The sequence below is a fragment of the Adiantum capillus-veneris genome, chromosome 22, assembly GCF_014529385.1.
Source record: "Adiantum capillus-veneris isolate H3 chromosome 22, ASM1452938v2, whole genome shotgun sequence".
Lineage (NCBI taxonomy): Eukaryota > Viridiplantae > Streptophyta > Polypodiopsida > Polypodiales > Pteridaceae > Adiantum > Adiantum capillus-veneris.
In genome coordinates this window covers 120,263,552-120,335,640 of record NC_140952.1, presented here as the reverse complement: position 1 = coordinate 120,335,640, position 72,089 = coordinate 120,263,552, and the positions used below count along the sequence as shown (strand labels likewise).

General features: G+C 42.0%; 2 protein-coding genes and 2 pseudogenes across 2 annotated transcripts; 2 read left to right on the top strand and 2 right to left on the bottom strand.

Annotated features, from left to right (window-relative positions):
• Positions 1-22,457: 22,457 nt before the first annotated feature.
• LOC147430119 (uncharacterized) lies at positions 22,458-23,871 on the top strand. The gene is made up of 2 exons (XM_086495450.1): positions 22,458-23,335; positions 23,522-23,871. The coding sequence occupies exons 1-2, from the start codon at positions 22,625-22,627 to the stop codon at positions 23,717-23,719; spliced, it is 909 nt and encodes a 302-aa protein (XP_086351576.1). The 5' UTR covers positions 22,458-22,624; the 3' UTR covers positions 23,720-23,871.
• Positions 23,872-28,844: 4,973 nt separating this feature from the next.
• On the bottom strand, positions 28,845-33,135 carry LOC147430118 (4-coumarate--CoA ligase-like 1). Its single transcript, XM_086496275.1, has 7 exons — positions 32,866-33,135; positions 31,337-32,161; positions 30,693-30,891; positions 29,938-30,083; positions 29,786-29,853; positions 29,168-29,270; positions 28,845-29,086 (listed from the first exon to the last, which is right to left on the bottom strand). The coding sequence occupies exons 1-7, from the start codon at positions 33,079-33,081 to the stop codon at positions 28,949-28,951; spliced, it is 1,695 nt and encodes a 564-aa protein (XP_086352401.1). The 5' UTR covers positions 33,082-33,135; the 3' UTR covers positions 28,845-28,948.
• A 14,880-nt stretch (positions 33,136-48,015) lies between these two features.
• Positions 48,016-48,615, top strand: LOC147430117 (uncharacterized; annotated as a pseudogene).
• Positions 48,616-58,436: 9,821 nt separating this feature from the next.
• On the bottom strand, positions 58,437-58,975 carry LOC147430116 (uncharacterized; annotated as a pseudogene).
• Positions 58,976-72,089: the final 13,114 nt, after the last annotated feature.

Genomic DNA, 72,089 nt, shown 5'->3' with positions numbered 1-72,089 from the left:
CCATACAACTAGGTATGTCCACCGCATAGAAAGCACGACATGGACATTCCCACCGCTTAACCAGCAGACATGGGTATCCACCGCTTAACCAGCAGAGGTGGATTCAAGAGCCCTTAACCAGGAACTCTGCCCCCTGTGATCAGGAGGGGGATCAGGACTAGTTCAACATTGGAAATAGAATGAACATGCCGAGCTAAATTTTCCCTAGCAGACATTCTTTCCTATTGCAAACAGTATATCCATCAACCATTCTTTCCTACTTAACTTTAATATACAATTGAATTCAAATGCCGAGGTTTCCGTCTGATTTCTCCAACATGTTTGCGGATATGTTCTTTCCTAGTTAAACGTGTGCAATTTTTAATTTAAAAACTTGAATAAAATTGTGACCTACCTCTTCCATTTCTTTGTCAATGGCCAGTGAGATGGCTGGTGCTTGCTCGTCCATGGGAGCTTTTCCTTTCCCATTCACATTGCTCGTTCCCGCCTCGCGGTCATGGGCACCACCGAAGCGAGTTCTCTTAACCGGGGCCATTTTATACTCACTACTTTAAAGGATAAACTTGGAGAAAAGAGCTAAAGTACGATAGCATCATAACAATCCAAATGGCAGATTAGAATCATTAAATAATCCCTCTTATACGAGAGGGTTATATTTTCCTTTGATACATAGCAATTTTATAGATAATACTTTACTTATCCTATGGGAACCGGCTCTAAAGTTAATCACTTGGCTTAGATGATTAAGAATTTCAGAATTTTACTAATTAACTTACAAGACAGATGAATTAAGCAAGCTCAATCACTTTCCTAGTGCAATTAGAAAGATGCAGAATTTCCGCATGCATAGGTGAGAGAAAAATCCCTTCTTAGTGGCCTAATGATGGATTAATTTTTTCCTTAATCACATCTTAATGTGTGAGAAAAATGAATCTAACTTAATTACAACGCTATTGAGTGGTAAAAGAATGAATTTCATCAAATCTACATTATTACCGGCTTGTCAATTAATTACTATGCTTCCTAGCGAGAGAAATCTCTTCTAATCATGTATTAATCATTGATTAAGAGTGATGAATGGCTGCATAAATTAGCTAATTGGATGATGATGATGTAATGGATTATAGCTATGTAAAATTTGAGAGCAGCTATCGGGAATTATAGCTAGGATTAACCATAGTACACGAGGACTCAAGAGAATGATGAAGAGAATTACAGATGAGCATAAAGTAAATCATGATTACCGTGATTAGGGGCTGAAAATCCTCTCGATTTTATGATCCAAATAAGTTCTCAAGACGAGAATTCGGTAGCACTTCCCTCCTTGCTTCTCCTTCAAAAACTGTGTGTGCCGGCAGCACCTCCCCAAGGTGTGTGTGTGTGTAGGTGTGTGTGTGTACACTGGGTGTGTGTGTGTGAGCACACCTTTAAATAGGCTCTTCAAGGCTGAAAATCGAACCTAGCTGCTATAAGCATCTGAGTGAGCACTCACTTCTTGCATTGGCAAGTCTAGTTTCCTGCCTACCAAGTGTCCAGTTAGCTAGTCTAACTGGCTCTCACACTCACTCTCAAGCTTGGAAACTCTCTCACAACTCCCACAAGACAAGAGGGTGCCCCCTAGCTGCTAAAGCTGGCTCTGAATGGCCTGGAACATGTTCCCACACAGCCTCGAGCCCCGGTGCCTCCCCGCTCAACCTTAGGAAATTTTGGTTTTAGGCTAAAACGGGCCATACGAGTAGAAATTTAATCCCGTAAATTGCTATACTAAGCTCTAACTAAGGCGTATCTGTCCGAGTACCTGCCATATTTAGCAGCCGTCGGGGTCCGAAAATGCATTTTTTTTCAAATTCGGGGTACGGGTGCAGTTTTTTGAGACGGTCAAAACTAGACGGGTCGAGTGACCAAAAACTTACTATTTTTGGAATTTTTCACAAAAATTATTTTAATTCACATTTTGAAGCTTTATAACATTCTAAACATCATGGCGCTGAGACAGAATTTGGAAAACAGCTAAAAATAGTAACTTTTCCATTATGTTTATTCCATGGTACAATGGTGCTCTTTTTGGTCGGGGTCTGAGACCTTACAAGTAAGAATCCCTATAACGTCTAGCCAGTAGATCCCTCAAAGCAAAAACCATTGAAAGATTATATGGTTGTTGGAAGTCTCCCATTGACCCAAATCCCATCCAAATCTGCAAAAAAATTCTTGTATGAAGATCATGAGGGACAAAAGTTTCAGTTGATCTCCACAAGTCAAAGCCAAAAGACGATAAATCTCATAGTGTTCAAGCAAGTGCATGTGACCAAGCTCACATATGCATATCGAGGTACAGACACTAATGCATAACAATAGGTTCATGAGCTTGTACAAGCCCCTACAGTTGCTAAACTTGGATTCAAAGACTATCTAAAGATGATGCAAAGCCTCAAGTTACCAAAGCAAGTGATAGATAGGTCAAATTCGATGGAACATCAAAAAAGCTACACAAAGTTCACCACCAAAATCTCCTCCGAAGAGATAAATTTTGCCAAAAAGTAGAGTGGATCTTTTAAGATCAAAAGTTACCAAAATGCAAGCAAAAAATTCTCAGCAATTGCAAGAAAAAGGTGAAGTATCATAGTCATATGAGTCAACATCAATGGAAGCAGGTGATCAAGACAAAGACAATATAGAAAAAGTTCAACCCACAGACACCACCACCACAAAAGTACTCAATACTAAAAGAAATCCTGAGAAGATCAAGTACAACATCACTAGTGAAAACGAAGAAAAGCTGTCAAGTGAAATAAAGCTAGATTTTTAGTTAGACAAGAACCTCATGTCTTTCAAACTTGGAAAACATGTGGCCAACCACAACTGGAAGATGCTCCTAAATTTGTGAGCATATATGGAAACAAATGAGCAAAATGCTGGGGAATCATCTCCACCGCCATTCAACTCGGAAAACATGTGGCCAACCACAACTGGAAGATGCTCCTAAATTTGTGAGCATATATGGAAACAAACGATAAAAATGCTAGGGAATTATCTCTATTGCCATTCAAGTAGGTCCACAGATCATCCTCGCCCAATTCCATGTGATCACAGCAAAAGATCTTAAAGATAACATCATAGTGGGAATACCAAGGGCCCAAAATATGTTAGGGATATGGACTCGTTCAAACATGATGGACTCATCACAAACAACAAAGAACAAAGACCAAGATTGGTCACTCGCGGACAAGAGAACAAAATCCTCAGGTATAATTAAAATGGAGGCTGATAAAGCGGATCTTATTGAAGATGATTCATCTCCATCGGGCATAACCTCAGAAGATCTTAAAGAAGATCAGGCACATCAAGAAGTGCAGATCAAACAGAGCAAAGAGCAACCACAGAACCTATCGAGCATATAATGACACCAAGACAAGAAGTAAAGAAGATCAAAATTGAAAATACCTACGAAACAATAGGAAGTCCAAAGATCTAGACATTGCCAGTCAAATCAATCGATGTAAGTCAGAGTGTAACACAAAGTCTCAAACCACTCTCCATAGAGACACATTTAGATCAAGATGAGACCTTGACAAAAGCAGGACAGAAATCTTCAATAGAACATCCAATGAGAATAGTTGTAGTTATCAGCAGTACAAAAGAAGCAAGTGTCAATTGCAATGCTCTAGTGGATAAAGAAGCAAAGTGCATATGGTTGTAGATAGATTCCAAAGAATACTCGAGATCGATCCACAAAAACAAAAGAGTAAGGCAAAGCTAGGTAAGACTGCGAGTGAAGAAGAAATGATTTCTACACTTAGTATCCAGAAGCATGAAGATCATGTAAAGTTTCAAGTGAAGTCTTCAAAACGCATGCATGCAGATGACATCTTTGGACATTAGTGGTTAGACCAACACAATGCCTACAAAGAAGATACAGTACTACTACTCTACTTTCCCAAAGATAGCAAGCAGTAGATACAGATACCATTAATGCTAGATTTAGAGTTGCAAAAGTCACAGGAATCAAAGATAAATCTTGCATACAAAGGTAGAGCTAAAGTGGACCTTCCACCGATCAGCATGAAAGGTGTGACAGCATATGCCTCTACATCAAAGAACCCTCGTGGATCAGCTTCTTCAAGCAAGTCATGCTTTCAAAACTTCAAGTCAATTTCTGCCCAACTGAAACCTCTAGAAACCTCAAAGACACTCACAAAAACAAAGATATTTTAGCCAAAATACTCAAGAAAGCAAAATATGGTCAAGCAAGTGTTTGTTCCTAGCAGTTTAGTCAAAGTCAATGATCGTGTTTGAATTAAAGATAGAAAATCAACACAAAAATACAAGCACATGGGATGGATAGCATCACAATGGAGCTTAAAATAACAAGAGTACTATAGAGGTAATAGACATATATGGATACCAAAACTATAGGTAAGGCCATATGAAGTAACATCAAGACCCCCTCACGAAAGAAGTCCCACAAGGTATCAACCTCAACAATATCCTAGGATACTTAAGAAGTAGGTATACAATAGAACAACATCAAAAGATGCTTAAGTCTACCACAACTCTCAAGAGGATGCAAAACAAAGATGGATCTCAAAGAATCATCCTCTTCGACAAGGATTCTACACACTCTATACAAAGATTTGGCTACCAGTCAACCACAAGCCAGCTGCAACTACACCAGACTTGCATGAAGATCTCAAGAACTCAACAAGACCTAGAGCAAAGCGAAGTCAACAAAGGAGATACAAAGGTAATCAAGAGATTTGGATTCCTAAGTCTTACAATGCTCTTAGTCAAACGCCAAATGTCGACAGTGAACAGAGGCCTACAACAGCATCAAAGACTCTGATCAACAGGCCTAATTGGAGAATCAAACAGATAATGGAGTCTTCACAGTCAAAGAAGGACAATCCAACCAACGCAAATGCAGATTCAAAGATGATAAAATAGGTATGGTAAAAGAAACCTTCAATGCCAACTTGGTCCTTCACTAATCCTCTTTTTGAGGATTCGAGCTTATTTTTACCTGAAGAATGTTTGTAGTGAGCACAAGAATGTAAAAATTAAAGTTGCGAGGGTGCCAAAAACACTCTTTGGCATAGTCAAAGTCGGGTTGCTAAGCCATAAAATGAGCAAAGCATTAGTTCCAAATCTTCAAGTCGTAATAATCTATGTGCTAAGAGTCGTAGTTATTAGGCTTACTCTCAAGCTAGAAGAGTTCAACATAACTAAGTCATGTCGCTCATGCTAGATGAGATGAACATAAGAGTCGAAGTCTATTAACTTACAATTGGTGGAGTGTTGTGTAGTCCAACACTCACGCACAGTGCACAGTAAGATAAGAGCACATATCCTCAACAACCAAAACCATTCTTAAATGGGTTCCAGTTTGCAAAGCCCATGCCATGTTCTTTTATAGCTACACCATCTTTATGAAGAACCCCTCAAAATCCTTCTTGCAGAGCATATTGTTTCCCATGTATTTCTATGAGTGCATATAGGATGTCCCACAATTGGACATATGCATTACACACTTTTTTTTTGCTTCCACCTATGCACCTTGAGTGGACTACAACAAGCAAACCAATGTTCCATCATGCTACACTCTCATATTTGCTGCCTTTTTAATTCCATATCTATCAGCAAATAACCCCTTGAGTACTTTATTAATATTTTCCATGGTAATTTCAATAATGCACGTATCCCAAAGGCACTTTTTTCCCATTGGATTTTTTCCCTTTGGTCATCTAGGTATTAGACCCTAATTTAGATCCTCATCATTTTACTTCTCATGTACATACTCATAATAAATAAACAACAGCCTCGCTATTATGCTGCTACAATGGACAAATGTGACATCATCTCTCACACCAATGAAGAGGATACATCAAAATAAACCTCATCAACAAATTCAATGACAAATGAAGACAATCAGCCGATCAACAACCAATCAAAACCTTCCATTGCCTCCAAAGACACTTCTCAACAGTGCCCAAGGACGGCGGGCACTAAAATCGAAAAGCAAGAATGTTAACTAAGCCGATGTCATTTAATAGGAGCTACTAAAGATCGAATCCTTATGAATGCACATCAAAGATGACTATGAAGAAGCAGTGAAGATTGGAGTTACACATTTTTCACATTTTTTCAAAATGGCCATGTATTGTAAATTCTTGATTCAATTCAAGCCATTGTAATATTTTTAATGTGTTATGGGCTCAATGGGAGCTCCAAGTTGTAAAGAACAGGTCAGTTAGTGTGCCTAGGCTGCATCTATTCAATAAAGTGTGGAGCCTTGAAGGTCTTTGGCACCGAGACATTACACATTTTAAGCTTTGGCTAAGGTATTAAATCCAACTTTGTAAAGTTTTTATTAAGTTTTGGATAAGAAATGCATAGCATGAGCTAGCGGTTCTCACTTCTCTCCTTCTCATGCTTCCTACTCCCTTGTAAGCTATCACAGTGTAGTGTCGTTTATTGTGTTTCAACCGCAGGTAAGATCTCTACGCATTGATGTAAACATATCATGGTAAACCGTAGCTTTTGGCATCACCGACCCACGGCCTAATTTCATCAGGAATTTAAGCTAGGAAATCACAAAGTAAGTTTAGGTGGGGTATTGGGGCATCATTGCTGAGCATTTAGATGCATTCTGGGTAAAAAACGATCAAAAGTGAGATTTGAGACCAAAAGCATGTGTGCTTAGGTCTTATATACTTGTCCTAGAAGTTTCATAACATTCGAATGTCATTTGATGCCATAACGGTCATGTTTTGTTTGCCGATTAGTGATTAGCTTTTGATGACTTAGGTAATTTGACTGCAGCTTGTGTTAGATGCAATATGTCTATTGTTTTCCAAAAGGCACACAAGGGTCTGTGGTGGGTGGAAGTGGTCATACATTGTCTTTGATGCGGAGCATGAATTAGAATGATTTCTATTCTTGGAGGGAATGAAATCAATGAAAATGAATAATGTTCTCAATTGAAACTAGAGGCAGAAACAACTGATAATACTCAAGTGGCCACATGTGAGAGTTTCACTTTGTCTATAGAGTACTAGTTACCAACCTATCATTATATTATTTTCCTTTTTCAAGAGCAACCACTGAGAATCATTGATATACATAATCTACCAGTAACCTTGCTATCAAACGGAACATTTGAGCTTTGGAAAACCAATCTAATGATTGACAGCTGCTACACTTGGCTTATCCTAGAGACCCACTTGCATACTCCCATGGTTTGAGCCGAACACTAGGGCCTAAAGGACTTCCTCTACCTCATTGCCTTGACAACTAGGTTCTCCTTTGACATGTTCCAAAAACGCTAGGATGTTAAAGAAACTTTGGTCAAGTTCTCATAGGACGTGAATTTTAGAAGTTCATTCTCCATGCCATGCTATCTCTAGTTGTCCTTTTTGCTCAAGTGACTTTTGATTTTATGACCAAGTCAAGCAATATCATGAGGATGATAGGAAGTTATAGGGACATCGTCTGCTATGTTTGGCCTAGTGTAAACACGGCACCCATCCTAATATCTAGAACTTAGCAATAGGATGGCATGCTATGGAACCATATACATCAATAAGACCCTCCTTGTTAGGCAAAAACTTCACCTTCACTACGACTTGGCATGTAGGACAATCACCTCTGCTTGCCTTACCGCCAATTACCTGCTCTCCAATCTCATTTATCCAGGAGAGATTGACATCATCTCTTGCTCTAGCTGTTTGCAAATTAGAAGAACAAAAATTTGCATATGAATTTGCCACCCATTATCAGTGCCAATAATATTTCTCGTACTTGCTATCTGAGCAAGTAGGCCTTCTCTCTCCAACTCAAGGTCCCTCACCTCGACATAATTGGCATCCTACTACACCTTTAATGCAACTATATTCCCCCCTCAAGACAATAGCAGCATTCTTGGATAATCGCATGTTGATATGGTACCATGTACTGGCGAAAGAGCGTTCAACCGGCTCACTAGCGGACCCACTATCTGTTGTGAGAAGGTTTTTGAGAAAATGCAGGTGCCCTCAATTTCTATATGGCCTTGGAAGGGACATGTTTACACCTAGTGCGTCCCTCGGCATGTCTGACATGCATTCCTTTTCTAAAGCAGAGCCATACGGCTGTCCACCTGTCTTGCAACCTCTATTGAGGTGTAGGTGCCAATTGTCTTCTTCTTGGTTGCGTCCTTCGAGATCTTGGAACTACTAAAGCCATTTGCCTTATCTCCTTAGCAATCTTGCTCTACTCAATTGTGTCTTCACCACAAACCCCTGCACTATAGTTCTGAATTTGTACACCTAGTGCATGCATTTCCCTTTGTGCAACCTCAGACGTCGACTGCATCAAAGGGACTGCCCTGGCAAGCAGAGAGTGGCGATGAAAATTTTCTTATTGTGTATTTGCGCAACCTCAACCGTCGACTACATCAAAGGGACTGCCCTGGCGAGCAGAAAGTGGCGATAAAAATTTTCTTGTTGCACAACAAGAGGACGCAATGGTATCACCCTCCTCGGAGGTACTTGCGTAGCCGTTCTTAGCCGTCACCTGTGGGATATGCCCAATTGGTTAGCACCAAGAAAATAATGGTTGTTTTTGGCAAATACAGAACAAGGGTGTCTTCCACTCTCTCCCTCTCTCTTGATCTCTGAGCGCCAAAAAAATGGGAGGGCCAAGAGTCCCCCCATCGTCCGCGCGCACACGGACGATGGAGGGGCTCTTGGCCCTCCCATTTTTTTAACCAAAAATCAAGGCCGTTGTCACACATCAAGTTAAAAATCATGATCTAGTTTCTTCTAGAGGGCTACCTTTTTCATAGATCAAGCCGTTTTTGCTCATCACAGTCACACAAGGAGGTATCCAGCAAGTCATCTATAGCGTACTCAACCAAGTACGTGCATTTTTCTTTAGACGGACGAGGGAAGGATGGCTTGGGGGTGGCCATGACTTGGTTACAAGCTTGAACGCTACTTCTTTGTCCATCAAATGGGGTGTCACCCACCTCAATAGTAATCTCGTCCATGTGGATGCCATCTCACACAGGCCTAAGTGTTGCGAGATATTGACAATAAGTGTTTTCTACCTTGTAGAGATATTGGATGTGGAGAGAGAGAGAGAGAGAGAGAGAGAGAGAGAGAGAGAGAGAGAGAGGAGAAATTAAATGCTATATTAACGTCTTCAAATGGCCAAAATGACCTATGACCTATGACGTAGAGATAGGGCTTAGCAAATTTTTAACAGATAAAAAGGGGATGAGGTAGAGCCTTCCCATCATCCGCGTGCAAGTGGATGATGGGGAGGCTCTTGCTTTCCCCCCTTTTTTCTAATGCAAAAGATCCATTGAGGCCCATTGGAAGATACAAATCAAAATTTTGAAAAAAGAAAAATAATGTACAAGCTATATTAAGGTATGGTAGGGTATAAATCTAAATTTTTGGGGAAAAGTGGGGACAAAAGGCCTCCAATCATCCGCGTGCACACGGATGATCAAGGAGTTCCTACACCTATTTTATTTCTTCAAATTTTTGGATATTGATTGTTTACATACCTAAAAATGGTTTTGATAATATGTAAATCAGTTTGTCAATTTTTTTTGTTAAAGTTATCTAGTTAAAACAAATTGTAAACAGATTTTGGTTTCTCAATTTATATATTAATGAAGAGATTCTATCTATATTTGCATTTATTGTGACCTATATTGTGCGCACAAGCGGGGTGGTATGTGCTTTTGCAGTGTCTTGCTTAGGACACACGCAAGAAAAGTGTGATGGAGTTAAAAAGCACAAGAAGTTCTTATACGGATTTCTATCTGGAACATCTTCACTTGGAACATGTTGATTGCAAGACTCACATGGCTATGGCAAGGAAGCTTTGGGTTATGTTTGACATGACTGTTTAACCAGATGCAAAGGGATTTCCTTACTCCAAATGCTTTCCTCTCCTGCACCCTCGTCTCCTGTCACTCAGATGAGTGTCATTGATGGTGTGGACACTAGCTCGCAGTAGTGACACGTTCACAAGAAAACAGAGGAAGGAGCACCCTTATCGTCTATGCACCCACAAATGAGTTTGCCCACTGATCAGATCTTATTTTTACTTGGTTGGCCTACTAATATGGAACTATAGCTTCATAAGTGTTTTTGGGGCAAGAGCCACATGAGGACAAGGACCCTATCCTTGTTTGGTTGGTTGGCTATGGAATGTATCAAAAGTTATTTATGTAGTGGAAAAGCCTCAAACTTATGTACTTGATGGTAGAGGGAGCATTAGAGATATGTAAAAGGAGTTTTAGCATGAGGCTAAGTTGAAAGAAGAGGCTAAGTTGAAAGAAGAGGACCAACACAAAAGTTGTCCATGGAGGACATGATACTAGAAGTGAACATGATGGCAAAAGTCATCGAAGAGATGATCATGGAGATCATGGTAGACACAACCAACATGAGAAGAAGTATGAAAGACAAAGAGACCATGATATTCAAGATGAACATGGAAGGGATCATAGCCACATGGATGATGATCATTGATGTCCAGATTCACACAGACAAGATGATTTCTAGGATAGATACAATGGATATGTTGGCATTGACAATCATGAAAAACATAGAGACCCAATCAAGAAGGATCAAGGTGATAAATACTTGAGCCATCCTATGGTTTCATGTGTCATGATCATGGCCATTTTGTGTAGCTTTCTAGTACTCGTGATCACAAGAAAAGGATTGTGCATGTATTTAAGGTTATAATAAAATATTTATAAAATTATGCTATATCTAGTTGGGTGTTGCCTCGTCCATAACGACACTCCTTTTTAAAAAAACCTCTCGTTATCCCACTATCTCTTTCGGCCCCAAAAACCTCTCACTAATTCGCTTTCTCTTACCCCCCAAAATTGTGCACTCTCTCTGTGAGGGAGTTAGTATGTTAGTAGCCAACAAAAGGAAGGGTGGTGCTCCTCATAAGGTGACCCTTCCCACCTCATACCTAAAGCTAGCACTTCACCTCACATCACTCACTTCATCTTCAAGGACTCACCTACCCAGGTTAATTTCTTGAGCGTTTTCTCTGGTCTAATATCAATAATAAGTAGGAGCATCTTATGACACCTTCATTTGTCTAACATGATGCTTTTTCTCTGGTCTAACATCAATAACAAGCAGGAGCATTTAGAGAGAGAGAGAGAGAGAGAGAGAGAGAGAGATAGAGAGAGAGAGACAGAGATGGAGCTCTTAACAAGAGCCTTAGTTGTAGGCCTACCTAATCTTTGACAAGCATCACACTGATTGGCCAATTTATTGGCATCTTTAGACAAAGAATCCCATCATAGTCCCGTCTAACAAAATTTTATACAAGTGATTTTGCTTGGACAGTGTCCTCGTGAATTTACTTCATGTCCTATTGTCAAAATCTAAGCCTTTCATCTTTAAAGACACAGTGTCAAAGAACCCCATCCTTCTCTAGGAGATTAAGGATGTATTTCATCAAAGAAAATTTCTATGAGTGTAGTACCAGGGTCCTAAATTTGAAATAAAATTCCATGTGGAAGCCTAAGGTGGGGTGGATAGTTTGTTTTGAAAAAGTGGTCTCCGTATAAAGCCTAAGGTGGGGTAGATAGTTTGTTTTGAAAAAGTGGTCTCCGTATAAAGGAGACTCTAAAAACATCTTTAAAAATCATATGTCCTCTTTCATTTGTTAATCATTTGTGATTCTAGTTAATTCTAATTGCATGTGCTTACGAAAGTGGATGGTGCATAAAACTTTGTGTAGATGGATTGTGTAATGCATAGAGGAGCCGTAGTTGGATGCAACCCCAATATTCACTATAGAGTGGATTAATGCACAATGAGAATACCATGTATTCTCCATATTTTCTTGAGAGAAAAGTGATAACCTACGAGTAAATTTTTGCCCTTGCTGATTGGACTATCCAGTGGGCATAATTCCAAAGCAAGAGATAAAGTTACAAGAGAGTAAGTACTTCAACACGCGTGAATTTTATATGGGGCTTGTATTCTATTGGTCCACTACTCAAGGCGGCCCTTCAATAAGTGCATGGTGACCATATGACATGGACATGGCATTTCGGTGAACATGTGACTAATGTGATTAGAGGTTTATTATGATAGTATGAGATGCATGCTACACTACCACTTGGAATGTAGTTTGTTTTGAGGCTCCTTGAGTTGATTTGATAGGTAAATCTCTCTAGACGTTGCATTTTTAAGTTTTGATTTGTGTGTCATGGTGGCAACATGATGTGGACACAGAACTTTGGTAATTGTGAACAAATTATCTGATTGGAAGTTTACTATGTAGTATGATATGCATGTGACACTACCACTTGGAATCTAGTTTGGTTATGGGTCTACTTGGGTTGACTTGGTCGGTTACTTTAACACTATGTGTGTTGTTTGGTATTATTCACAATCGGATATTCACCCAAAACTAATTACAAATGGTGCTTTTTACGAACTTACCACTACAAGAGGCTATTCATATTAGCGACGCTCAAAAAAAAAAAATCCCGGCGTCGCTATGAGTGTCGCAAATTGACAAGTAAATTTGCGACGCTCATAGCGACGCCGGCTGGGCTGAAAAAAATAACAGAGAGTGCCCAAAAACTCAGATCTCAGATCTGAGTTTTTCGGCGCCCTCAAGCAAGGAGCAGGTAACGCTCTCCCTCTCTCTCTCTCTCTCTCTCTCTCTCTTTCTTCTCCACACACACACACACACACACACACACACGAGGAGAGGAAGGAGAGCCAGGTATGCTCCTTCCCTCTCCTCACTCTCATGTTCCCTTCCCCTCTTTCTCTCTCCCTCTCTCTCTCTCTCTCTCTCTCTCACACACACACACACACATAGTGTTTTTGAGAGAGAGAGAGAGAGAGAGAGAGAGAGAGAGAAAGAGTACAAACATAAACAAAAACGCACACACATATAAATAAACAAAGAATGCACACACACGTTGAGAGAGGAAAAGAGAGAGAGAGCATGCATAAACAAAAAACGCATACATTGAGAGAGGAAAAGAGAGAGAGAACATGCATAAACAAAAAACGCACACATTGAGAGAGGAAAAGAGAGAGAAAACATACATAAACAAAAAAACGCACACACATTGAGAGAGAAAGAGAGAGAAACTAATTTAACATCGTAGGAAACTAATTAAAATTAAAAGACCTAAAGATCTAGCCGACGAGGAGTTGATTTCAAGACCTATTATTCAAGAGGGAAATGGCATAACCAATCTATCATACTTGGCATGGGTGATAGAAAGGTTATACCATTTATCTCTTTTTATTGGCACACACATCCACACACGCGCACACACACAAGAAGAAGAGAGTTATAACGTCGTAGGAAACTATCCTAAAAGACGTTAAAGATTAGGTTAGATGTAGACTTACGTTAAATTAGATTTAGGTTTATTTAAGTTAAATTAGATTAGATTTAGGTTTATTTTTAGTTAGATTTACGTTTATTTACGCTAGATTTAGATTTACGTTATATTAGATTAGATTTAGGTCTCCATAGACTGCGATGCCTGCATGAAGCGGGTGAAGAAAGCCCTCAATGGAATATAGGGTATTGCTGCCTTCACTCATGGTGGGCTCCGTCGATCCAAAAGTACTGGTGAAATGTCTTCAGAAGATAGGGAAGAAGGTGGATCTTCAGGGCGGCAAGAGTCACTACATCCCCGACAATGACCATCTAGACAACCTCTAGTCATTCAACAGCAACTTCAAAGTTAGTAACAAGAGCAAGAACGGTCCAAAGGGCCAATTGCTGTCGTCAGATGTGGATGGAGATGAGGCAGCGTCACCGCCGGAAGTTAACTCTCACATCTTTAGTGATGAGAATGCCAACTCTTGCCGAGTTATGTGAAACATTATGTGTTAAATCAGTTTTAAGGTTCTTATAATCCCTGTTAGTTTAGTTCTTTGTTTTTAATATAACATAATTTACGTTTAGATTTAGATTTATGTTATATTAGATTAGACTTAGGTTTATTTAGGTTTACCCACACAAACACACACACACACACACACAAGAAGAAGAGAGTTTTAACGTCGTAGGAAACTATCCCAAAAGACGTTAAAGATTAGGTTAGATGTAGACTTACGTTAAATTAGATTTAGGTTTATTTTTAGTAAGATTTACGTTTATTTAGATTTACGCTTATTTACGTTAGATCGAGTCCACGCAAGAATTACTTACGGTTTAGGGTTTAGAGTTAGACGAACTGTGAAAAGATGTTAAGATGCTGTGAAGTGCTACAGCTAGAGAAGAGGCAAAGGGGTTTTTTCCACTACATGCAGTATCATGTAGACGTGGGTCTGTAGATTTTTTTGTACCCACAAATATAGGTATTGACCAATAAAGACGAGATTATAACCCGGTGGTTCTGATCTCCGTGCACCTCTAGACCGAGGTGTGCGGGGATTGGACATGACTAGAGAATGTGAGGTAGAGAGAGAGAGAGACTAGAGGTAGCAGTTTCTTTCTTCTTTGTCACCGCAGCAGAGACAGTGGTACGTGGAGCGTCATCGCTCTGGCGCATCATCGCGCGTTCCTACTCCATCCGCATCTCCCTCTCTTTTGGAGCATTCGGCGCGCTCCGAAGCTTCGGTGTCGACGAGACGATCTTCACACTCGTCTAGACACCGGCGCTCTAGTCGTGGCGGTGGCGGTTGTTGTGGGGATTCCGCCGCCGATGCCTCCACACCGCCTCGTGTTCGACGAGGCTCTTTACCCTCCCCTTCTTTGCCCGACCCCACACCACCCACAGCATCACCATCTACGCCAGGTTTTGCGCGGCTGACTGTTCCTAGCAGCTACACACCTCTACCTACTCCGCCAAGAGCCACCCCAGTCGACACTCCTCGCTTCGGGGCCCAAACGGCGGTGGAGACACCTGACGTCCGTACCCCCATCGACACGCCGCTAGAGACCCTTGTCGGGACACCCAGGTTCACGCGTCACCGGCCAGAGGGCTTGCCTTACTCTGTCGACTTCAGCGGTGGCATCATCATGGATGATGACGGCAAGAAGGTGATCTCGCGCATGCGTGGTCTTTCTCTCAGCTGTTTAGACACTACATACTAAACAAATGGAGTGAAGTACCAAGTGATTTAAAAGACAGAGTCATCAGTATACTTCTTGATGAGTTTCCCGTTCCAACACGGGATCAGCGCTTCAATGAAGACCTGATGAAGATTCGAATGCGCGAATACTGCAAACACAAGCGTTCCGAAGTGCAAAAAGCAATCAAGCATGGGTGGAACAGGCCAGATTGGCTGGCCAAAGAAGATTGGAAGAATGCGAAGAAAGCAGCGTGTGAGAATCCCGACAAGTGGAAGCAACAAAAGGATGCAGCCAAAGCGCGAGTAGAGGCAGGGAGCTCGCACCACTTGGGGAGCGGTGGATGGGCATCATTTGAGGCCGATTTTGTAAGTGTTTTTGCATTGCTCTTTATGTTCGATAGTTTAGGGTTTATGAGTTTTTTAATTCTAACATAATGAAATCTTTGTATGTTTTGACAGTGGTCGATGACAGGACGTGATCCCACACCGTACGAGCGCGAGTACGCAGGCAGGAACGGCTTAAACGCCTTGATGGACATTCTCAGTTCTCGCGGCGGCATGGTTAGTATTAGGGTTTACTCTTTTCTATTTTTTGTATTGTTTTATAAATGTCGTTATATGTTTATACTTATTGAAAGCTGTCTTATTGTCTTTGTTTGCAGAATCCGACAGATACGCCGCTTGGACGCGATGAGACGTCTGACTAGATGACGTCAGTTTAGCCGTAGGTAGATAGCATTAGTTTAGGGTTTCTCATAGCTTATGTATCATGAGACGGATTTTATACGTCTTTTTGAACCATGTATATTATTACATTTGTCACCGCAGTTCATTTTGCCAATCAATTCTTTATGCCTATGATGTTGTACAAGTGTCATTATTACATTTGCCAATCAATTCATTTTGCCTATGATGTGTACAATTGTCAATTTTACGCTTGTCAATTTTGCAAACAATGCGTCTTGTGGGTGACTATTTTGGGTCTATTATCTACCCTTGCACTTTTTTTAAAAAGTGAATAAAGTACAATATGGTTGATGGGTGGCAGGGCATTCAATGCCCTGTCACCAAAAAAAAATTCTCTCGGGCATCGCTATAACCGTCGCTATTTATGGCTCTATAGCGTCGCTATGAGCGTCGCTATAGACTTCTGTGTAAACGTCGCTATAACCGTCGCTATGACCGTCGCTATGAGCGTCTCTATATAGCGACGCATATAGCGACGCCTATAGCGACGCTATTAGCGACGGTTTTATCGATGCCGGGGGTTATAAAAACCCAGTGTATTTCCGTCGCTAACAGCGTCACAAGAGCACACAACCTCTTGTAGTGTACATTTTTGTATAATAGCAGAGTGCTTAAGCCTACATTCCCTCAAGCATAGACATGCATGCATGTCACATTTGATTGTTTGGTAATTGAAGAAATGCACAATCTACTTTGCTCATGCCACAATGATATTTTAAGATATCGCTAGTGTAATGCAGGCGTTAAAAAGCTCAAAAATAAAGTTTCAATTGCAAAAGCTCGAAAACAAAAGCTCGCAAATATAAAATCCCCCCTAGGATATCATCCTCATGTTGGAGAGGAGAGATAAATAAGTCTTCTTTGTTGACATAGCTTTGGACATAAAGCCTCAACTTCCCAATCAAGGGAGTAATGGAGGCTTGCTATCCCTTGAAAGCGGTATCGGTAGTGACAGTATCTCCTATCTCGAAAGCTTGAATGCCCAACTTGGTGGCCAACTCCTTTGATATGAAGCTGTGAGTAGAGCTAGGGCCCAACAAGATGAAGGCATCATGCTCCCTTACCTTTCCCCAAGCATAGGAGAAAGGTGATCCTTTGCAATGAGCATCCTCTTTTGGAGCTTTGATGGTGATAGGAACAAGCATCTTCAAAGAAGGAACAATCAAAGAAAGAGCCCACTCCAAAGAGCTCAATTTCTATTCCTGATGTTCAAGGGAATAGGGAAATATAAAAAGAGAAATGTTAGCTTCTACAGAGATGGGGATTTGTGAATATCCAGCAAGTATTGATCATCTATGATCCTAGATCAATAGACAACTTTTGTCTCATTGGACTGCAAATGCTTGGTCCTCACACTGGCTCATCTTGGAACTCTAGTCACTTTCGAATTGGCCTTTGGGGGGGTGACTACCAATTCCACTCATGTGCAAAGACAACTCAATCTTTAGATTGGCAAGTACAAGGACTACAAATCAAGGCAAAGGCAAGGCTTTTTAGTGGGGATCCGCTCAACAACACAGTTTTGATGCACTCAAGGATGCATTAGCTACAGCTCCTATACTGGTTATTATAGATACTTTGAAACCATTCGTTTTGGAAACAGATGCCAATGACCGTTCTATTGGAGCAGTCATGTTACAAGACGGACGGCCGATTGCATTTGAAATCAAGAAGCTTGATGCAGCTCAGCATAACTACTTTGCTTACGAACGTGGACTCTATGAAATAGTGTCTGCCTTAAAAACATGGCGGCATTATCTGTATGGTGCTCAGTTTGAGATTGTGTTTGACCATGAAAACATCAAATGGTTTACACAACAAACGGATTTGAAGGGTCAAAAAGCCAGATGGACCAAGATTCTTCAGGAATATGACGCCAAGCTAAGGTATCGTAAAGGCCGGTACAATGTAGTGGCGGACACTCTAAGTCGAATGCCAGAGATCAATTCTCTCTTGTTCAAGGAACTTCGTAGTGAATTTTTACATTCTCTCAAAGGCAAATATGAGCATGATGAAGCATATTCCAAAGTGTGGAGCCATGTTCAAAAGAGGGATCCTTCTCACTTCAATGACGGTAGTGTACAGTTAACCTCCACACCTAGTTCTCCTTTATCGAGTGATGAACTACAGCAATGGAAGCATTTCACCATCAACAATGGGTACCTACTCCATAAGGGGAGAGTTTGTGTACCGTCCGACACAGACAGCGGAGCACTTGAAAGTAGGAGTACTCTTACATCCTTTGGAGATTCCCAGTGGAAAATGGGAAAGCATCTCTATGGACTTTATTATGGGTTTACCAACCACTGTATGAGGTCATGACTTGGTATGGGTGGTCGTAGACCGGTTGACTAAACTATTAAGTTTATTCCAACCAAATCAACGGTTAAGACACCAGAATTAGCCAAGTTATTTGTGGCAATCTGTACAAATTGTATGGTTTGCCAAGTAGCATTGTCAGTGACCATGATTCCAAGTTTAACACTCACTTTTGGAGAGCTGTGTTTCAACAATTGGGTACACAATTGAACCTCAGTACAGCCGATCATCCAGAAGCAGATGGTAAGATTGAACGAGTTAACCAGGTGCTAGAGGATATGCTAAAAGCATATGTCAGCAAAAAACTGTCAAACTGGGAAGAATACTTACCTATTCTCGAGTTTGCCTACAACAGTGCTAAGCATGTCACAGCGGGCTTTAGTCCTTTCATGCTCATGTATGGGTTTCAACCTAGGTCACCAGTTACGGTGGGGTTGGCAACCAAAAAACTCCAACAGGTTAAGGATTTTATCCAAGACCACATGGATATGATGAAACTTGCTCGTCAGAATGTCCAACAAGCACAAGATTGGTATCAGAAGTACGCTGATGAGAAACGTCGGCAAGTTACCTTCGAAGAAGGGGAGGAAGTATTTTTACGTGTGCCAGAACATTTAGAAAATCTAAAAACTGGGCCAACACCTAAATTATCTCTTCGATATTGTGGGCCTTTCAAAATACTCAAGTGAGTAGGTGATCGTGCCTACAAATTATTGCTACCTTCACATTCTCGTATTCATCTGGTGTTTCATGTAAGCCGTTTACGAAAGAGGTTACATGGGGATGACAATGTCATTGACCAATAGATTTTGGTAAATTTCATTGAACCTCCTACTTACGGCATGAACCTGAACGTGTTCTCGATTATCATGAGTTGCGTACACGTCATCATGTACGTCAACAAGCCTTAATCAAGTGGAAAGACCGATCACAGGAAGGTGCCACTTGGGAAAACATTAGTGTTCTTAAGAAGAAGTTCCCCACTTTTTTTTTCGAGGAGCTGCAGCATATTGCACATCCTACATGACAAAACACAACTCGACAACAAGTAGGGTGATTAAAATTGTTCTTGATAACTGCAAGGAAAACAATTTTCCCACCTTGGAACAACTTAAGAAAAGTGGGAGTACCCTTGTCAACAGCCAGGAAATTTCAGCACAACAAGTAGCATATATTGCACTCTCCTTGCCATTGCATAGTGCTAGCGAACAGTTTGTTTTCATCAATGCATATTTGCAGCCTCAAAGGACATTATTACTAAAGAGATGAGCTGCTTTGGAGATGCTTCATCCTGATGACACACACATTTTCTTCGATGATGTTGTCACTAAATACACCAAAAGACCACACCATCTATCACATCTATGCTTGGCCAAATTTGCAAGCCAGTATACCAATTCAGATGGTGTGCAACGCAAGCAAAAAACCCCCCGAGTCATAAGGTATGCGAACTTCAATAGAGAGCTCAATGTTGAGAGACATTATCATGAGGTTTGCTTGCTCTTTCTCCCTTTCACAAGTAGTGAGTCTGAATTTGACACGTGTCACAACATGGAGAGAGAAGTTTCAGAGCAACATTGGTACAATTATTGAAGATAAGAAAATGTTCATGAAATTTGAGATCTTGGCAAGTAGAAAGCAAGAGTCATCATCTAATTCTTCCACAAGGAGAAATCATCAAGAGACATTCAATTATGAACTCGACCTTGACTTGCCAAATGCTAGACCTCACAACACAAGTATTGCAGCACCATTAAAACTACTTGGAATCCCAAATGAAGAGTACCATACACTTGTCATGATATTAAACACAGAACAAAGACAACTTTATGATGATATCATGACAAAAAGAAAAGGGTGCACTCAAACATCCCTATCCACCTTTTCCTTACAAGTGGTGCTGGCACTGGGAAGAATTTTACAATACGTGCCATTGTCCAAGGTTTAGTGCAACACTACAACACATTGATTGCAAGTGACATTAACCTCCCAACAACACTTCTAATGGCTTACATAGGCAAGGCAGCTTATAATTTTAGCGGCACCACCATTCACTCAGCCTTGCGGCTTCCATTGATGCTCAATGATAACATTGCTCTCTCAAATGAGACCTTGAGCAATCTATCACAAATGTACATAAATCTCAAGCTGGTTGTTTTTTATGAGGCATCCTTGATAGGAAATAGATTGCTTCATATCATAGATACACGGCTTCAAGCACTCAAGCATAATCACACTCAACCATTTGGAGGACTAGATGTAATTTTTTGCAGAGACCTTTGTCAAGTAAGCCCTGTGCGTGATCGTTGGATATTTAATGATCCTAAAAACACACTTGATATTCTAGCCCCTTCATTTTGGAATCCTCCCATAAGGTGTTGTGAGCTTCAGATACCCATGCGCCAATCGAACACAGCATTCATAGAGATATTAAACCGAGTAAGAGTTGCGAAAGAAACTGAGCAAGACTTGTTGTTGATCAACTCCACACACATAAACAAGAGCTTCGACATCGTGGCGACTCCCCATCTTTTCTTCACCAACACATTAAAGGACCATCAAATCCAAAAGGTTTTTGCCATGCTACATACAAGTGCATATGTCATTACGGCATGTGACAAACCACACAAGTCAGCCTCAAGGAACCTTCTCATTCCAAACAACTCACAACTAACTGTAGAACTTACTGGGGTTCTTGAACTAAAGTCAGGGATGATAGTTGAAATGTGCTTTGGGAATATCGACATTTCTGATGGACTTGTGAATGGAGCTGATGGAATTCTCAAAGCAATAGAAACCATCGAACATTCCCATGTTGCATGGATAGCTTTCTTTGATAGAAAAATTGGAAACAAACAAAGATATCAAAATCAACATCTGCTCAAAAATCACTTTGAGTCACATTGGACACTCATATTCGAGACAACAAAAGAGTTCCAAGTAGGAAGAAATCAGCTCAACATAGTCTCTAGGAAGCAGCTACCAATACAACCTGCCAATGCACACACAATCCACAGATCACAAGGTCTAACCATGACTTCTCTAGATTTTGACCCTACTAGCATACGAGCCCACGGTTTGGTCTACACCGCATTATCGTGTATCAAGGACCCTGCCAACCTGCACATTTTGAGCTCGATATTGAATACATACATTCAAATTGACCTTGCAGTGCTCAAGAAGCTTGACCGTCTCCAAACAACTGCAAGATGAGAGCACTCAAATGTACAATTGAGTCTAGTAGAAGATACCCATTACATAATCCAATCATTGAATGTCGTCTCCATCCAAAAACACATCAACTACATAAAAAATGATCTCAACTTTACCTCATCAACAATTCTTTGCTTGCAAGAAACAAAACAGAAAAATGAAAGAAACTTCCTTGAACCAAACTTTCAACACATACATCATCACAATGGATATGGTCTATCAATGTATCACAAAACTTACATCAAGGTGCACAATAAATCTTTCTTTTCATCACTAGGCATTGAGATAATACAAGCATTCTTCTCCCTACCCATCAACAACATCATCCATATAGTGAATGTCTATAAATCACCTAAGGCATCAATACAATCACTGCTTTCACAATTGAGAAACCTCATGGAGACCATTGATAGCAACAATGTGAGCATTATCATAGGCGATTTCAACGTCCACATTGACCATGACAATAGCCAATACAAAAAACTACATGTGTTTCTCCCCGAAAATAACTATACCCAAACAATTCAAGAAACGACAACTATCTACAATTCAATCCTTGACCATATTTGGGTGAAGAACTCAAGACCGAACTTTGTGAGCGGGACAAGATTTTGCTTCTGGTCTGATCACTCCTCAATATACATACTCCTCCCGAAATAAACACCACCTAGAACGGTCCTCGACCCTCTTGTCATCCCACACCCGGGGGGGGAACAGATGATCCTCCATCCCTACCCACCCCATGGTGTACATAGAGAAAAATAGTTTTGGAGCTTTGACTCCTCTTCACAGAACTCTTGTAACTCTCTTTTTAAATGAAATCTCATTTTTGACATGTACGAATTGATTTTCAACCTTTCTATTTCATTGCCTTCTTCTAATAGACAGGTCTCATTGCCTTCTTCTAATAGACAGGTCTTGTGATTTTATCACTTGTTTTCTTTTTCCCAAAAACACCAGAAGGAAGTAAATTTCAAAAGGCTAAAAGATTTCAATTTAAAACATAAAGGGCGAGGACTTTTAATTGTTGTTGCCGAATTTGGATGCGAGGCATAAGGTTAAAGGAAGGAAGGAACAATGCTGGGGATTACAGCAAAACGAGTGCAGAATAAGTGAACTGCACTGATTCCTGGGGCCTTTGGGGCCTTTAAGAAATGGTGCAGCCTTCACGGGAACATCACCGTGACCGTACTGATCTTCATTCTCCGCGGTAGACCCCAGCCCTTGAGAGAGATCTTGTCAATTCTCTGCATAATTAATCAATGGCAATGGCAGCTACCTCAGCAGAGCAGTCTGCCCCGAACGCAGCTGTGTCCAAGGGCGCATTGGGGCCGAATACATACCCTAGCATGGCCCTGATTCCAGCCTCTGCACCGACCGCCACTGCCCTCAGCACCACCGTGGCGAGTGCAAACTCGTCAATGCAAGCAGGCATCCCTGAAGCAGAAGAGGCATGGCCTTTTGTGACCAAGGCATTGATGGTGGCGACAATGACCAGCCAGCCGCCCGCCACCGCCGCTTCCACCCTGCTGGCCGTCTTCAGCCCCTTTGTGCAGGGCTGGGGCGCCACTCGCACAGAGAGCAAGCGCTGGAAAGAGAGGGCTGAAGCCTACATATCCGAGCATCGAAAGCACAAAACGGAGCTCGCCCACAAGCTCGACACCCTCCATGCTCAATCACAGACCCTCCAACGCAGTCTTGCCGAGAGGGAAGCCAAAGTGCGCGAGCTCGAATCCCACCACTCCACTCTTCGCTCCTCTGCATCATCTCTGGAGAAGAAGCTCGCCGAGGCCGAGGCTGCAGCCCACGCCGCCAAGCAAGCCCATGCCGTGGAGGCCCAGGAGAGAGAGAAACAGGCGGAAGCCATGACGAAGAGCGCCCAGGAGGCCAAGGCCACCTATGAGAAGCTCTCTCAAGAGGCTGACAAGAGGGCTAAGGCTCAAACTCTGGAAATTAGCAACCTCCTAGATAAGGTAATGAGAATTTTCATGCATGTATACATATGGTAATTGCCGTGTATCACCTTGTAGAAATATTGTAGGGGCTTGAGAACTTGAAGAACATTGTTTTACAGCCAGAACATGCGCCTCTTTGGTTGTGTAAATTGTGTAAATTCGAAAAGTCTATTTCTAACAAGCCACATTGCTTATTTCCCAAAGATAAAAGAGGATGAACTTGTCAAAGCTAAATTGGAGGAGCGCCTAAGTTCTCTCATGGCTTCCCTTGAAGAGCAAGTAGCACAAACAATCCAACAAGCTACAACCCTACAAACCCGATTCGCAGAACTAAATACTCGCAATGAAGCACTTGAACGTCAACTCGCATCATATCGAAGGATGTCTACCAGAAGGTTTTGACTATCCTTATTACTTTTAATATTGAGCACATGCGCACGACAAAGATAATTTAACAAGCTAGAAAAGTGTAAAAGTTGCACAATTATGTGCAATGTACATGCCATATTATTACAGAAAACTTTGAATAACATTATTTATTACCCATTGTTGAATTACCACCTCTCTCTCCCTCTCTCTCTCTCTCTCTCTCTCTCTCTCCAATCACTTAGTAAAGACTCGTTGTATACATCTTTAATTAAGGTCTCTTAAGATTGCTTCTAAGATGTTAAAAGTTTGGAATCTATTCTTCTCTCTCTCTCTCTCTCTCTCTCTCTCTCTCTCTCTCTCTCTCTAATGCAGTTGTTTTTAACCTAGTAGACAACAGCTCACTCTTTTAATTATAACCTTATCATACAAACCCCAATTTGGGTGATCTATAGCCTTAATCAAAGAGCTTGACGCCCTCTATGCACTGATGTAGAAACTATTAATGTCATTTGCATACATACAAGGCATTGATTCAAAATAAGAGAAGAACATGAATCCCTCGAGTTTCTCCAAAATCTTCTACAAGAGCTTACAACTATTAATGTCATTTGCATACATACAAGGCATTGATTCAAAATAAGAGAAGAACATGGAATTCAAGTATCAATTTTTTCAAGTCCAAGAAAAGATATGCACTTGTAGAAGATTTTGGAGAAACTCGAGGGATTGGCAGGTTGAGACTTCTAGTAACTTGAGTTTTATAGATATATACACAAATTTTAGGCAACCATATGAGTAACCAAATGTTAAAAAGATATCATTTTATGGCTTACTTCCATGTATACCCTTCTTTTTTTCTATTGAGGATGTATATGTGGTGGGCTCAAAAGATTGGCGACTCACAAAGCGGCAAATCTTCAAGGTATCAAGTCAAAAATGAGATGGAATGGAGATTTTACACATGAGTAGATGTGTGATATGTTCAATCTTGCACTTCAACATGGTATCCTTGTGATTATTGGAGCACTAACTAGGTCAAGCCTTTGCGTAAAGGAGGAGATGTAAAGAATGTAAATAACTAACTGATCTCTTATTGCAAAATTGTTTGGGTGCATAATGGAGATAAAATTGAGTAATTGGGATGAAGAGAATGAAAAGTGTGCAAAAGAACAATCTGGTTTTTGTTGACGCTATAGCACCATTGATCATTTTGTCACTCTTCGTATTCTCACAGAGGAAAGTCGATTGAAAGGCAAGCGATTGTATTATTGCTTTGTGGACTTTAAGAAATCCTTTGATATGATTCTATGTAACAATTTGTGGAGAAGATGGAAGAACTTCAAGTGCTAAGTGAGTTTATGCTTGCGGTTTCTCGAATCTATGAGAAGGTGATGTGTGAATTACACATGGGAAGAGGAATTTCAAAAAAAATTGCAAACATTTATTGGGGTTAAACAAGGATGTCTGTGTCACTAATTCTCTTTGGTCCATGTATCGATCAATAGACCAGATCAAAGCAACAGTTTTTGTGTCCATTTAAATCGATTGATAATGTTATCAATAAATTAGTATATCGATTGATAATGTTATCGATAAATTAGTTTATCAATCGATATGTATTTGAAAACAATGACATGTCACCTGTATAATATGTTCAAATAATACAGTTGAACGTATTATAAGGCCATTATTCATGTTTAAAATGTTTTACAAACAACGTATTATGTAAAAACTAGCTCCACGGTACTCCAAGTGGTAGCCCTCTCCAAACTCCTCAAAGACACCCACCATTGCCATATGCATCAAATGGCCATAATATTGTGATGTATGCACATGTCATGTCGGCTTAACTGTAATATTTATTTGAATCCAAAACTATCACATTTGTTTATACCGATATCATTTACGAAACTTAAATTATTTTTCAACAATAGATTGATTACTAAAAGGGTATTGTAATACTCTTGAAGATAAGGGAATACCCCTTGAACACATATAAAATAGTAGATTTACATAGTGAACGCCCTGAAATCCCCCTCTCGATTGTCAGCATGAATTAGTTGTACCTACTTGCAAATATCAATACATGGACGAATTATTGCATATCTCTCTCTCTCTCTCTCTCTCTCTCTCTCTCTCTCTCTCTCTCTGTGTGTGTGTGTGTGTGTGTGTGTGTGTGTGTGTGTGTGAAAAAGTCTTTTATGTGCGTTATGTTATAAGCTTCTGCATTCATACGAAGGTCTCTTAAGAACTTGCTCTCTCTCTCTCTCTCTCTCTCTCTCTCTCTCTCTCTCTCTCTCTCTCTGTGCAACCTCAACAATAATACTAGTTGCTTCCACATAGAAGCTATATGTAAACACTCATATTCCTTGGTTGAGTGAGAGAGTTCCACATGAGGGGATTGAATAGACAAATTTAATTGCAGCAACTGCATGGTGTGTAGAGCCTTGTCTTTACCTTTTACGGCATCTTTAACATTGCTCTCAGCCTTGTCCTAATCTACATTTCTATTCAACGGGAATCATCACTTGGTATGCGTGTTTGATAAACATTAAAAAACACAAATTATCTTCCTTTGCTCTTGCAAAATTTGTAGTAGGTATATGATCACAAGGATCCTTAATCTTTTTTATAGAGTCTTATTTAGTTGGGGCACTTTGCTTTTGTCATTACCTAAGTAGAAGATTTGGTATCTACTATAAGGCATTTATCACCAAACCCTTTCTGACGAGCATCATAAACTTATGTATCAAAAGTAGCATCTTTTAGAGTTTTAGGATGAAGATTAGTAATTTTTGCTTTAAAATCAATGTGTCATAGGAATCCCCACACATTGTGAAGTTCATTGAGACCATTTAAGAATAACTTGAGAAATATAAGTGGCCAGAGATGATGTACTCATAAAATACTCATCCCAAGCTTCCCAATTCTTGTCATCCTAGTTATGGAAAAGAAACTCTTTTTGGAGCATAGTTTGAAACCTTGTACAAGTTGTAAACTTTAGTGACATCCACCACTTTGTAGGCCTTGATTTCATGTGCTAGACTAGCTTCTAGGGAACAAAAAACATCTGGTGTAGCCTGGAGTTGGTATCTTTTGTCCACCTATGTAGGAACATGCTAATTGCATCTTTATTTTCCTCCTAGGTGGTTTTAGATACGTCATTCGTCAAGAAGTTTTTTTGTTTCCATGACCTGCAAGAGGAGATTTTGATGATGATGGAATTCCATTGGCCCCCTTAACTAGCCATGGCAAGAATCTTTGACTGATCCTTAGCTGCTTGCACCATAGAATTATTAACCAACTCCAAGACTGTAGTTAAATTGTATTAATTAATGTCAAAGTATTTTCAATTTGTTCAATTCCTCATAGGAGAGTGTTGAAATCTTACATGTCAATGAAACCATGGTCATTTTGGAGATCGTCTTTCTTGTTCGCTCGCACATCAAGCATAGCCGCATTCAGCCTCGAAGGTGGAGGGTTGTCAAAATCAAAGCCATGATTTTTTGGAAGAGGAGTATGTGCCAACATGATAGAGAAAAGAAGTAGAAAACTCTGCAAGAAGAATGGGACTTGCTCTTGTTGTAACGGGGTCACACTGTGCGTAACTTTACTGAAATTACATTTTCAAAATTCCCAACATACTTGCTGGAAAACTCAGGCAATTAGGAAAAAATGCGGAAAGCTAGAAACAAGTGAATCCCAATTCCTTTTGCATCTTTAAAAAGCGTGCCTAGTATTTAAGGTCTTGAGCTTGTGTGGGAATCTTCCTATGTAAAGAACCTTGGCCTCAAAATAATTTCTAAGGGTGCTGGAATGCGAAAATAACTTTGATCAAGAAGCAAAATTGATATTCTCCTCAAGGCAACCCTCTTCAATCCTATGCCTGTTGTTTTCTACGCACATCGACCTGGCCTTTGCTTTGGCAAGCACGTCGTAGAATTTTTGGTGAAAAGTGTGGCACCTTTGCTATTTTTAGCATCGAAGGCCCTTTCTATGGTTTCAAAATGAACTTTGAGCTCTAGTTTACCCAGCATACCTTCTTGTAGGAACCCTTGGCCCCTATCTTTAGTACCCCTTTGGATCTTATCCCTCCGAACTTTGCACTATAAGACCAATTGAGACCAAATGTATCTTAGATGAGGGCCGAATGACTACTGAATGAGAGCCAAATGTATTTTAGGCAAGGCCCAAATGAAAATATAACAAAATATAATAATTCATCGTACACCAAGAACACCAATCTTTACTGTCTTGATGTTTTTGGACATGCCTAGACTACCATTATTTACTATTTTCCTATCTCTTTGAAAGGGACGATCATTTATGATCCCAATTTTTCTATATTTACTAAATATCGCTCACACACTAAGACCCCCCCCCCCCCCCGCCCCCCCCCCCCAATTCCCTTTTGGGATGTAAGGGTAAGGCCCACAAACTTCATATGTATACCTTTAAAGATTGAACTCACTTGACCTAAAGCTTAAAGACCACCTTTGTGCAGTGTTTGGGAAAGGTTTGCTTCAACTTAGCCTAGAGCCAATTCAAAATCCAAAAAAACAGACAGTTTGTAACAAGGAAAAAGTAAACCAAAAGAAAGAGCTTTAAAATCCTGCAAATTTGGAAAAGACTACTAGTACTTCTTCTTGTTTGCATCGTCACAAGGAGCCATCACCGTCTTGGGAAAAGACTCTAACTGGCAAGTGCCTTTGTAAACTTCTTGCTTGTAAAATCAAAGGATACAGCCCAAAAGTGGAGGAAAAATTCGACATTTACGCCTGACCACCTTTTGAGATGGATACACTACTTTGTGGATAGTTTCTGTGGAGGCCTCGTTTAGTCTTCCTTGGACTTAGGGGTCATTAGTTCAAGAGCAGGTTTCTTCTGACGTTGATTCACAGAAATCATGTTGACAAGCTTGATATCAGATGAGAGATTGCATATTGCAAAGACGCCCTCAATCACATATTCCGCTTTGTAGTGTGACTTTTCAGGTTGAAAATGAAATATCCCAGAGGTTTAAAAAGGGGGCATTTTTTAACGTTATAAATCCCTGCAAGTCTCTCTCGTTCATGAGTTGAGGCAAAAAGAAATCTAATTTGAAGTTGTATACACCTTTTTAATAAAACTCAACACAAGCTAGAGATTACACATTCCAAGACAAATAATGTAATCACTCAACATTAGCTATAAATTACATTTCAAGGTGAATCCCGTAATTACGGCCAATTGACTGAAAAGGCCCTCATTCATTGGTGCCTTTCATTGAGTAGTAGAGCTCTTTTGTTGCAAGCGTTTGAGAAGATCTTCCTTCACATTTCGTCGCAGAATTTTTCCTGCAGCCGTCTTTGGAACACTGTCCACAAAATCTACCAATCTCACCTTCTTGTATGAAGCTACCTGCCATCACATTAGCACAGCCCATCAGAAAGTGAAATAAAAATGCATACAAAAGGACTACATTATCTTTGAACATCCTACCTTTGAAGCAACAAAGTTTATCACATCCTCCTTCGTCAAGAAGCTGCCCGGTGCAAGCACAACACAGGCGGCAGGTATTTCCCCAGCTTCCTCATGAGGAACTCTGTTAAAAAAACACACAAAGTCATCAAGATCGAAACAACAGACATAATGATTGTCATACAGTTGCGCCGCCTTTATAACACATTTACATTCTCTGTCTTCATTGAGATAAAAAAACAATTGTCACAGACGAGACGACGGAATAGTTCTTCACAGGTTCATGGCTCTACCATGTCCAATGCGCATTGGAGCAAAAGAAAAGACTTTACTTCCGGACCTGGGCAGCATTTAGTGGCTGCTGCTGCCCCCATCTGAACCCAGCCTCTCACAACGCCTACATATGCATAAGATGATTTCTATATGGCACGAATTGATAAGCTTTATCCAACGGTCCACAATTGCCCCTAAGAATTCCATCGTTCAATAAGGCCTTTTATAGCCACAAAGAAGCGTCCAATATATGTCACAATGACCTACTAAGACAATGCCTGGTTAATGCCTCTCTTACAAGAAAGAGAAAGAATGCACGTTTTCTTTACTTAGGGGGCGGGAGAGAGACAGAAAGAGAGCACTTACGGTACAACAGCAGCATCATTAATTTCTGGATGTGAGATCAAAATAGCCTCTAATTCTGCAGGAGGTACCTGAGTTCATAGAGAGTCAAATTAGCTCCTTGATGTTCGTCATTAGACAGGTAAGCATAACAAAATTGGATGTTGATTACTCACTTGAAAGCCTTTGTATTTAATCAATTCCTTGATTCGCTCCACAATAAAGATGTCACCGTCGTTGTCGATATAGCCCACATCACCCGTGTGAAGCCAACCTTGCTCATCGATGGTGCTATTAGTGGCGCTTGGATTCTTGTAATAGCCTGAAAGGCTAAATTATGTTAGAATACATATTCGGAACCGTCATTGGGTGGGGCTCCTTGTAGCCAGCACGAAAAGCAATCCTGCTTCCAATGCTCTTGCAATGAGCACATGAGCGGCTTCTAGCCGGCCAGCCACATCATCACAGGGGCGTGCACATTGCGTGTCAAGAGATGATTGCATGTGTCAGCTTTTTATGCTAGGCGAAGCAGTGCCGGCTGATCGTTAGAATTCAACCCCCTTTCCAGCCAGCCACCAGCAGCTCATCGCATCGTGCAATGATTGTGCTTCGCGTGTTCTCTGTTTATGTCTAGACCAATGGCGTGAAGCAGTTCACGGGTGGCCGCCTCAATGTGCTAAAAATGAAGATTACAGTCGACCAGTAGCAGCCAGCACCTACCCTGTTGAACAGGCGACCGAAGCCCTCATGTGCTAAGGTTATCTGTGTACGAGGTCGATGTCACCCTCTCAACACAAAGCCAACAGCACGCAAATCCACCTTGATGCTTCCCTTTGCTATTTGCAGGTCCCTTCTATCGTGACCGAAAGAAACTAGGCAAGAGGGGTGCGTGCGTGTGTGTGTGTGTGTGTAGGAGGGGGGAAGGGCATACCCTTGGTCACGCATTGGCTTCGTACGCAGATCTCTCCGAGAGAGTTTCGAGGCAGCGACTTTCCCGTCTGCGGATCGACAAACTTCACTTCCAAGTTGGGCAGAATGAAGCCCACGGAGCCTTTCTTTGCGATGCCGCGGGGATGGTCGGGCGCGCAGTGTGAAAGCGTTATGCAGCTGTGCTCCGTCAACCCATAGGCCTGTTTTACAACACATACATACACATGAACATCCATAGAGAGACTACGCCCATGCACATGAAACTGCAAACGCATGGGAGCCTTTACAAAACCTCGTCGTTCTTGACAAGGCCAACTCCTTCCTCTCATGCAACATGTTGGGATTGTGTGTGCAATCATGTCGAAACCAAAAAAAAAACATGCACTCAGACGTAGTTTTGTGCATTCTTGAGATACAAACATAATCTTCGACAAACTCATGCTTACTTTTTCCCTTACTCCATGATTTCGCACTGAAGGAATGGGGAATCTATCCTGACTTTGTCACTATTTGTTCCACTAGCCCCGTTATCAATACCCCCAACCACCCACACACAAACTTCCTAAGAATGATGCAACTTGTCCGACCATGTTATGACCTCCATTTCCAGCATGCCTAAACACGAACAGTCAAAGAGAACCATACCTCTTGGATTACTACTCCCGGAAACTTCTCTTCAAAACTTTTTTGGAGGTCTGGTGCAAGTGGTGCAGCCGCGCTCATTACTGCTTGCAATTTGAGCTTGGAAAGATCATAATCTTCCACGAGAGGGCTCTTCACTAGAGCAAGGATGATGGGAGGCACAATGGGAGCAAATGTAACCTCATGCTTAATGAGGGCTTCCAAAAAGGGGCCAAGTTCAAATCTTGCAAGAACCACTACTTTGCCTTTGGTCCTTAGAGTAGAGCAACAAATACCGGTAAAGCCATAAATGTGGAAGAAAGGCATTAGCCCAAGTGTCACATTCTCCCCAGGTTTAGCCTTGTCAAGGTCAAAGAGAGTGGAGCACAAGTTAGCAATGAGATTTCGATGAGTGATCATGACTCCTTTAGATATGCCAGTGGTACCAGAAGAGAAGGGAAGGGCACAAAGATCATCTTGAGATACTTGAGGGAGAGTTACAGAAGAGCTATCAGTGTCATAGAGGAGACTTGCACTAATGGTGCCTTTTGGAGGATTTTCATTGTTCACTACAACAATAGGCAGTTGATTTGTAGGTTGTTTTATTTTTTCGTATGAGTGGATGTCAGTGATGACAAGCTTGGCCTCAGAGTGCTTGATTTGCTTTTCAAGTTCTTGAGGATGAGAAGATGTGTTGGCACCCATAAAAACACCTCCTGCAGTGAGTATGCCAAAGACGAGGATGGGATATTCTGCCATGTTAGGAAGTAGTACACATACTACATCTCCTTTTTGAATGTTGAAGTGCTTGCACAACCCGGCTGCCACATTAAACGAGAGTGAGCGCACCTACATATCAAAGGAAATACAAGTTAGTCTTTATGTACTTATAATGCCCACTCTTTTTTCTAAAAATAGCCATCTCTCTCTCTCTCTCTCTCTCTCTCTCTCTCTCTCTCTCTCTCACACACACACACACACACACACACACACACACACTCACACACACACACACACACACACATTAATCAAAAAGTCTTGAGTTCAAAATTAGTCTAGACCAGTGTTAGAAAAAAACCGGGATACAATGTATTTTAACCGGCCAAAATCATAAAATCCCGGTTAGATTTTGAGCTTGCCTTGAAGAAAACTGGCAAATTTACACAAGTTTCAGTGTAAAAACCGGTAGGATTTCAAGTTTGCCCTTATTTTCTTCGGTTAGGAAAAATGTATTTTTCTAGCCCTGGTCTAGACAGGTTTTTGAGGTCTTTTGGGATTGTTCCCAAAGTTCTCCCCTCCCTAAAACTTCAACGGTGCCTTCGTTTGATGCATCTCTCTCTCTCTCTCTCTCTCTCTCTCTCTCTGCGCTTTTGAAGTTCGTGTCCTGATCTCTCTACCCATGATGCATGCGCGCGCGCGCGCGCGCACACACACACACACACAGAGAGAGAGAGAGAGAGAGAGATCAGATCTTTCTAATCTGGTTCTCACCACGTAAGCAGCTATCATTCTACAAACTGATCAAAGATGGTGCAAGAGACGAAGAGAGAGACCTGTCCGTGGGTGAATTGCTTGCCAGTTGCCTGCACAGCGTCGACGATGGCGATGGAGTCGGCGTAGTCGTCAACATGCTGAAGAACAAATTGCGGCAAGGAGAGGTTGGAGGGAATAGGAGCGGGCTCCAATTGTGATCTGAAGATGATTTCTTCCTCCTCCTCCTCGGCCACCTCCTTGGCTGCAGGTGCAGCCCTAATGGGTGTCTCCTCCATGCTCAAGGCTCTCTCTCTCTCTCTCTCTCTCGCCTTCCTTCCTACTTCGCAATTTATTGTCCAGCTCTGCGTAATCTTTGTACTTCGCCGATGAGGTTGCCCACTTCAAGAGCGTGTCTTTATTTTCGGGCTGGTTGAAAAAGCAACCCACAACCGTGCTCCCTCTTTTTCGAAAACTCCAAAAAAAACATTATTTTGGAAAGCATAAATACATCCAATTTCAATTTAGTAACTGTTTTTTGCACGGTTTGTTTCGAACAAAACCTCATTCGATTGTTGGCTGCCGCTATTTCATGCTATGCACGAGAGGTCATCCCTTATAAGTATTGCACACAAGAGTTACCTACCATGCCATAACACATTCGAAAATGTTTATAATCATTTGACATTAGCTTTCTCCCAAGGGATATGTTCTGGTCGTCGTTATGGGAAGAGATAAACTTTCTATATGTAAAGATCTGCCAATAATTAGTTCATGTCATATGGATTTCATACGGATACAAGAAAGCTCAAGGGATTCACTAGTACCTTCCTGTATGGTGGCACGTGAGTTCACAACAGGGTTTCTTTTTAGAACCGTGATAAGCGTATACAATAGGGGGTGCCACCAATTTTGGGGATGCCAATATGTGTGTGTGTGTTGGGGGGGGGGGGGGGGGTTGTTCATTGCCCTGTAAATTAAGGGTATTCTTGAATTTTTTCCTACAACGCGTGCCAAAAAATGGCTAATGATGGGGCTTCAAATGTAAGGTTCATCATCTACGGAAGGTGATTCACTAGAGGCTCACGCATTAACGACAATAGTAAGCTATGGACAACAATAGAGGTGATTTTACATCCACAAGTTCATCATCTAGAAGGCATACAAAACTGGTGGGCACTATTTCTTAGCTTTCATAATAGCTTATATTGACAGTTGTAGTAACTTAGATTACATATGTATAGTCCAAGTAGTGGATTCTTTGAGATTTTCTATCTAGCTCTTACATGTACAATAAAAAACACATGCTCAAAGCAAGTGGGCTTGCTCTCAATGGAACACATGTGCATGTTAATTTATGATAGGCAAGCTGAGGTAGTCATGGAGGAGTTGCTATCAAGTGAGTTCTCTACAAAGTTATGCATCATTTGGTTTCTTTTGCAAAGGCTTCTTGTGAACGGCTGGTGGTCGAGTTCTAGACGGATTTGCCTACCTAAAAGCGGCTACACATGGGCGCATGGGAGAGTTCTACTTGGACCTGGTTACACAAGGGTGGCCACACATGGGCGTTTAGCCTTAACGTTCAAAGAAAATTATTGGGTCTTACTTAAGTTTCCCAAGGCTTGATTGAGGAAAACGATAGGCAAAAATCCTACGGGCCATCAAAAGTATTATGCTAAACTAGCAAAAAGATATTATGATCCTTTTTAAATCTTGAAGCCAATCAATGACATGGCTTATCAACTCAAGTTGCCCAACCATTGGCTCATACACAATGCTTTTCATGCGAGCCTACTTAAGCCCTACAAAGGAGATCCACCAAGAGAACTAATTATTGAAGACACCAAGACCCTCCAGAAATCAAAGACCAAGAAGAGGTGCTACAACCCGAAGCTATCCTTCAGCATGAAGACGAGGTACTACAACATGGTAAGATTATATGATGGTATCTTATTAAGTTAAAAAATTATCCTTTTGAGGATGCTAGATGCAGCATGGCATGATAGAAAGCCTTCTATTGAGCACATGCGTGTTTTTGGTTGTTTGGCATATGCTTTGGTGCCACAAACACAGTGCAAAAAATTGGATGATAAGGCTGACAAATGTAATTTTTTTGGTTATCGTGCTGAAAGAAAAGGTTACAGGTTGTATCATCCACAAACAAGGCGTATTCTGATTTCATGGGATGTAGCGTTTGTGGAAGATTCTGTTTAGCTCTTGCTATCATGTAATAGAGACAGTAATGTAAGCTCACAGGACATTTACGACACTTTGTTGCCTCTTTTCATTGGTGGAAGTTTGAATGTAGATTCCAATGAGGCAAATGTACAGCCTATAGGGATTTCTGAAAATGTTACAGATCAGCCTATTACGATGCAGATGTACATGATGTACTTGATGAGGAAAGCGTTGAAAATGAGCAGGCTAGAGGTATGCCAAAATGGCTGGTGCATACATTGCATGACAGTAAATTGGATGCACCTTTGTCTAGTCATACTCGTTCAGGATCTCGCCATGCATCTTATGCATCAGATTGTTATTCTTTGGCTATGTCTAGCTTACATGATGTTGAGGAGCCTCTATCTTTTGATGAAGCACAAAATTTAAAAAAATGGATGGTTGCCATGGTATCAGAATATGATGCACTTATAGAAAATGACACATGGACTTTATGTGATTTGCCTCCTGGCAAAAAGGTCATTGATATGAAGTGGATTTACAAGTTGAAATGCAAGCCGGATGGTGAGATTGATCGCAATAAGGCTCGACTTGTTGCAAAGGGTTATGCACAACAAAAAGGCATAGATTATGAAGAGACTTTTGCTCCCACTTGTCATATGACTATTGTGTGTTTTCTATGTGCATTGGCAGCTCATTTTGGTTGGGATGTACATCAACCAAACATTGTTACTGCTTTCTTGAATGGTGACATATTTGGGGAAGTTTATGTAACGCAGCTCGCGGTTTTGTCAAGAAAGGACAAGAGGACAAAGTGTGAAAATGTAACAAGGATTTGTATGGGTTGAAGCAATCTCCTCGTGCTTGGTATGAGAAAGCTGACACTCATTTAGTCAAACAAGGCTTTCATAATAGTCCAACAGAAAGCACATTGTATGTAAAGCGTGAGGGTGATGTACTTCTCATTGTGGTTCTTTATGTAGATGATTTGCTGGTCACTGGACCAAATGAGAGACATATTGCTGAATTTAAGGCTGATTTGAATGCTACTTTCAAGATGAAAGATTTGGGGCTGTTGCATCATTACTTGGGTATACAGTTTAAGCAGTGTGATGGTGGTATTGCCTTGTGTCAAAAAAGTTACATAGAGACATTGCTATGTAAGTTTGAACTTGAGGATTGCAAACCTATTGCCACTCCCATGGAAACAGGTTTGAAATTGAGTCTCCATGACGCTGGTGACCCTACTAATGTCTTTACCAAACTGCTGTTGGATGCTTCATTTATGTATGCAGTGATAGCCGACTTTTGAAAATAAATAAATAAATAAATAAAACTCATTTCACCGCCCCCCCCCCCCCACTCTCGTTACCCCCCCACCGTAACCTATTTTTCCCCCTCCCGCCCCACGGGCATCGGATAAAACCCTCGCACTCTCTTCCCCCCATTTTCCTTACATACCCCCTTTTCCTAATATCTCTCTCCCCCCGATTTACCCTCCCCGGCCAGGTAGAAACTCAGAGAAGAAAACCCAACCCCTCTCTCGTGCTCCCTCGGTGCGAGCCGTGTGAGACCCCCCCCCCCCCCCCCCCCCCTCACTCTTACACTTACCCGAATCACACTCACCCATTACCCTCTACCCTCATTCCCCCCCCCCCCCCCCCCCCTTCCCCACCCGCTCGCCTCACCCTCCTTCGGCTCATTCACACCCCCTCGGCCTCATTCCCCTCCCCTCTTGGCCCGCGGATATATTCCCTTACACCCCACCCATTGACTAATCCCCCCCCCCCCTTCGTCCTTAAGCCCCATGCAAAAACAACCCCCCCCCCTCTCACCCACACAACCCATGCCCCGCCATACCCCCTCTCCCCTCACTCTCCCTCACACACTCTCTCTATCTCTTATCCCCTTACCCCTCTCCCCTCCCCCTCTCCCTCACTCTCCCTCTCACGGAAGCACCAAAGGCTCTCTCTCTCTCTCTCATCCGGATGCCGCCACAGCACGCCAAAGCTTGCTCTCTCTCCCATGCGGGCAGCGCTGCACCACACACAACACACACACACACACACCCCACAACACACCCCCCCCTTCTCCCTCTCTCTTCCCATGCGTTGTGCGCCGCATTGCATCCCACACACACACACACACACACGCCCTCGCGGCAACAGCATGAAAACAAAAAAAACACACACACACACACACACTCACACACACCATACATACACCCCCCCCTATCCTACCCCCTCCCCCCTCTCCTTTCGCCATGCGCAGTAGAACAAGCCGCCGGCATCAGAGAAGAAAAAAATAAAAATAAAAAATAAAATAAAATATATATATATATATATATATATATATATATATAAACATTATATATTTATATAGTACCCCCTCTTCCCTTGTTCCCACGCACGCATGCGCACACACATATACATATACGCACTCACCCGCAAATACACATATATACATATATGCTCCCACACTCACACACATACACACGACACGCATATACGCACGCACCGATAAAATACAAAAGAAGAAGAACAAGCAAAACGCCATCGACATCAACAAAAGAAGAAGACGATCCAAAGCACGCGCCGCCAACAACAAAAACAGAAAATGCGTCGAAGGCATGCCCCGGCCGACTCCGAAAAGAAGTACGCTCGACACCGACGCACCGGCAGCACACCATTCATCGGCAACACGCAACCACGACACCATCCCAGTAATTTTTAGGTTATTTTACCATTATCTTCAGTTTTTTCACTCGAGTCATTGTAAAATTTTGATTTTGTAAATATCCTCTCTCTAGGTGATGGTCACAAAGGCCCACCTAGAGATTCCCATCTTTTAATAACCTTCCCCAAAACAAAGCAAGGGTCAACCACACCGGGCCCACCACTTGCTTTGTCTCCCCGATTAAGATTACCCTAACCACACTGGGATTACCATAATCCAAGCAGCCAACACCTATAAATTGGCACTGAGAGGTCACTATCGGGGGGGGGCAACTTATGTGGAACCAAGCATTGGGTAGAGTGTAGTAGGAGGGATTGACACCATCACTATCATGAGGAGGAGGTCTCGTGTGTGGGGTTTTCCTTGGAAATTGCACCATGCGAAGGGAACCATACCCATACCTTGACTCCAATGGTCGATGCACACACACGTATGCACGCTCTTGGCAATGAGTATTCACAGTCATTGAGTCGCCCTAGAGAACGCACCAACTAGGTTGCACCCTCTCCTCTCCCTACCTCTCTACCACCACGGCATGCCACCTTGTAAATATTGCAGAAATAACTCACCCTCACACCCCCGAGGTTGTTTTCATCAATTGCGAGTGTTCTCTCTCTCTCTCTCTCTCTCTCTCTCTCTCTCTCTCTCTCTCTCTCTCTCTCTCTCTCTCTTCCTCTCTTCCTCTCTCTCGGTGTGTAGGCTTGCGGTGTTCATATCATCGTGGGCTTTGCGTCCTAGCCGCTCAAAGCTAGGTGGTGCCCCCTGTTCGCTTTACCATGGCAGGCTCGAGGCGAGCCATTCGGCCCCTGGCGTTTTAGAGGCCGTTGGGGTTCGGGGTCCGCTTTGCGTCCGCCATTTGGTGCCCCCACTGAGGAGGGATTTTCTAAGACACCTTCAGTTTACAATGCTGAAAGTGATGCCCACTATCAATCATGGACGAGTGGCTAAAGGAATTTTCTAATTGGAGGACGGAAGAAGAAGAGACGAAGGAGGCCCGAGCCGCCTTCATTGAGGTGCTATTGCCAGGCTGCAGTGTCATCAACATTTAAGAGGTAAATTCTCCATCTCGTATCGTTCATTCTAACTATAAATCGAAAGCATCAGGGGGAAAATTGGTGAGGTGCCATCACTGTTGTCAACCAAGGCACACGATCAATGAGTGCTAGCAACGGAGGCAGCGGAAGGGCTGAAGTCTTCTACATTGACATTCATCGCAAGGAGGTCATTCACGTCAAGGAAGGAAAGCGGACGGTGAGGCCTCTTTTCCCTAAAGAAACTGCAGTCAAAGATAAAACCCCAAAGTGGCCTAAAGGGGCTGCTCGAGCCAAGGGCAAGGAGAAGATAGGCTAGCCTGGAAACACATGACCCCCAAGGGAGAAGCATCTGGCCAAGCAAGTGCTTCAAGCTCAAAGAGCCGGGTTGTACCACTTGGTCAAAGAAGAAGTCATCCAAAGCTAAGCGGCGGAAGGTCGCCTACCAATTTGCATGAGGCATGCGAGTGCTACCAATCCACTTCGACAATCTAGAAGAAGAAGTGGTGAGAAGATTCCCATGTCCTAGAGAAGAGTGGTTCGGCTACTGCTCTCGCTGTTTTGGGAAGCGAGTGGAGGACCTTCCTCCCCTCCCTGTACAACTTATCCTGAAGAAGCTCTCTACCACGGGAGAGACCCAGTGGGCTGGAGATGAGCTGCAGCTGAATGGAGTAGAATTCATGCAACACGTCGATTACGGAAATTACCTACAATTGCTGTTAGCCAAGAGACTGGGAGTGGTCCGACGCGTCGCCATCACCCCGCACGTGCTAAGCAACGAAGGAAGGGTAGAGCCCATGAAAGGTGACAACCTCTTGTGGATGTGCCGACTCATCAACACTGGCGCGGTAAGAGTATAAGTAAGTATTTCACCCTTTGTACATGATGGAAAACGGGCCGACGGCATTCCCGTTCAGATTCCTGCAGCATATGCATGTGAATATCTATGTAAATAGGAAAGTCTTCTACCAACAGAAGATCGTTTACCTATTCGGTGCGGTAGTACTAGGAGAAATCCTCAATTCCCCGAACCCTATAATTCTCCCCATACTAGATTACCATCATTCCTTTAATGTCTCTATTTTTATCCTGTTTTAGCCTATCCATTCACCCCTGTAAAAACCGCTATGAGCCGTTTGCTGTTACTCCCCTTTGTGGAATGATCATGTCCTCATGGCATGGCACTTCCCTTTACTCATGTGCCATCTCTCGTTCAGCGGATCACTCTGAGGGTGATTTATTATCATATACATGTGGTAGTGATGTGTGTGAACACATTAGGACCACCGGGGCATTTTTTTCCTCTTTAGGAGGTTTTCCCCCCGTGCATTGTATATACGCCCATCACTCTAGGGCTATCTATCTTTCCTTTGTACACTAAGTAACACACTCTCTATTGTGTGCCTTGAGCTTGCTTCATCTTCTCCAAGCTGTGTGTGTTTCTCTGTAACCCTAATTCCAACAATGAGAATATGGACAATAATCGACAAGCTTAGCAAGAAAGCACACTTTATTCCTCTCAAAGCTGGCAATTTTCGCAATGGATTTCCCAGCTATAAGCATGTCATCAACATACAAAACTAGAATGATCATCGAGCCATCATCTAGCTTTCTTGTGTACAAGCAGTGATCCTCTTCGCTCCTTTTATATCCTTGAGACCTCATACATGCATCAAATTTATGATACCACTACCTTGACCTTGATTTAAGACATAAAGTGCCTTTTTGAGCTTACATGCTAGCTCCTCATGAGATGTGTTCTCCTGAACAAACCCTTCAAGCTGCTGCATGTAAACATCCTCATCGAGATCCCCATGAAGAAATGTTGTCTTCACATCCATTTGGGAAAGTTCCATGTCCTCAATCGCTACAAGACCAAGTACGGTTATAAGCGTTGTCATCTTGACCACAGGCGAGAAGATTTCATCAAAATCGACTCATTTTTGTTGTTTGAACCCTTTGGCTACAAGTCTAGTCTTGTACTTTGGATTTGGATCACCTGAGGTAAATGTACAGTAATGCACATGGCACTATTGGGGCGGGCTGATGTAAAAGATGATGTGGTTGTACAAAATGTAAGGCCACAGTCATAGGTTTTGAGTGGACCACAAGAGTCCTCTTCTCGTGGCTCTTTTGAGAAGCCATGGAATGGTAGACTACGTACGCAGGTTACTCCACCAGCAGGTACAGGGAATGTATCAAAAAAAGGAAAGGAAAAGGTTGATGAACCTCCCTTTATGGTTGATGCATCATTAAGTTTTTCACATGTAGACATGGATTCAGATGGTTCTGAACAAAGTTTTGATGAGGAATTTGGAATTCCGGCTTTCAGGACACCTGGTGTAAGGAAAGTACAAGAAGATGCTAGAGGGCAAAGGAGTGACCCAGGACCGCGAAGATCTAACAGAGTCAGAAATCCAGTTCAAAAATTGACTTATGATGGGTATCTAGCGCATCACCAAGCCTACATGGCTAAGGTGATACAGGATGTGGAGCCCACATGTTTTGAGGATGCAGTTGGAAATGTGCATTGGGATGATGCAATGAATGAAGAGATGGCTGCATTGGAAGCAAACGACACATGGGAGTTGGTGCCATTGCCAAGTGGCAAGAAAGCTATTGGCTGTAAATGGGTGTATAAAACCAAGCATAAGGCTGATGCTAACATTGAGCGTCACAAGGCAAGGCTGGTCGCAAAGGGTTATGCACAGACGTATGGCATAGACTATGAGGAGACCTTTGCTCCAGTGGCAAAGATGACGACTGTGAGAGCTTTCATAGTAGTGGCTGCATCTAGAGGATGGATTATGCATCAAATGGATGTAAAGAATGCCTTCTTGAATAGTGAGTTGCAAGAGGAAGTGTATATGGATCAGCCACCTGGTTATGTCAATCCAGGTTACCCAGATTATGTATGCAAACTTCTCAAAGCTTTGTATGGTTTGAAGCAGGGTCTAGAGCATGGTATGATAGGATTGCCAAGTATCTTGTCAATATTGGGTTTAGGAGAGCTCATGCTGATCATTCACTCTATGTACGTGAGAGTGATGTGGGGATTGTGGTCATTACCATATATGTAGATGACCTTATTATTGTGGGTGACAATGCTATGGAGATTGACCATGTGAAGGGTCTTCTCAAACAGGAGTTTGAAATGAAAGATTTGGGCGAGTTGCGCTACTTTCTTGGTATTGAGGTGATCAGGACTCCAGAGGGTGTATGGCTGTCATAGAGACAATATGCTTTGGACATGTTGTCAAAGTATGATATGGCTGATTGTAAGCCAATTTCTATTCCCTTGGATGTGAATGCAAAGCTGAGTGCAGAGAAGGGTGATGTTGTTGAGGATGTCAAGATGTACAGGAAGATTGTGGGTAGTCTAATCTACTTGACTATCACGAGGCCAGACTTGAGCTACACAGTAGGCTTGGAGAGTCAGTTCATGCAGCTTCCGAGGAAGCCACATTTGGATGGAGTACGACGCACACTTCGGTATGTGCAAGGAACTCTTGACTACGCATTGTTCTATGCAGCAGATGCGCCATTAGCATTGTATGGGTATACAGATGCAGATTGGGCAGGTAGCATTGTTGATAGGAGATCTACGAGTGGCTTCATGTTCTCTTTTGGGAGTGCTGTTGTTACTTGGAGCATCAAAAAGCAGCCTACGGTTGCTTTATCGAGCACAGAGGCCGAGTACAGAGGTGCAGCAGTTGCGGCGTGCGAGGTAGCTTGGCTACGCACATTACTTGAGGACTTGGGAGTGCACGTGGACCAGCAGATTGTCATCCATTGTGACAACCTCAGCAGCATGCAGTTGGCTAGGAACCCAGTGTTCCATGCCAGGACCAAGCACATAGAGGTCCATTACCACTACGTTCGAGAGCGAGTGTTGGCGAGAGACATCGACTTGGTCTACGTCAGCACAGAGGAGCAGATAGCGGATATCTTTACCAAGGCCCTCGGAGATGAGAAGCTTCGACGTTTCCTGACTATGCTTGGACTCTGCGACATGCAAAGCTTGAGGGGGAGTGTTGAGATGTCGAGCTCTACATCTTGAGCTGGCATCCACTATGGGTCTTGGCCGCTTACGGCATTTGGCGCGTTAGGTGACCGACACGGAGGATCTCTGCCAGTGATTCTACAACTGGACTACACTTATAGTGCCAGCCTAGTACTCTTCTAGCGTGTTTACACTTAGTGACCGCATGTACATATGTGCTACTTTTCAGCTTTAGCACTTAGTCATTTTGTACTCTCTTTTCTGTGAGAAGAAGAAGAAGCTTTCCATCTCTGTGTGGTGTGTGGTGGTCTTGTGTAGCTCTCTTGCATCCTCTTTCTTTACATAAGCTTCACAACCAAAAACACGTAGATGGTCATAGTGGGGCTTACGTTTAGACCATAACTCTTCTGGAATCTCATAATTCAATGGCGTACTAGGGGAATGATTTATAATGTGCATTGTGGTCAAGACGGCTTCTACCCAAAATCCTTGTGTGAGACTTGCCCTAGAAAGCATTGCTATGACTCTTTCCTGAATCGTACGATTCATGCACTCAGCAACTCCATTCTAAGCTGGTGTGTATGGTGCAGTAAACTACCTTTAATCCCGCTTTTAGCACAAAAATTGTCAAACTCCTTGGAGACATACTCTCCACCATTGTCAGTCCGCAACCTCTTGAGTTTCTTGCCAAACTAATTCTCAACGAGTGCTAAAAATTTCTGGAACACAGGAAGAACTTGATCCTTATGTTTCAAAGGATATGCCCACACCTTTCGAGTAGACTCCTCTATGAATGTCACAAAATAGCTAGCCACCCCTAGAGATTTGGTTGACATAGGATCACAAAAATCACTACGTACTAAATCTAGAGTTCGCTTTTGACCCAATGGTAAGTGCACGGACCTAGTTTGTTTGCCATAGATAAAGTGCTCACAAACAGGAAAGTCAACATAAGACAAGACAGGTAAGTAGCCAAAACAATTCTGAGTTCTCATTCCTTTTTGGCTAATATGACCTAGCCGGCAATGCCACAACTCAGTAGACGGCAGCTCGGCTATAGATATGTAATCATGACCAACATCTGACACATGCATGGAATACAAGGTACCATGATTCTGACCTCTGAGTACAACAAGATTACCTTTGCGTACTATCCACGAACCATTGCCAAATGTGGTGTTGTAGCCCAAATCATCAAGCTGACCAACAGAAATCAAGCTTTTAGTCAATTGGGGCACATGTCTGACATTACATAAAGTAAAGTGCGTGCCATTCCTTAGATGCAATTTGACGTTTCCAACACCCTCAATATCTAGTTCGTAAGCATCACCAAGTCTCACTTTTCCACAAGAGTGAGAATAAGTAGAGAACCACTCTCTATGTGGTGTCACATGGAAACTCACACCAGAGTCTACTATCCAATTATGTGCATACTGCGCATCTTCTATAACAGAGCTTTGATAGGTGGGTCTGCTGTGAAGACCAGTATGTCAGAGGTAGTGACATAACAACACCCCTGTCCTCTCGTGAACACCTCGCCTGCACTTCGCCCAGCGCAAAAACACTCAGCACAATCCTCGGACAGCTACCACACCGATCTTGCCCGCTTCCAGCTCTTCCACAACTCAATACCTCTTTGTCTTTCTCTCTCACACACATTGGGGGCCTGAGGGATGCACATGCTCACACACACCGGCACCACACACCCTGGAGACGAGCAAAGAAGAAAGGGGGGAAGGGGGAGAGACGACGCCAAAACTAGTAGTGAAAGCTACTCCTTCAAAAGCAAACACCGTGTACAAACTCCATAAACTGTGCTCTAAGTTGCACCATGGCCATCACTGTTTTATACAGAGGGACACACACCTCCCTTCAAACTCGACTATGTGTGCACACACTTCGACGAAAAATCCATTGCGGCCTTCACTCGTGTAGTAACTCCTCCTCATGGAAACCATCGCTGGCTTCCTTTTCTACAAAGATCTCGCCCTTCCAAGCCTCTTCACGGCGATTCACCTTCTATGCGTGCTTCCATCCTTGAGCGGACGAAGCCTTTTTCCTTTCTCCCACTTCTCTTCCTTTTCTTCTTCCCCTCAAGCAAAAGAAAAAGAAAGCCCTTTTTCGAAAACGCTGTCTTCTCCCTCCTTTCACTTCCCCTTTTTTTTCCTACTTTCTAAAAAACGTCCTCTTGAGCAATAGCGCCCGGCGCTATTGCTCCCCATAAGCTCATAAGTCATTACAAAATGCCCCTTTTGCCTTTTTTCTTGTGGAACTTTCCAGTTTTCAAATTCCATCCTCATTTCTTATTTCCTTTTGCACTTATAACCAAGGAAGGGTTTTAATGCAAGCTTTCCATGTTGCCAGTGCTTTGTGTGCTCAAGTTGGCGAGATTCCCCTCTCATCAAGTCACACCTTTCCAGTACTGAACCTCGAAGACTTTGCTGCATTTCAATCACTTCACACCTCCATACATCAAGTCGCAAGACAAAAAATCCAATTCATATCCGTCTCGCGAGATCGTTTGCCCACTTGAATTGGGCGTACCTCGATGCCCTTGACTCCCGATCGGCCATCCGAAAATGTTGGCTGACTCCCCACATTGCATGCAATTTTTGAGAATCTTGACGAGCTCAAAAAAACTCTCGTCAACATGCCTACCAACATGGCGCGGTGAGCACGTACCCGACCCCTGACAAATATTCCATAGGCCATAACTTGTCCATTCGAGACCCGATTGACAATCTGGAAAGACCGGCATGCTCCACATCTTGAGCTTTACGCGCGTATCCAATGATCCCAGTTTTGGCCACATGTTTGTACTTCCCCTATCCGTCGGGACCTTCAAAGCCTTCTAACTTTGGACCAGAATATCTTTCACACCGGGACTCTGTTTGGCGAGCCGTCTGGACGAGCTTCTAGAGAATCTCAAATACCACATTTCAGGACACATTTTCCACATTTTGAACACCTTGACTTGCCGTCATCATTATCTCACTTTGGAGCCAGGCTCCCTTACATCTATATAAGGAGGCTTCTCCATAAGTATTTTCAGTACTACACACCATAGGTGTGTACACTGGATGCACACACACACACACACACACACACATCCTTGTTGAAGGATTGTTAGCCCCTTGTATTTCTTACTTGATGTAGTTGTCTAGATCGCCATCTAAGCTCTATCTTGAGAGCGCATGGGTGCAAGTCATTGGCATCACTTGAAAACACTTAACTCACTTGAATCACTTAATTACTCAAGTCATTGAACACTTAATTCACTTGAATCACTTAATCACTAAGGACATTATGCTACAAACGGATGCGTAGATGTGCCTCCTAGAGTGGAGTGCTACACCGGCACGACGAGAGAGAAGAGAGAAGGGGAGAGAAGAATAGACACGAGCATTGGGTGCAATCTCCCCCCATGCAAGAGTGGCCATTTCCCTCTTGTACGTATTTCATTTATAGATTTCTTGAATGGTCAAATTGAGTACAAACTGGCCGACCGATCATAAATGACCAAAGCTCATAAAAGAGAACTTGAATAATAAATTGTACAATATATATATTTCCATTCGCATAAGCCTAGCTCGGTCCAGTCTTTTTCACCTGTCAACTGCAATAAATAATAAAATATCAATTCCATAACATACCTCTCCGTTGGAAAGCAACTGTCCTTAGTTGCAACGATACAAATCTGCAAACAATACTTGTCAAAAACAAGGATTAGAAATCTGTATCAAATAGTAAAAGAAAAATCCATAAAATGAGACAACATTGCTTATGCCTATCGTCATCCACATACTACCTATTCGAGTGCCCCATACCACTAGAATAAGCAGTATATGTCATACCCTGATGAATCGGATATCATTGGTCACATTCATCATTCAATAATCAATTCTCATCAATGGCAAGTCCAATTCCATAAATACTGTCGCGACAGAAAAGCATCATGTACCCATTCCAAATCCAAAAATCCTTCCTTTTGTATACCCGGGTAACAAAATCATACTAGTTACAATGGTGGCCACCCATTGCAGCATGATTTTGTGATTGGTGTTGCCTAAATCGGCGAATCTACACCAATAAGACGTGTTGCCTAAATCAGCGAATCTGCACTAATGTTGCCTCAATCGGAGAATCTGCATTTAGATTTGTTTAAAATAATGAATCTCTATTTTATCGGTGTGCTGCTTAAATTAGCGGATCTACACAGACAATTGGTGTTGCCTAAATCGACGAATCGATACCAGGATGAGTGTGTATACACTGCCTAAATCAGCGAATCTGTGTGCTTGTGACCAATGGACTAGACAAGACATAAAGGAGAAAAAAATTCACTATGTGTTAGATACCACTTTGGAGTATATCAAAGTACGTACAAACTGTTGTTGATCAATGCAAAGTAGCTAAGGGTGGAAGCATGACTGGGTGGTACACTTTTATGGGTTGAAAGCTCTTTTTTAATAGCCACTTAATAACTATGTCATTAGCTGTTAGCGCCTTTGAAATTTTTGGATTCAAAAAATACTCGAAAAAAACACCAAAGCTCGTACTTGCGAGAGAGGTCCCAAAAGCTCGTACTTGCGTGGGTGTTGAGCACACTGAGCGCATTCATGTAGCTTCTCTTCGTCTCAAGCAAGAAGCAATAGTAGCAGGGCATGCAACAATAGGGCAGCATGTTTCTCAGGTTCTCTGTCGCTCTCTGAGGCAAGGTGGTCAATATCTGCCATCCCTCTCTCTCTTTCTATGTCGCGCGCGCACACACACACACACACACATGCACACATGCACTGCTGAAAGTATTGCATGTTTGAAACAGGGTAGCTTAGTCTTAAGCTTGCCACCTTTGATTGGACATGTTTTGCTTGCTTTTTTCCCTGTCACCATTACAAGGTGCCTCATGTCCCGATAGCTTCACCACCCAACCGTGGCCATTGTATGTTTCTTTTTCAGTTTCATTTTGTTCCATGATGCATATCCATGGACATAGATATGAAAACACACACACACACACACACACACACACACACACACACACACATACCTACACACAGAGAGTCTTGTTTCAGCATTAGGATTTGTTATTGGTGCAAAAATCCTTCCTCTTAGGAGATTTTATCTGTTATTAGTTACTTCTTGAGGTGAAATGATGATTAAAAATGTTTTTTCAATGGGTCATTTAATTATAAAACTAGTTTTATATGTATATTTCAGGTGGAACCCACCTCCATTTACTAGAATCCAGCATACAAAACTTTGCATGTCAAGACAAGACTTCCATGAAGTCTACAACCTCAGCCTGGACGGGGTTGACAACCCACACTTTATGGATGTTACAGAGAAAGACCGGTTGTCCGTGTTCACCGTGCTACGAACCAAAGGGCAGAAAGTGAATCTTCGAACCATACGGTCAGAGCTTTACGATAAATTCATGATGCTGTATGAGATGGTTTACCAGGAGTTACCTATAAACGGTGAGTGCGCTGCCTGGTTTGCCAAAGCTTTTGCATTTGAAAATTGCCAGAGGGCAAACTTGTCTCTCGACAAGTCCAAATACCAGGTAGCTTGGGCTGTTGTGGCTGAGAACTCAGTTACTCGACTGGGGGCACATAAGCAAGGGCTCTCCAACAAGATGTCCAGAGATGACGCACATGACTGACGGGAAAACAATGTGCAAGTCAGTATTGGTAGCCCAGTGATCTAAGGCGAGTGTGGATACGTCAAATAGTCGGGATGTAGATCTGGCACAGATCATGCGGTCTGATGTACAAGCTAAAGTTAGGCATCTTGAGAGTGAAATAGGACAGATGTCTAAAGAAATGCAGCAAGCACAAGTGGAAGTGCAGGTTCAGTCAAAGGCTGACACTTTCTTGAAATAGTTACGGGAAGCACGAGAAGAATTAGCCACGCTTGAGGCTAGTGGCAATGTGCCGTTGGAGAGGGTGATGACATGGCAAGCTATGATCAGTGCTAACTTGCAAGCTCTCGGTGTTCTTGGTGTCGTAGAGGGTGGCACGTCTGAAAACAACGATGTTGCAACCATACAGGTTGATTTGCGAACACCAAGAAGATACTATTGTTCCTCTTATTTTGTGTTTGAACAGTTTTGCTGAATTTTTTTGTCCTATATAGGAGAGGCTGCAACAAAACAATGTGCTCTCTACGACACTCAAAAATCAGGAGGCCTTTGTTGGCAGTGCAATTTTACAATTGCAACAGGGAAAAGCACCTGTATTCTCTCCATCACCTCCAATCATGTCCAATGTGCGTCGAGGCGTTATATTTATTGACGAGTCGTGCACAGCCAGTGGGTTGGAACTTCAGGATAAAATACTGGTGGGTGTTTGCTTGCTACCATGCCAACACCCCTATCACAGTTTTTGTTTTGCAACTTTGTCCACGCTGAGTGATTCCTGCTTGGCATCGGGATTCGTCATAGAGATCCCTGCTTTGGTGAAGAAGATGTTTGGTGCAGAGACAACGTCCGTGGCAAAAGAAAAAGTTACTCCAATAGCTATGTTCCCAATTTTGGTTACTCAAGCTCCAAAGGAAGAAAAAGCTGCATTAGTAACCAAAAGTATTAGTAGTAAGCTCTATTAGTAACCAGTAGCTATCAAATAGCTGTATTAGTAGTAAATTATATTAGTAACCAATAGCTGCCAATAGCTTGTAATTAGTGGTAAGCTATCAAATAGCTTGTAATTAGTAGTAAGTTGTATTAGTAACCAATAGTTGTATTAGGTACAACTATGAATTAGCTATTTGATAGCTATTGGCTACTAATACAGCTTACTGTCCAATTATCAATAGCTGCTTATCACAAGCTTTTAAAAAGCTATTAGATACAACTTTAAACCAGCTATTAGTTTGCCAATGGCTTCCATAGGTAGTGGGTGATAGCTATCTGCTAGGTTTAGAGAGAGCTACTAGTTGGTAATAGCTACGTGGCTCTTGTTAAATAGCTCCAGAATAGCTGTTAATTGTGTGAGTAAATACTTTCTCATTCACTAGTGGCCAATATTCCTAGCTATTAGAATTTAATAGCTCTCTAATAGCTGGGTACTAGCTATTACATATCTGCTGGTCCCGAAGCTTTTGACCAGCTATGAGGTAGCTATTGACTTTCATAGTTGTACAATAGCTATTGATAGTGTGTAGATATTATAGACCCAAACTTGGCTAACGTTTCTTCTCAGACAGCTTTTGACCAGCTATTAGATAGCTATCATCTGCCATAGCTAGTGAGTGATGGCCTATTACCTGGCAGTACCTATTTGACCTATTATTAATAGCTGTGTGACAGAGCTTTTAATCAGCTATGAGTTAGCTATTGGCTTCCATAGCTAGTGGATGATAGCTATTTTCCACAGTTAGTGGGTGATAGCTATTTTGCAGGGTTGGAGATCTATTAGCTAGAAGTAGCTATTGATCACAGCCACTGTCTTCCACAGCTAGTGGGTAATAGCTTTTTGCCAATTTTGGAGAGCTATTAGCTGGAAGTAGCCATCTGAAGTTGTTATTAATAGCTGCTTGATAGTGCTTATAACCAGCTATTAGGTAGATATTGCCTACCATAGCTATTAGGTCAAAGCTATTTGCCTGGTTTTGAGAGCTATCAGCTGCTAGTAGCTATCTGACCAGCTATCAATAGCTGCTTGACAGACAACTTAGAACCAGCTATCAGGTAGCTATTGTCTTCCATAGCTATTGGGTTGGGCAATAGCTATTTGGAATGTTTTGAGAGCTATTAGCTGGAAGTAGCTATCTCACCAGCTATTAAGAAGCTATTGTCTTCCACAGCTAGTGGGTAATAGCTATTTGCCAGGTTTGAGACCTTTTAGCTATTTTAACCAGCTATTAGGTAGCTATTGTGTAGGTATTAAGCAGCTATTGGGTAGCTATTGTTTTTCATATCTAGTGGGTGATAGCTACCTATTGTGTAGGTATTAACCAACTATTGGGTAGCTATTGTTTTTCATAGCTAGTGGGTGATAGCTACCTACTAGGTTTAGAGAGCTACTGGCTGGTAAAAGCTACTTTATGCTTGTTAACTAGCTCCACATTAGCTGTTGATTGTGTGGTATATACTCTTATTGACTATGTGGCCTGTATTGCCTAGTTATTTACAACCAATTACTGCTCATTAGCTTGCAAGCAGATAGGCTATAACTGCTTCTCAGAAATCTTTTTACCAGTTATTAATAGATGCCTAACAGATAGCTCTAACCAGCTAGTGGGTGATAGCTATTTGCTAGGTTTAGAGAGCTAGTAGCACGCAAATGCTACTTGATGCTTGTTAATCAGCTCCCTAATAGCTGTTGACTGTGTGTGGTAAATCTTTTCTCGTTCACTATGCAGCAAGTATTTCTAGTTGTTAACAACCAAAAGCTGTCCAATAATTTGTTGAAAAGTTTGACTTTGTTTCCAAAAGGTTTTCCTTTTTTGGCATCTTTTTGTAACAGTAGCTGATTGTGTTCCAACCACATGTATGTTCACACCAGAAAAGACATCTGGTGGAGATACAATGCAAGCAGCAGGATTCACAGTCGGCTCTGATTGTTGGGGAGAATCCCCAACAAAGTCTTCTTGCAGCCCCTTCAAGAATTCACAGCTACCAGTTATCGAAAAAAGTAGTACTTGTGACGTTGTTGCAGGCTGCTCCACAAGTCCAAAAGATGGTCTTCAAAGCAAAGGTGAGGTCCGAGAGTTTCTTGCTAAGTTTCAAGTTGTGTACCTCTCCAGCCATGCTATCGCTACATGTTGTTGGCAAAGTATTACAGAGTTTTAGGTGCTGTATGACAACTGTTAGCCAGTTAATATTATGTTATTAGCCAGCTTCTAGATAGCTATTAAGTAGCTTTGAAGGTACTTCTAGTTTAATCACATCTTCCATTGCAGCTCCAGGGATCTCTGAGACACGTGATGATGTTCCAGAGGCAATAGTTGGAGACATAGAGAACAAGGTAAAACAGGGAAATCTTGCAAGAGGTGGCAAGCATGGGCAAAGTATGTCTAGGAGGTTGACAAGAAGGTCTGTAATTGCACACGGGCTGACGATGAAGATACAAATAGCGATACATTGATGCAGAAAGGTATGCCTTAGTAAATTTAGTGTCAGACCACTTACACGTGGTTGAGTTTTTTTGTCTTTTTGGAGCACTTACTGATGGCATAGCAACATGCAGAATATCCTATCAATAAAGATTGTGGAGACACTCTGGAGAACATGTTGGCAGAAGCTAAAAGAAAGAGGCAAGGGTCAGCAAAGCCCTTAAAGGGAAGGGCTTCCCAATCTACAAAATGCAAGGCAATTCTTATTGTGGGCAGCAACTCATTTCAATGTCTTCATTTGGACCTCAACCATGGAACATAATCCTTGTGCGGCCTGATGCAAGGCAATTCTTATTGTGGGCAGCAACTCATTTCAATGTCTTCATTTGGACCTCAACCATGGAACATAATGTTGTAACGCATTTCCGTGAATGCTTTCTAGGTTTACGAGGACTCGTAGCAGGGTCCATTGCACAGACTTCCTGTGATGTGCTTCAAAATCACAAAATCAAGGGCAAAAAACCCATTTTCTTCAAGCACCTCAATGATTTCTAGAACAGGTGTAATGGTCAGTTTGGTCCACACAATACGCTACTGCTTGATGACAGTTTGTACAAGTGTATATATAATTTTTCTAGCAATTGCTGCATTGTGCCAGCGTTTGGCTTGCCTAATGATACAACTCGAAGGCCATTCCTTACACATAAGCTTGCCCCATGGCTGTACAAGTCCCTGAAGGTAGGGAATATAATGTAGTTTGTTACCGGAGGAGGAGATGTGTTTGGCACCTGGGGCAGTGAAGAGGACTTGATTGTTAAGGATCTTATAGAGTTACATGGATAGAGAAGCCTAGAGTGCTGCCATCATTTTAGATGGGGCAAAATTGAAAAGAAGACCTTTGAGGAGATTCAGCGGGAGGCATCTGACAAAGTGGGGGATTGCCCAGAGCAAAAGGAGGCCTACAAGGTGGTGTGGGACCCTACTCTTCATAAACGGCCTGGACAGACACGCTTGGGCACATTGGTGGATTGCCTCTAATGTTTGGACAACTTGCTTTTTGTAACAGCTAGTGGATGTATCTTCTATGCAGATTTAGAGAATCCCGTTTGGTCATCCTATTTGTAACACCATACTTTTTTATGGTTCTTGCTCATTGCAAAAATATGTATTATAATTCATTTCTCAAAGCGACTATTTACTGTTTTTTTGTGAGAAGGTTATTAAGTTCCACTCTTATGTTGAGTACATTATACAAAAACAGGCTTTATGCAACATTGCACTGTTTACTTTCGTGCGAAGATTATTAAGTTCCGGTCTTAAGTTTGAGTACATAAACATCATCTGTTTAGGTTTGCTCAATTTCCATGTTTTGGTGCCATGAGAGTTGCATTGATAGAAATAGGACAAATTACTTGTAGATTTGGCAGCAAATGGTAAAAAATTGTACCTGTTAACCCTGCATAACTGACTAGCAACGCATGTAGACCATATTAATAGAATGACAAGACTTGTTTGCTCATATAAAAACCAAACGATTAAAATTACATCTCCCATGGCATGCTGTTGTATACAGATTCAAAGACCTCCGGCAAGATCATATACAATCCCCTAGCACCCTGGACTACTGTCAGCAGGATTATACACCTAACCGGAATGACATCTTTTGGAATCCAATGATTGCGGGGAATGCCCAACACGGTTGCAGTAAGAAGCTGGTCTATTTTCATCCAGTGCCAAGGAAATGCCTTCCGACAGAAACAATCACCTATACTTGCATTTGAAAGGCATGTGGCATGATACGGGATGCTGGAGACGGCAATAAAATTCACAAAGATAGTCAAGGACTCTTGGAGAAAGGAGTCGTGCTTGGTATTGCTTTGCTCGGGGGAATACGTATGCCTAATATGATGCTGTTATGAAAGCACAAAAAGCCCTTGATGAGCTTAGAGTTTGAAAAATCATGCGGCATGTATGCCAAATGTGGTGCCCTTTATTCGCGCCGCCCATTGCCAAGGGCCCATAAGCTATGGCCGCTCACATGAGCAATTAATATGATCGCCTATTTTAAAATTGACACACATGTTGTGTGTGAAAGAGAAAGAAAATAAAATGGCGATGGCCTGAGACAGCGAAGGGGGGATTGCGCAGGAAAAGAACGGCTCGCACCGGCCATAATGGGCATCGAGCGATGTCGAGCAAGAAGGGAAAAAGCTAGAACTTGCCAGCGCGCATCATTTTGGTCTTGATCCCGGAGGATTTGGTGCTGCTTGTCCCCACTAGTTTCCATGTCATTGGGTCGACTCCCACACCACGTCAATGACACCCGGTGCCACTGCTAAGGGAGGGCACATGCAAATAATAGAGGAGGCTTTTGCATGAGAGGGCTCTCGAAACAAAACATGAGGGGAAGTGAAGGGAACCAAGAAGAAGAGGTGAGGGAAGCAAGGCGAAGAGAGGAGGATAAGCAAGAAGTCGAGCTCTCCCTCTTGAGCTTGAACAAGAGCAAAGCAAGGCAAAGAGGGGAGGATAAGCAAGAAGGAGAGCTCTTTCTCTCTCTCGATCTCCAATCCAATGACGCAAGGCAAAGAGGAGAGGATAAGCAAGAAGGCAAGCTCTTTCTCTCTCTCGATCTCCAATCCAAGCAAGGCGAGCTCACTCTCTCGCGCTTGAGACTCTCGGAGAGGTGAAGTGAAGCTGAGCAAGCATGAAGTCTCTCTCTTGTCGAGCATAAGGCGAGCAACCGTGATTAAAAAGGCAAGGAGAGAACAAGGTTAAGCAAGGAAAAGGAGCATTGCAGAGCGCTCTTGAAGGCAATTGAAGCAGATAATTCAAAGACAGTTTAAAGCGGCAGAGGAAAAATTCCATCACCGTCATCCGTTAAAGATTACATTAGCATTTTTTTAAGTCCGGTGTCGTTAACGACCTGGTTAATTCTCTAAAGCGGGAGTTTAAACTCCTAGTTAGCAGATGATCCAAGTGACGGCACTCTTAACAGCCCGCCTTGGCTAAGGATAAATTGTACTCAAAGTATTAATCGATTAATTGATGATTGCGGTGATTGCCAGAGCTATCATTTATTCTTGTTCTCTCTCTTTCACACCTCCCACAGCCAGAGGCCCAGCGCTTGCCCAGCTCACGTAGCGAACACATATCCCCCGACATCGTCATCACTATTTCCATCATCACTTTAAGCGATTTTGTGGAAACTCTATCTAGACACGTGTGTTTTGTTGCTGCAATTCTTCCACTGGTTGTGCATGCATGCGCTACAATAGCAAGATAACTGCCTGCGATGGAGAAGCCATCTTGTTTTGAGTAGCCCCGAGCAGAATGTATGGAGCGTGCATTAGGGATAGCTTCACAATCCCATGTGTTCTTCCGGGACACTTCTCCAAGATTGACCTCCCAAAACACACGCTCTACCTGCCTAGGCTTGGAAGGGTAGTGAGCAATGGACCCATCAGACAAATGCTGGCGAAGAAATTGCACAACATCAGCTACACATTTGAGCGTAGCTCCATTGCTTTTCAGCTGCTTGTGTGTAAGTGCCCTTTTCACAACTTCTCCTACCCCATCATGTTCTCCTTTCGCGTGGCCACTTCCAAAGGAGTTCCACACCATCACTTTCCTTGTCAAAGAAGCATATCTACCAACAAAATAGAAAGGCCTTTTTTGCCTTCAACTGCGATGCTGCCCCATCTGACCAAACCCAATGCTGGCTAACATCCAAGTCTCTATCTTTTATCCATTGCCAATGTAGCATAAAGTAGTTCTGGACAAACAAAGTGTCGTGACTTTTATAATCAGAAATGAAAAAGTGCAAAGTCTTTTTTATCTCAGGTCCAACACGATAGTAGGTAATGTGTACAAAAATGGTGACCTGAATGGAATACCAATGCATCGACTGGATCTCATTCTGCTCCTTGAATGAATAATTCTCAGCAAAATCCACCACAGATACAACAACATCTTCAGGAAAATGCGTGATGCACGCTTTGACTGTTCAACCTGCCCCATCGATACACGAAGTCACGTTTGATGAAAAATTGGAGATCTTTTTTGAATACCTGTAGCAAATCAGCAGTGATCATCTCCTCGCATAGAAGTTCCTTCCTTTTCTTCTTCTTTCCACCTTCACATTTGCCTGTTTCCATATCCTTATGGTTCTTGCATCCTTTAGCAGCTCCTGAGGATAGGATACAAATTTCTTTGCCCCACATTTTGTACATTGATCCATGTGGCATTTTAGACCATGGTAGGTAGAGCCAACTTGCTTGGGACACAATAGAGAATCTATAAGCTTTGAAATGCTCTTCACACTGTACTTTGTAGCAACACATGTTCCTGCAAGTGATGAATCGTTGCACATAGCGCATGCACATTTGCACAACCCACCATGCATTCCAAGTGCTTGACTACGCATATGATTCACAGCCTCCTTCAAATATGAATTTTTCACATGGTAAATACAACAACATGTCAGCCTATCCTTTAGCTTTTGCACAAAGTAGGGCTTCTCTGATTCAAAAGCACGAAGCTGGATTGCTACATCCGGATTGGCATCCTTGAAACATTGGTAGAGCTTAGCCTGCACTCCACAACAAGAAATCTTGAATGACGAAGAAATCATGTGTCAAAGCTACCCATTAGCTATCAATAGTAAGTTGTAGCTATCAATAGCTATCAAAATCTATGAAATAAAAATCACTAGCTATAAATATCTATAGAAAAAAGCTATCATTATCTATCAAATACCCATAACGTAGAAATCACTAGCTATAAATAGCTATCAAAAGCTATCAAACAGCTTGTAGTAGCTTTTGTATGCAATCATTAACTATAAATTACCTTTCACCTAAAGCAAACACCTGATCATTCACTATCAATAGCTATCATAGAGCTACCAATAGCTATCAATTAATGGCAGTTATCAAAATCAATAGCTATAACTAGCTATGAAATATCTAAGAACCGCTATCAATAGTTGAGAGCTAGCTATCACTAGCTATAAACAACTATTAAAGATCTGTTAATAGCTATCAAAGAGCTACCAATAGAAACCACATAGCAATCACTATACACTAGCTATGAAATAGCAATCACTAGCTATGAAAAGCTATTATAGTTATCAAAGAGCTATTAGTAGCAATCACTAGCGATAAAGTAGCCTTGGCTATGAAATAGCAAACACTAGCTATGAGATATCTATCAAAAAGCTATCAATAGCTATAAAACAATCACTATCTATGAATAGCTGCCAATAGCTAGCTATCAATAGCTATCCAATAGCAGTCAATAGCTATGAAACAACCACTAGCTGAGAAAAGCTATCAAATAGTAGATATGAACATCAATAGCTATCTAACAGCAATTACTATCTATAAAATAGCTATCAAATAGTAAACACTGACTATGAAATAGCTATCATTAGCTATTATAGTTATCAAAGAGCTGTTCTAGTAGCTATCGTGTATCAATCACTAGCTATGGAATAGCTTTGGCTATGAAATAGCAGCAAACACTAGCTATGAGATATCTATCAAATAGCTATCAATAGCTATGAAACAAGAAGCACTAGCTATGAACAACTATCAATAGCTATCAAACAACAATCACTACCTATGAAATAGCTTTAGCTAAAGAAAATACTTGATTATTAGCTATTGATAGCGATCACTAGCTATAAAATGGAAATCATTGGCTATGAAATATCTACTATTTAGCTATCAAATACCAATAAATGCTATAAAATAGCAATTTCTAGCTATCGGTAGCTATCAAAGAGCTACCAATAGCTATTAAATAGAAATTACTACATATAAAATATCTTTCAAATAGCAAACACTAGCTATGAAATAGCAATCACTAGCCATGAATAGCTATCAAATAGCGATGACTAGCTATGAAATACCTCATCCTAAAGAAAATACTTGGTTATTAGCTATCAATAGTCATCACTAGCTATAAAATATCTATTGATTACCTATAAAAAGCAAATTTCTGCTATGAAATAGCAATCACAAGCCATGAACATCTATCAATTGCTATCAAAGAGCTATCAAGAGATATTTTATAGAAATCACTAGCTATAAAATAGTTTCACCTAAGGCAAATACCTGATCAATATCTATTACACAACTGCTAATAACATAACAGTTATTAGTATCTATCACTATCAACAAGTAGGTAATTACAAAAATAGTCATTGTTGGCTATCAATATCAATATCAATACCAATCAGATAGCCTGACAGAAGTTATTTAACAACACATAGCTACTGGTCAAACTTTGACGGCTATCAACTGGCCAATATAGTGAACAACTACGACATATATTTGACTAGTTATAAGATGGTACAACATAGCTAGTGGGTGGCGATGAAATAAACTGCATTTGATAGCTATAAGTGTGGCAAGAGCTATCTATAAAACACGGATAGCTACTAGCCAAAATTTGACAGCTATTAACTAGCCATTGCCAAAGAATAACTATAACGAAGAGCCATGAAACACATAATTGGCAACAAACAGATAGATAATGGTCAATAATTGGCAGTTAAACCCTGGCAATAGTTATGTAAGTAATTCAAATAGCTGTGCAATTGAAAAGCTTCTACCCGGAAAGAGTATCTAACAAATACAAAAAGCCACTACATGGCATACACTTTCTTCCATACCTGTGATACTTCCAATAAATGGATGGGATGTTCGATATACTCCTTCCGACCAATTCTCTTTCAACATATGTCTTTTTTGTTGGGGGATACACGAGTCTCAAGCATCCAAAAGTTGACTATTAGCTCCTTTACCTCTTCAGGTAAGCGACTTTTTTGAAGACTCAGATGACATGTGGCAAAGGACAAAGTGGTCTTCTCAGTTTGTTGGAGTAGCCGATTCTTGGCTCCATACAAGTTCCTTCTATGAATAGAAAGTAGCTTGGAGACAAAATTAACATTAAGGCCTTGTGCCTCCTCTGGGTTTTCTAAGTTCAAAAGCATCACATGGTAGACCTCTTGAGGAACATCTCATCTTTAGTTTGTGGCCTCTTCAAGTCTTGAAGTGTGTTCCAAATATTTCCTATCAGTGTATCTGCAAAACAGGGTGTTGATGCTTTGTCATTCTGGATATCTTTCAGTGAAGGGTGCTGAAGAATCCGATTGAAGATGTCTTTCTTGGTGTCCATGTCCATTCCACTTGTGCTTTGAAGTACATATCGTGCAATCCCTTTCGCTATCTTTGCTCTTTTCTCATTCTCGAAAATTTCTGCACAGCCCTGTGCCTTTGTTAAGTCTTCTATTCCTTCGGCTGCTTCATTCCCTTCTCTTTCAACACCCAAACCTACATTAGCTCTTCTCTTAAATCGGGATCTTTGTTCTCTCTTGTGGAAAGCTTCATATTCCCTGATCACCATTGCCTGCTTCAAGTCTTGGAATGAACCAACCATAAAAAACATAACATTGTGACTTATTTACAATCATCAACTAAGCTACAAGGAGCTTTAGATAGTGGAGTCATAATAAAAAAAATACTTTAGGGCAACAACCCACCAAGGCAGCTTTAGATTCACGGAAAAAAGTGTTGCAAAAGCAAGTAGGAACCCAAAAAATGTTCGGATGAAATAATGAGCTATCATGACATAAACAACAAGTATTGCCAAGATCCAATTGTCACGGGGAATGAAGGGAATGGGAACCCCGAACAACTAACATCTAAAGGATTCTCACTTCTACAGCTATTTGTGTCATTTCATTTTGTTGATGTCATGAATGTTGCTCTAGACCACCATGTGGTGTTCTATGCTTACTATCTACATTGAGTGCCTCCTTCCCAGCCATACAATACAATGTAACAACCGTAGATAAATTAAAGACAATCATAATATCCTTGGTCGTGTAGATAATAACCACCAATCATGTCACTAACCATATATACATAACTCCCCATATTTTACAATACAAGGCAACAACTGTGAATAAATTAGAGACTACAGATCATGTGACTGACCATATATACATATCTCCTCGAATTTTGCCCTCACTCCCACCCCAAACATAACAAGTGCGTTTAAAAAAAACCTGCCCAAAGCACAACAATTAAAAAGAGAGGGAGAGAAACAGATATAATGGCAAGGCACCTGCTCCTTATCCTCCCCTTCCAAAGATGCAAGTTCCACCATGAGTTCTACTCACCTACAAAGCAGAAGAAAGACGCTTGGAGAGAGTGAGGGAGCAATATAGAAAGAGTTGCAGAGAGAGAGAGAGAGAGAGAGAGAGAGAGAGAGAGAGAGAGAGAGAGAGAGAGAGAGAGAGAGAGAGAGAGAGCAATGTTCCATAGCTGCGAGAACACAAACGCTACAGAGTGCGGGATGGTCGTTACATCACCACGTTCAAAAAATTTACTTGCCATAATGAAATTGTACTTCGCGACTCTGACCACGTTTAAAAAAATAGTAGTCCCAAAAAATAGATTTTAATGTTTCAAAGGACGAGAATTACTATTTTCCTCACTCTCCTAAAAGTGATGTCCCAGACACAGCTATTGTGTCCACCCACTCATGCTTCCACCCCTCAGCTCTTGTGAGTATCTAGATAGCTTACACTACAAGAGGCTATTCATATTAGCGACGCTCACACAGCGACGCTCAAAAAAAAAATTCCCGGCGTCGCTATGAGCGTCGCAAATTTACAAGTAAATTTGCGACGCTCATAGCGACGCCGGCTGGGCTAAAAAAAATAACAGAGAGCGCCCAAAAACTCAGATCTCAGATCTGAGTTTTTCGGTGCCCTCAAGCAAGGAGCAGGTAACGCTCTCCCTCTCTCTCTCTCTCTCTCTTTCTTCCCCACACACACACACACACACACACACACACACACACACACACACACACACACACACACACACACACACACACACACACACACACACACGAGGAGAGGAAGGAGAGCCAGGTATGCTCCTTCCCTCTCCTCACTCTCATGTTCCCTTCCCCTCTTTCTCTCTCCCTCTCTCTCTTTCACACACACACACACACATAGTGTTTTTGAGAGAGAGAGAGAGAGAGAGAGAGAGAGAGAGAGAGAGAGAGAGAGAGAGAGAGAGAGTACAAACATAAACAAAAACGCACACACACATACATAAACAAAGAATGCACACACACATTGAGAGAGGAAAAGAGAGAGAGAGAGAGCATGCATAAACAAAAAACGCACACATTGAGAGAGGAAAAGAGAGAGAGAACATGCATAAACAAAAAACGCACACATTGAGAGAGGAAAAGAGAGAGAAAACATGCATAAACAAAAAAACGCACACACATTGAGAGAGAAAGAGAGAGAAACTAATTTAACGTCGTAGGAAACTAATTAAAATTAAAAGACCTAAAGATCTAGCTGACGAAGAGTTGAACTCAAGACCTATTATTCAAGAGGGAAATGGCATAACCAATCTATCATACTTGGCATGGGTGATAGAAAGGTTATACCATTTATCTCTTTTTATTGGCACACACATCCACACACGCGCACACACACAAGAAGAAGAGAGTTATAACGTCGTAGGAAACTATCCTAAAAGACGTTAAAGATTAGGTTAGATGTAGACTTACGTTAAATTAGATTTAGGTTTATTTAAGTTAAATTAGATTAGATTTAGGTTTATTTTTAGTTAGATTTACGTTTATTTACGCTAGATTTAGATTTACGTTATATTAGATTAGATTTAGGTCTCCATAGACTGCAATGCCTGCATGAAGCGGGTGAAGAAAGCCCTCGATGGAATATAGGGTATTGCTACCTTCACTCATGGTGGGCTCCGTCGATCCAAAAGTACTGGTGAAATGTCCTCAGAAGATAGGGAAGAAGGTGGATCTTCAGGGCGGCAAGAGTCACTACATCCCCAACAATGACCATCTAGACAACCTCTAGTCATTCAACAGCAACTTCAAAGTTAGTAACAAGAGCAAGAACGGTCCAAAGGGCCAATTGCTGTCGTCAGATGTGGATGGAGATGAGGCAGCGTCACCGCCGGAAGTTAACTCTCACATCTTTAGTGATGAGAATGCCAACTCTTGCCGAGTTATGTGAAAAATTATGTGTTAAATCAGTTTTAAGGTTCTTATAATCCCTGTTAGTTTAGTTCTTTGTTTTTAATATAACATAATTTACGTTAGATTTAGATTTATGTTATATTAGATTAGACTTAGGTTTATTTAGGTTTACCCACACACACACACACACACACACACACACACACACACACACACACACACACACAAGAAGAAGAGAGTTTTAACGTCGTAGGAAACTATCCCAAAAGACGTTAAAGATTAGGTTAGATGTAGACTTACGTCAAATTAGATTTAGGTTTATTTTTAGTTAGATTTACGCTTATTTACGTTAGATCGAGTCCACGCAAGAATTATTTACGGTTTAGAGTTAGACGAACAGTGAAAAGATCTACTGTGAAAAGATGTTAAGATGCTGTGAAGTGCTACAGCTAGAGAAGAGGCAAAGGGGTTTTGTCCACTACATGCAGTATCATGTAGACGTGGATCTGTAGATTTCTTGTACCCACAAATATAGGTATTGACCAATAAAGACGAGATTATAACCCGGTGGTTCTGATCTCCGTGCACCTCTAGACAGAGGTGTGCGGGGATTGGACATGACTAGAGAATGTGAGGTAGAGAGAGAGAGAGAGAGAGAGAGAGAGAGAGAGAGAGAGAGAGAGAGAGAGAGAGAGAGAGAGAGAGAGAGATAATCTTAAGACGAAGAATGCCAATAGAATATTAAATTTGTTGTCCAGGTTATAAGATTTTTATCCTCATTATGAGTAGTGATGAGGATGTGGGACCGTCCAACCGAAACACCTATCTCTGAACGAGGGTCTTATGTCCTTGTAATCAATGCAAGCATGCTCTGCGATGGACAAGACGCGTTTCTTTGCAGCACGTTCGCGAATTTGGCGAGTTCGATCCATCTATTATAGATCGAGTTGTTGCCAATTATAACTCGTCGGACTCTGACGCTGGCCAACAAGCAGCAATCTTGCAACCCAATAGACGTGTTCGCAGGCGCTTTGGTCAAGCAACATATGTGAGGCCACAAGATGTAGCCTCTGACAGCTCGGGGGATGATCATGCAGAGCACATTCCCAACGAGGCAATGTTTGAGCCCGAGATTGATGAAATGATCGAGACGATCATGGATTCAGAAAGGCTTATCTATGATGATATGAAAAGTGAAGCCGATACGCCATTGTATAATGGAGCACGTATGTCTAGATTGAAAGCACTCTTGGTTCTTCTCAACATGCAGGCAAAGTTTGGATGGAGTGACACTAGCGTCACAGCGCTTTTCAGGTGATCTATTACAATTAGTTTACTTTAATAAAACTCTAAATGTATAATGATCTGATAGATTTTTACACGACTGTATCGTATTTTTATGTTGTGTAGATTGCTTAAAGAGCACATACTACCAGCTGACAATGTGATGCCAGATTCCCGAGATGAAGCAAGAAAGATTTTGCGAAACTTGGGGATGGATTACAATTCTATCCACGCTTGTCCTAATGACTGCATTCTTTTCAGAGGGGAATACATAGACATGGAGAAGTGTCCGAAATGTGATTCCGAAAGATATCGAGTAGATCTCCACGGGACAAAAATTCCACAAAAGGTTTTGCGACATTTTCCTCTGCTTCCTTGCATCAAGCATTTCTTCGAATGTAAGTCCATGGCCGCCCTAGCATCATGGCATGAGGAGAATAAATCTTCGGATGGTGTGCTATGAATTCCTGCAGATTGCGCAGCCTGGAAACATATAGATGGAAAATGGTCGGATTTTGCCAGGGAAGCTCGAAATTTGCGCTTAGGCCTGGCTATGGATGGCGTAAATCCATTTGGTCAAACATCAACATCTTACAGTGTATGGCCCGTTGTCATCGTCAACTACAACATTCCCCCGTGGTTGACTACGAAGAAGGGGCACCTATGGCTAAGCTTGATTGTGCCAGGGCAATATAAAGTGGAGAATATGGATGTGTATCTTCGTCCACTATTGGAAGAGCTACAACAATTGTGGATTGGCATAGAGGTGGTGGATATGAGCCGACACACAGGACGACGGAATGCTTTGATCAGAGGCATTCTAATGTGGACCATGCATGACTATCCCGGGCTAACAGAATGCTCAGGTGATCTATTGACACTCCTCACTCAGACACTGTAAATCTTGTTTTTTCCCATAGTTGATCTATTATCATGTGTATACATGCAGGGCTTCAAACAAGCGGATACAGAGCATGTGTCACATGTGGACCTAGACTGAATGCACGTAGGGCGCCCTCACTGAAGAAGCAAATCTACGAAGGTCATCAAGCGTATCTTCCAGAGAATCATGTGTTACGCGACGGCTTTTTGGGAAGAGAGCCACCAAGGATGTTTGCACAAGCATGGTTAGAGCAGAAGGAGATGTGCGATGATGGATTGCCTCCAGGGATGAAGAGACTATCTCTATGGTACGAGTTACCATACTGGCCCCGACTCATGATCAATCACTTGCTCGATCCAATGCACATATTCAAGAATGTGGGTAATCTACTATGGGACCATCTGACCGGCAAGAAAGATACTTTGGGAGCCAGAGTTGACCTTAGAAATGTGGATCGTATGGAGCAATATTGGCCGCAAACAGCGTCTGATGGATCGATAAAACTCCCTAAAACACCATGGATTTTCACAGGAGCCCAAGAACGCAAAGTAAAAGAGACCATTCGATCTTTGCGGACCCCCACTGGCGTAATGCACTCGCTCCGAACGTGTTTTACTAAAGAAGGAAAGCTTACCGGTTTGAAGTCACACGATTGGCATAAAATGTGTCAGGTACTTTCATAGTGGACTTTAATATCATTGCATAAAATGTGGACTTTAATATCATTGCTGCACATACTTTACAGTTTATTTTACCGGTTGCCATTGAGGGATGTTTGTCTCTCGACATCCGTAACACAATCTACAAACTTGCAAAGCTGGTGCAATGGATCTCACAAAAGGAGATCAACGTAGACTCCATACCATTCGCCAAACTAAATGCTGCGGAGCTTGTGTGCATGTTTGAGAAACATTTTCCTACTACCATGCTAACCAATCAGGTGCATCTTCTTGTTCACATAGTTGATGAGGTGGAAATAGCTGGCACAGTTCATTCCAGATGAATGTTCTTCTTAGAACGTTTCATGAAAACGCTTAAGGGATATGTGCGTCAAAAGGCACGTCCGGAGGGTAGCATGGCAGAAGGTTGGTTGGTATCAGAGTCTCTAGTGTACATTGGAGAGTGGCTAGACGGATTTGATAAAGCTCGGGACACGCTATGGCGAACCATAGATGATGAGCGCATATCTGGGATTGTCATGTGCAATCTCGGTGTTGAGAAGAAGATGACGGAAGATCTAGAGGCTAAAATCAACCGATTTTGCATGCTTCACAATCCAGTGATGCAAAAGTGGATTTCACAATATGAGGATGCAAAGCAAGAGCGACAAAGGGCACGAATCGAGTGGAGACGGGGAAGACGACCACCGATGCACTATCCGACGGGTCTGGAGAGCCTACCAACATTCATGAGCTTAAGATGGTTGCACAACCAATTGAAAAGCGCACAACAATGCGGTGACGAAGTGACTGAGGAAGAGTGGGAGTACTCTCGGGGTTGCGTGACCAAGGTAAGTTTGCAATGTACGACTAGCTAGTGACTTTATTTCTAAACGTTTGAACGGCCACTCATAAACTTTGTTCGTTGTAGTATAAGTCATACACAGCAGCATGGTGTAAAGGTCGACATTTTAGGGTGGAACGGATCGACAAAAAGCGTTTTACTCAAGATTGTGGAATCATGGCAAAATTTGAACAGTCTAGTTGACGACGTTCCTCTGATGCAGATCCTGTGGTGGCGGAACTCACTTACTTCGGCATGCTACAAGAGATTTTGAGGATCGGTTACAGAGGATTTTTTGTCGACTTGTTCGACATGCAATGGTTCAAGATAATCATGGAGGGTCGCAACGCTACTGTGCGTAGAGGAGAGTCTGGTTTTCTTGAGGTGGATTCTACTAAGAAATGGACTGACCTAAGAGACACTTTCGTACTACCCGAGCATTGTGAACAAGTAAGTATGTAAATAGTTAACATCCCCCTTTTACAAGTTATGAGCTTGAAAGCTCTCATGTAAGTTATGTGGCTCTGGCAGGTAATATTTCATCCTACAAAGTCTACATCAAACTGGTGGTACGTCATAGAGGTAGCCCCTCGTAGTGCAAGGACGTATGAAGGCTACCATGTGCCAATCACAACGGCATCAGTGGAGGAGATCAGAGAAGATGCTCAATCAGAAGCCGCTGCGGTGGTGCCAGACGAGCATCAAGATGCTACTACTCTATATGGGGTGCATGCAGAGGAGCTACAAAATGAAACAGAGGATATGTGTTTAAACGGAGAGCTCTATATAGATATAGGAAGTTATGCTGAGTTATGCGAGGATGAGAGAGAGATCTCTTAAAGCCACAAATATTGTATTTGAACAATTTTGCTCCGTGTTGTAAAAGCTCTGGCTCTCTAAGTACCTTCCATAATGTATAACGCTCTTTTCTACTCGCGCTCACATCTTTTGATTGAAAATTCTGAGTTTTCGACTTGCCTCTTCTATCACTCAATTCATTGCGTCATTGTATTTATATGCGTCATTACGTCATTGTATTTAATGGTCTTTGCGTCATTGTCTACTCTATTCATTCAATATTAAGTTTAAATATTCGTGTGTTTAATGCAGGTATGGATGATGAGGAGTTTCTTTCTTCTTTGTCACCGTAGCAGAGACAGTGGTACGTGGAGCGTCATCGCTCTGGCGCATCATCGCGCGTTCCTACTCCATCCGCATCTCCCTCTCTTTTGGAGCATTCGGCGCGCTCCGAAGCTTCGATGTCGACGAGACGATCTTCACACTCGTCTAGACACCGGCGCTCTAGTGGTGGCGGTGGCGGTTGTTGTGGGGATTCCGCCGCCGATGCCTCCACACCGCCTCGTGTTCAACGAGGCTCTTTACCCTCCCCTTCTTTGCCCGCCCCCACACCAGCCACAACATCGCCATCTACGCCAGGTTTTGCGCAGCTGACTGTTCCTAGCAGATACACACCTCTACCTACTCCGCCAGGAGCCACCCCACTTGACACTCCTCGCTTCGGGGCCCAGACGCCGGTGGAGACACCTGACGTCCGTACCCCCATCGACACGCCGCTAGAGACCCCTACCGAGACACCCAGGTTCACGCGTCACCGGCCAGAGGGCTTGCCTTACTCCGTTGACTTCAATGGCGGCATCATCATGGATGATGACGGCAAGAAGGTGATCTTGCGCATGCGTGGTCTTTGCTCTCAGCTGTTTAGACACTACATACTAAACAAATGGAGTGAAGTACCAAGTGATTTAAAAGCCAGAGTCATCAACATACTTCATGATGAGTTTCCCGTTCCAACACGGGATCAGCGCTTCAATGAAGACCTGATGAAGATTCGAATGTGCGAATACTGCAAACACAAGCGTTCCGAAGTGCAAAAAGCAATCAAGCATGGGTGGAATAGGTCAGATTGGCTGGCCAAAGAAGATTGGAAGAATGCGAAGAAAGCAGCGCGCGAGAATCCCGACAAGTGGAAGCAACAAAAGTATGCAGCCAGAGCGCGAGTAGAGGCAGGGATCTCACACCACTTGGGGAGTGGTGGATGGGCATCATTTAAGGCCGATTTTGTAAGTGTTTTCGCATTGCTCTTTATGTTCGATAGTTTAGGGTTTATGAGTTTTTTAATTCTAACATAATGAAATCTTTGTATGTTTTGACAGTGGTCGATGACAGAACGTGATCCCACACCGTACGAGCGCGAGTACGCAGGGAGGAAGGGCTTAAACTCCCTGATGGACATTCTCAGTTCTCGCGGCGGCATGGTTAGTATTAGGGTTTACTCTTTTCTATTTTTTGTATTGTTTTATAAATGTCGTTATATGTTTATACTTACTGAAAGCTGTCTTATTGTCTTTTTTTGCAGAATCCGACAGATATGCCGCTTGGACGCGATGAGATGTCTGACTAGACGACGTCAGTTTAGCTGTAGCTAGATAGCATTAGTTTAGGGTTTCTCATAGCTTATGTATCATGAGACGGATTTTATACGTCTTTTTGAACCATGTATATTATTACATTTGTCACCGTAGTTCATTTTGCCAATCAATTCTTTATGCCTATGATGTTGTACAATTGTCATTATTACATTTGCCAATCAATTCATTTTGCCTATGATGTGTACAATGGTCAATTTTACGCTTGTCAATTTTGCAAACAATGCGTCTTGTGGGTGACTATTTTGGGTCTATTATCTACCCTTGCACTTTTTTTAAAAAGTGAATCAAGTACAATATGGTTGATGGGTGGCAAGGCATTCAATGCCCTGTCACCAAAAAACATTTCTCTCGGGCGTCGCTATAACCGTCGCTATTTATGGCTCTAGAGCGTTGCTACAAGCGTCGCTATAGACTTCTGTGTAAACGTCGCTATAACCGTCGCTATGAGCGTCGCTATGAGCGTCTCTATATAGCGATGAGGTGGATGACTTATCCATATGCAGAAATAGAAAAACAGAGGTTGGATATGTATAAAAAGATGATTGAGACAGCTCAATCATTGATGGAAGAACCATTGGGTAAACCTGCAAATTGTCACGAAGCACCAACTCCAACCCCTATCCAACCAACATTAGAGAAACATGAGGAAACAAAGGAAAGACTCACTAATGAATATGAGTCCAGAGGAGAGCCTATCATAGTGCCAAATACCACTGATGGGGCAAGTGACGGGTTCCAGCCTAAAATATTGGCAGAGATGGGTAAGGACGGTAACGGTCTAGATGATCTGTGGAAGCATATCCATGAGGCCAACGAGGCTAATAGGATGAGTAACCCCATGAATAGCATGAGAAAAGAAAAGAATGTGATCTTACCTCCTATTGAAGAATTTTAGGCAAGATCGCAGATGGACCTTGAGATACATTCACAAGGGGGAGACCAAGGATCTATTAGTTCGGGGCATAGCCAACCAGAATCTTTGAGAACTTTACCCTCTTACCTAGGAGAGTACGAAGCTAAGTCGGAAGTGAGAGAAATTCCATGTCAAAGACTTTCTTCTAACAAGGTGATGGATTCGCAAGGATTGATTGAGTTGTTATCCACCCCGGTGGCATGCACAATCACGTTAGCAGAACTCCTAAGGTTAAGGACAAACATGTGGACCACAGTGGGAAAATGCCTAGAAAAATTTGGAGTGAAAGAACCCACCTTGAAGCTACAAGAAGGGATCAGGGAGTTGGACAGGCCTAATCTAAACACTAGACCAGTACCATTGAATAAGGTTGGAGAATATTGCGAGGGAGAAGACGGAAACACCACGCTACCGGTAGAATTCCAAGGAGTAGTTTCCAAGGCTATTCTTGACAGTGGAGCGGGGGTTGCTATTGCCACCAGAGAAATCTGGAAAAAATGGGGAAAACCAGATTTGAGGGCTACCAGAATGAAACTGCAATTGGGAGATGGGTTCATGGAAAAGCCTCTATGACTCTTAGAAAAAGTAATTGTCACTTCGTGCGGAATCGAGTATGAGCATACATTTGCAATAGTCGATTTCGACAAAAAGAACAATTATGAGATCATCTTGGGACGACCATTCATGCGACAACTAAAGATGGTCCAAGATTGGGGTTATGACCACATATACCTCAGACATGGCGAGACGATAACTAAAATACACCTTAAAGACCATAGTTACAAAGGTGTAAACCAAACACTAGTGGAAGAGTTTGATTCGGCTAGTAGCAGGATCGGAACTACCAGCATGGTTAGGGCAACCAAAAGAGCTATGGATGTGCGGAGCTTCACATTGTGGAAGCTTAAGAAAAGAGGAATGCGTCTTAGAAAGAGCAATTCAGGACAAGGAGTATCTTCCAGAACCTTTCCCTGAAGATGCCTTGGAACCTCTAGAATGGGAACACATATTGGCAACATTGGATGTCTGTACCATTACCGACAGTCCAACAACAAAATTTTGCAATAAGGAGGGCTATGATGTGCTACCCTATTACATGGTAAGCATTGTACCAGAAAAAGAGACGGCAGAACCTCCAGAACAAGAAGAGTTTTACAACTCCTCTGAACATTTGGAAGTAAATGATGATGCAGATAATGAGTGTTCAGACACCTCAAGTGAGCGTGGGAATGAAGCCGAGAATATCAAGTTTTATGATTTTGCTAATCAACACCCTAGACGCCAAGAACGCCATAGGAGGAAAAGAGCAGGAAACAAAGCGAGAGAGAACCTGATGCCCAAGATAAAAGGTCTCACTATTTGATGCTTGTAAAAGCAGACGATTGTGTGAAAGATCAAATATCAGGAAAATTCTCAAAAAATCGAAAAGAAAGAACGGGAGAGGAAACAAAACAGGTACGAAAAGCTAAAACCGAAACAAAATCACAAGAATCTGAAAAATAAAAAAGAGAAACAACAAAAGACCAAGAGTGGACCAAACTGGAGCGTAAACAGAAATACCAAGAGCTGAAATGATCTCTGAGAGAGATATGGACTACTGAAGAAGATAATGATGGTAAAGGGGAGTCAGAAAAGGGGAACATGAACGTACCATCACACTATCGGAAGTTTACTATCCAGGACAGAAAAATCATCATGAGACCACCAATCAGAGAGAGAACCAACCAAGAATCTTACGATGGGCCTGAAAATGCAAAAAAGATAGACCTTGCAGAACCAGGTGAAAAGCCTCAGTCGGCGGTCTATATAGCTAATGATTTAGAGCCTGAGGAGGAATCACAGCTAACACAACTTCTCAAGAAGTATAAAGATGTGTTCTCTTGGTCCTACAAAGACCTCAAAGGAGTTGATCCAATGATATTCCAACATACAATTCCTTTGAAATTGGATGCAAAACCTAGCAAACAACGTCCTTATACATATAATGACACATTTTCTAAACGAATCAAAGAAGAAATTGATAAACTGATGGAAGCGGAATTCATCTATGAGATTGAACATACAGATTGGGTGTCACCCATTGTGGTAGTTCCCAAAAAGAATGGAAAACTACGAGTGTGTGTAAACCTCAAGAAGGTGAATGCAGCAACCATAAGGGATAATTATCTCTTGCCAATCACAGAACATGTACTTGAGCGAGTGGCTGGGAAACGGGCTTATTCCTTTCTGGATGGTTTTTCAGGATACAACCAACTGGCAATAGCACGGGAAGATCAACACAAAACAGCGTTTGCCATAGAATGGGGGATTTATGCGTATCGAGTTATGCCATTTGGCTTAACTAATGCACCGGCCACTTTCCAGAGGTTAATGACTCACGCATTCAAGGAATACCTAAGAATATTCTTAGAAATTTACATGGATGACCTGTGTGTGCACTCTCTTCTGCGAGAGGATCATATGGACCATTTGCAAAAGGTCTTTGAAAAGTGCGGGACATATCGAATCTGCCTTAACCCGAAAAAGTGTGTATTTATGGTTAAGCAAGGACGAATCTTAGGACACATTGTCTCAAGAAATGGCATAACCACAGACCTAGACAAATTCAAAGTCATTGTAGACCTGCCTAGGCCTACTAATGCGAAACAAGTGCAATCCTTCATGGGGCACTGCGGTTATTATCGAAGGTTCATATACATGTATGCGGTTATCGCACAACCTCTGTATCGTTTGCTAGTCAATTTCGAGTGGACCGAGGAGTGTGAAATTTCATTCCAAAAGCTGAAGGAAAACCTTATATCAGCACCTGTATTAAAGGCACCAAATTGGGAAAAGATATTCCATGTGCACATTGATGCTTCAGCATATGCCATTGGAAGTATTCTAGCTCAACCTGGAGACGGAACAATGGATTTTCCGATTTGCTATGCGAGCCGACAGTTAAACAGTGCAGAAAATAACTACACAACCACAGAGAGGGAAGGGTTAGGAAGGATTTATGCTGCAAAAAAATTTCGGCATTATTTGCTTGCAAACAAATTTGTGTTATTCACGGATCATCAAGCTCTTTTGTACCTAGTAAATAAACCTTGCAATACAGGGAGAATCGTACGCTGGTTTATTATATTGCTAGAATTTGACTTCACAGTGGTGGTCAAAAAGGGTAAAACCCATCTGCGAGCACATCATCTTTCAAGGATACACAACGGGGAAGCTCCTGAAGGA

What these genes read in the sequence shown, in the direction of transcription:
- LOC147430119 (XM_086495450.1), top strand. Translation starts at nt 22,625, where the DNA reads ATGGCAATGGCAGCTACCTCAGCAGAGCAGTCTGCCCCGAACGCAGCT. An exon ending in TTAGCAACCTCCTAGATAAG is followed by an intron (nt 23,336 to 23,521) that starts GTAATGAGAATT and finishes TATTTCCCAAAG; the next exon opens with ATAAAAGAGGATGAACTTGT.
- LOC147430118 (XM_086496275.1), bottom strand. Translation starts at nt 33,081, where the DNA reads ATGGAGGAGACACCCATTAGGGCTGCACCTGCAGCCAAGGAGGTGGCC. An exon ending in AAGCCAATGCGTGACCAAGG is followed by an intron (nt 30,084 to 30,692) that starts GTATGCCCTTCC and finishes TTAGCCTTTCAG; the next exon opens with GCTATTACAAGAATCCAAGC. An exon ending in TAAACTTTGTTGCTTCAAAG is followed by an intron (nt 29,087 to 29,167) that starts GTAGGATGTTCA and finishes ATGTGATGGCAG; the next exon opens with GTAGCTTCATACAAGAAGGT.